General features: G+C 64.4%; 5 protein-coding genes and 1 long non-coding RNA gene across 8 annotated transcripts; 2 read left to right on the top strand and 4 right to left on the bottom strand.

The window, feature by feature from the left end:
- Positions 1–6,145: 6,145 nt before the first annotated feature.
- On the bottom strand, positions 6,146–13,779 carry LOC129783256 (collagen alpha-4(IV) chain-like). Of its 3 annotated transcripts, XM_055793245.1 has the most exons (6): positions 13,023–13,779; positions 12,219–12,607; positions 7,659–8,420; positions 6,769–7,450; positions 6,442–6,590; positions 6,146–6,382 (listed from the first exon to the last, which is right to left on the bottom strand). In XM_055793245.1, the coding sequence occupies exons 2-6, from the start codon at positions 12,604–12,606 to the stop codon at positions 6,336–6,338; spliced, it is 2,028 nt and encodes a 675-aa protein (XP_055649220.1). In that variant the 5' UTR covers position 12,607; positions 13,023–13,779; the 3' UTR covers positions 6,146–6,335. The 3 variants fall into 3 exon arrangements, with proteins under 3 accessions (XP_055649220.1, XP_055649219.1, XP_055649221.1); XM_055793244.1 differs by having other exon boundaries at positions 6,146–6,590; XM_055793246.1 differs by lacking the exons at positions 6,146–6,382; positions 6,442–6,590; positions 6,769–7,450 and having other exon boundaries at positions 7,538–7,687; positions 7,867–8,420; positions 13,023–13,766.
- A 445-nt stretch (positions 13,780–14,224) lies between these two features.
- Positions 14,225–17,896, top strand: LOC129783255 (coiled-coil alpha-helical rod protein 1-like). Its single transcript, XM_055793243.1, has 7 exons — positions 14,225–14,347; positions 15,164–15,206; positions 15,337–15,397; positions 15,933–16,434; positions 16,738–16,815; positions 17,581–17,762; positions 17,884–17,896. The coding sequence occupies exons 2-7, from the start codon at positions 15,173–15,175 to the stop codon at positions 17,894–17,896; spliced, it is 870 nt and encodes a 289-aa protein (XP_055649218.1). The 5' UTR covers positions 14,225–14,347; positions 15,164–15,172.
- Positions 17,897–20,463: 2,567 nt separating this feature from the next.
- On the top strand, positions 20,464–27,239 carry LOC129783257 (uncharacterized). The gene is made up of 9 exons (XM_055793247.1): positions 20,464–20,505; positions 21,050–21,137; positions 21,516–21,628; positions 21,829–21,892; positions 22,170–22,318; positions 22,420–22,475; positions 22,664–22,706; positions 22,818–22,948; positions 26,981–27,239. Exons 3-9 carry the CDS (start codon positions 21,571–21,573, stop codon positions 27,212–27,214), a joined length of 735 nt encoding a protein of 244 aa, XP_055649222.1. The 5' UTR covers positions 20,464–20,505; positions 21,050–21,137; positions 21,516–21,570; the 3' UTR covers positions 27,215–27,239.
- A 630-nt stretch (positions 27,240–27,869) lies between these two features.
- LOC129783258 (uncharacterized) lies at positions 27,870–28,917 on the bottom strand. Its single transcript, XR_008745192.1, has 2 exons — positions 28,345–28,917; positions 27,870–28,234 (listed from the first exon to the last, which is right to left on the bottom strand). It is a non-coding gene; the product is annotated as an uncharacterized LOC129783258 (long non-coding RNA).
- Positions 28,918–28,963: 46 nt separating this feature from the next.
- On the bottom strand, positions 28,964–31,704 carry LOC101920284 (zinc finger and BTB domain-containing protein 9). The gene is given in 3 exon segments (XM_055793249.1): positions 28,964–30,013; positions 30,015–30,740; positions 31,662–31,704. Coding segments are annotated over 2 exon segments (1,761 nt in total). The 5' UTR covers positions 30,726–30,740; positions 31,662–31,704.
- A 4,001-nt stretch (positions 31,705–35,705) lies between these two features.
- Positions 35,706–58,858, bottom strand: SYNGAP1 (synaptic Ras GTPase activating protein 1). The gene is given in 24 exon segments (XM_055793248.1): positions 35,706–35,961; positions 41,307–41,394; positions 44,308–44,519; positions 46,616–46,822; positions 47,191–47,232; positions 48,666–48,701; positions 48,703–48,874; positions 48,876–48,949; positions 48,951–49,029; positions 49,031–49,332; positions 49,335–49,479; positions 50,890–50,931; positions 51,183–51,207; positions 51,210–51,318; positions 51,320–51,358; positions 52,467–52,668; positions 53,593–53,768; positions 53,770–53,830; positions 53,917–53,993; positions 53,995–54,062; positions 54,749–54,893; positions 56,572–57,126; positions 58,522–58,620; positions 58,707–58,858. Coding segments are annotated over 24 exon segments (3,237 nt in total). The 5' UTR covers positions 58,851–58,858; the 3' UTR covers positions 35,706–35,823.
- Positions 58,859–64,291: the final 5,433 nt, after the last annotated feature.

The raw sequence follows: 64,291 nt of genomic DNA on the forward strand, positions 1-64,291 counted from the left end.
CCCCGTGAGCCTCAGGGCCACCACATCCAGCAGCTAGAGCAGCCACGGTGGCCTCCATGTCCTTGAGGTGACAGCAGAGGTGACGGTAGAAGCGGGTGGCCCCGTCACAGGCGGCCACCAAGCGTCCCAGCGGCTCGCGGGCCACCGCCGCCCGCCGGCTTCGCTCGCTGGCCACCGCCGCCCCCCACCCGCGGCCACCGCTGTCGCCTCGGTGGCCTCGGTGGCCGCCTTCAGCCCCGCGCTGGCCTCGGCCACCCGCGTCCTGTGGCTTGTCACCCGCCTCGGCCACCGTGGCCAGCTCGGAGGCCACCGGCAGCGCCCGGGGCGGTTGCCAGAAGCTCCCGTCGCGCTTTGTCCTCCGTGGCCACCGCCGCCGCCAGGTGGCCCATGGTGACCCCGCCGGTGGCCCCCGTGGTGGCCGCGGTGTCACAGGCGTCCCTCAGGCCGGCGATGTCCCTCGCCAGCGCGGCCCAGGTGACCTCCACCGTGGCCACCCGCCTCCCGCCAGCAGCGGGCGATGGTTGCCACCGTAGCCCACGTGTCCCTCACGGTGGCCCTGGGGACAACGGAATCCCCCGGCGGGACCGCGGTGGGCTCGGGGGGTGGCCGCAGAGGTGGCCGTGGTGGCCTCGACGGTGGCCAAGGCGTGACGGAGGCGGGTGGCCTCGCTGGCGCGGTGGCCCATGGCCTGGCGGGCTTTGGCCACGAAGGCCACCAGCCCGGCCCGCAGCGAGCCCACCGGCCCGGCCAGGGGGACGTCCCCTGCGGTGGCCCCCAGCTCGCCCAGGATGGCCACCACGGTCACCAGTGGCTCCAGTGACACCTGGGGACAGGGACACAGCGGGTGGCAGGGTCCTCAGGGTCGCCTGGCCCCTTTGGGGGTCCCCCCGTGTCCCTTGGCCCCTCCTGGGTGTCCCCCATGTCCCTTGTCCCCTCTTGGGGGTCCCCCGTGTCCCTTGTCCCCTCCTTATTGTCCCTTGTCCCCTCTTGGGTGTCCCTTGTCCCCTCCTCATTGTCCCTTGTCCCCTCTTGGGTGTCCACCGTGTCCCTTGTCCCCTCCTGGGTGTCCCCCATGTCCCTTGTCCCCTCCTCAGTGTCCCTTGTCCCCCTCCTGCGGGTTCCCTGTGTCCCTTGTCCCCTCCTCAATGTCCTTTGTCCCCTCCTCAGTGTCCCCATGTCCCTTGTCCTCCCCCATGTCCCTTGTCCCCTCCTGCGGGTTCCCCGTGTCCCTTGTCCCCTCCTCAATGTCCTTTGTCCCCTCCTCAGTGTCCCCATGTCCCTTGTCCTCCCCCAAGTGTCCCCCATGTCCCTTGTCCCCTCCTCAGGGTCCCCCATGTCCCTTGTCCCCTCCTGGGTGTCCCTTGTCCCCTCCTCAGGGTCCCCCGTGTCCCTTGTCCCCTCCTCAGTGTCCCTTGTCCCCTCCTGCATGTCCCCCATGTCCCTTGTCCCCTCCTCAGTGTCCCCATGTCCCTTGTCCTCCCCCGAGTGTCCCCCCATGTCCCTTGTCCCCTCCGCAATGTCCCTTGTCCCCTCCTGGGGGTTCCCTGTGTCCCTTGTCCCCTCCTCAATGCCCTTTGTCCCCTTCTCAGTGTCCCCCATGTCCCTTGTCCCCTCCTCAGGGTCCCCCGTGTCCCCTGTCCCCTCCTGGGTGTCCCCTGTCCCCTCCTCATTGTCCCTTGTCCCCCTCCTGGGGGTCCTTTGTCCCCTCCTCAGTGTCCCCCATGTCCCTTGTCCCCTCCTCATTGTCCCTTGTCCCCTCCTCATTGTCCCTTGTCCCCTCCTGGGTGTCCCCCATGTCCCTTGTCCCCTCCTGGGTGTCCCTTGTCCCCTCCTGGGTGTCCCCCCATGTCCCTTGTCCCCTCTTGGGGGTCCCCCGTGTCCCTTGTCCCCTCCTTATTGTCCCTTGTCCCCTCCTTGGGGTCCTTTGTCCCCTCCTGGGTGTCCACCGTGTCCCTTGTCCCTCCTGGGTGTCCCCCATGTCCCTTGTCCCCTCCTGGGTGTCCCCCGTGTCCCTTGTCCCCTCCTCAGTGTCCCTTGTCCCCTCCTGCGGGTTCCCCGTGTCCCCTGTCCCCTCCTGGGTGTCCCTTGTCCTCTCCTCGGTGTCCCATGTCCCTTGTCCTCCCCCGAGTGTCCCCCATGTCCCTTGTCCCCTCTTCATTGTCCCTTGTCCCCTCCTGGGTGTCCCCCATGTCCCTTGTCCCCTGCTGGGTGTCCCCCATGTCCCTTGTCCCCTCTTGGGGGTCCCCCGTAACCCTTGTCCCCTCCTGGGTGTCCCTTGTCCCCTCCTCAGGGTCCCCCGTGTCCCTTGTCCCCTCCTCAGTGTCCCTTGTCCCCTCCTGGGGGTCCTTTGTCCTCTCCTGGGTGTCCCCCATGTCCCTTGTCCCCTCCTGCGGGTTCCCCGTGTCCCTTGTCCCCTCCTCAATGTCCTTTGTCCCCTCCTCAGTGTCCCCATGTCCCTTATCCCCTCCTCAGGGTCCCCCGTGTCCCCTGTCCCCCTCCTGGGGGCCCTTTGTCCCCTCCTCAGTGTCCCCATGTCCCTTGCCCTCCCCCAAGTGTCCCCCATGTCCCTTGTCCCCTCCTCAGGGTCCCCCGTGTCCCTTGTCCCCTCCTCAAGGTGTCCCTTGTCCCCTCCGGAGTTCTCGATGGCCTTTGTCCCCTCTGGGGTCCCCCCATGTCCCCTGTCCCCTCCATGGTCCCCACCGTCCCCCTGGGGTGTCCCCCCGTTCCCCACCCCCCTCCCCCCGCTGTTGCTGTCCCTTGTCACTCCTGTCCCGTCACCGCCATCCCCTGCCCCCCCCCCCCCGTCCCCCTTGTCACAAACTTGTCACCCCCTGTCCCCTGTAACCCCCCTGCCACCCCCGGCCCCCCTCCCCCTCTCCCCTAACCCCCCCCCCCCCCGCCCCCCCCTGTCCCCTCTGCCACCACTGGCACCCCCCTGCCACCCTGTCCCCTGTCCCCCTGCCACCCCTGTCCCCTGTCCCCTGTCCCCCTGTCCCCCTGCCACCCTGTCCCCCTGTCACCCCCCCGCCACCCCTGTCCCCTCTGACACCCCCTGCCCCCCCCGCCACCCTGTACCCTGTCTCCCTGCCACCCTGTCCCCTGTCCCCCTGTCCCCTGTCCCCCTGTCCCCTGTCCCCCCTGCCACCCTGTCCCCCCCGCCACCCCTGTCCCCCTTGCCACCCTGTCAACCCCCCCGTGCCACCCCTGTCCCCTCTGCCACCCCCTGCCACCCCCTGCCACCCCTGCCACCTTGTCCCCTGTCACCCCCCTGCCACCCTGTCCCATGTCCCCCTGCCCCCCCACCTCCCCTGTCCCCTCTGACACCCCCTGCCCCCCCCGCCACACTGTCCCCTGTCCCCTCTGTCCCCCCGCCACCCCCGTCCCCCCCTGCCACCCCGCCACCCTGTCCCCTCTGTCCCCCCGACACCCCCGTCCCCCCTGCCACCCCTTGCCACCTTGTCCCCTGTCCCCCCACCACCCCCCCCTGCCACCCCTGTCCCCTCTGTCCCCCCTGCCACCCTGTCCCCCGTCCCCCTGCCCCCCCCACCTCCCCCGTCCCCCTGCCACCCCTTGCCACCTTGTCCCCTGTCCCCCCACCACCCCCCCTGCCACCCCTGTCCCCTCTGTCCCCCCTGCCACCCTGTCCCCCGTCCCCCTGCCCCCCCCACCTCCCCCGTCCCCCTGCCCCCCCGCCACACTGTCCCCTGTCCCCCTGCCACCCCGCGCCACCCCCGTCCCCCCTGCCACCCCCCCGCCACCCTGTCCCGTGTCCCCTATCACCCCCCAGCCCCCCTGCCACCCTTGTCCCCTGTCCCCCCGTCCCCCGTGTCCCCTCTGTGTCCCCCCTGCCACCCCATCACCCCCCCCGCCTCCCCTGTCCCCCCTGCCACCCCCCCGCCACCCTGTCCCGTGTCCCCCAGCCCCCCCCGCTCCCCCGCCCCTGCCCCCCCCCGCCCCCCAGCCCCTCTCTCACTCCCCTGTCCCCTCTGTCCCCCCCTGCCACCTCCCCATCCCCCCCCAACCCCCTCCCCCCGCCGTTGTCCCACCTCGGGAGGGACACGGGCGCCGGCAGCCTCGGGGGTCTCCATGGGTGGGAGGGTGGTGGCAGCGTTGGGGACACGTTGGGGACACGTTGGGGACAGCGAGGGGACAGGCGGTGGCAGGACGAGGTGGCGGCAGTTGCCGGTTTGAAGCTCCGGGCCCTGGGCTGGGCTTGGGTGGGGGCTGGGCGAGGGGAGTCACCAACGGGGCCACCGCCAGCGGGGACGTCACCCATCCCGTCACCCGCCACCCACCGTGTCCCCAACGGGACCCCAAGGCCACCAACCGGACCCGCCGTGGCCTCCAGTGTCCCCAAAGGGAGCCTGGTGTCCCCCTGGGGGGGCTCCAAGGGGGTCTGGCACGGCCATCGGTGGTCCTTGGTGTCCCTCGGGGTCCCCAACGGGGTCCCACAGCCCCCCCGTGTCCCCCAGTGTCCCCTTAACGTCCCCTCGATGTCCCCAACAGGGTCCCACAACCCCTGGTGTCCCCTATAATGTCCCCCATCATCCCTGATGTCCCCCCACAATGTCCCCACAGGGCTCCAGCACGGCCACCCATGGACCTCGGTGACCCCCGATGTCCCCTGATGTCCCCAACAGGGTCCCAGAGCCCCCCGTGTCCCCCGGTGTCCCCTCGATGTCCCCAACAGGGTCCCACAACCCCTGGTGTCCCCTAATGTCCCCCATCATCCCTGATGTCCCCCCACAATGTCCCCACAGGGCTCCAGCACGGCCACCCATGGTCCTCGGTGACCCCCGATGTCCCCTGATGTCCCCAACAGGGTCCCAGAGCCCCCCGTGTCCCCCAGTGTCCCCTCAACGTCCCCTCGATGTCCCCAACAGGGTCCCACAACCCCTGGTGTCCCCTAATGTCCCCCATCATCCCTGATGTCCCCCCACAATGTCCCCACAGGGCTCCAGCACGGCCACCCATGGTCCTCGGTGACCCCCGATGTCCCCTGATGTCCCCAACAGGGTCCCAGAGCCCCCCGTGTCCCCCGGTGTCCCCTCGATGTCCCCAACAGGGTCCCACAACCCCTGGTGTCCCCTAATGTCCCCCATCATCCCTGATGTCCCCCACAATGTCCCCACAGGGCTCCAGCACGGCCACCCATGGACCTCAGTGACCCCCGATGTCCCCTGATGTCCCCAACAGGGTCCCAGAGCCCCCCGTGTCCCCCAGTGTCCCCTCAACGTCCCCTCGATGTCCCCAACAGGGTCCCACAACCCCTGGTGTCCCCTAATGTCCCCCATCATCCCTGATGTCCCCCCACAATGTCCCCACAGGGCTCCAGCACGGCCACCCATGGACCTCAGTGTCCCCCGATGTCCCCAACAGGGTCCCAGAGCCCCCCGTGTCCCCCGGTGTCCCCTCGATGTCCCCAACAGGGTCCCACAACCCCCTGGTGTCCCCTAATGTCCCCCATCATCCCTGATGTCCCCCCACAATGTCCCCACAGGGCTCCAGCACGGCCACCCATGGTCCTCGGTGACCCCCGATGTCCCCAACAGGGTCCCAGAGCCCCCCGTGTCCCCCGGTGTCCCCTCGATGTCCCCAACAGGGTCCCACAACCCCTGGTGTCCCCTAATGTCCCCCATCATCCCTGATGTCCCCCACAATGTCCCCACAGAGCTCCAGCACGGCCACCCATGGACCTCAGTGTCCCCCGATGTCCCCAACAGGGTCCCAGTGTCCCCCAATGTCCCCACAGCCCCGATGTCCCCCGGTGTCCCCAGTGTCTCCGGAGGAGCCCCCGCAGGGCCACCTGCAACCTTCAACATCCCTCCCATGTCCCCAAGATGTCCCCAAGATGTCCCCAACGCTGGCCCTGCTGATGTCCCCGGAGTGTCCCCAATTCTGGCCTCAGAGATGTCCCCAGTGTGACAATGGCTTGTCCCCAGCGTGTCCCCAACATGGTCCCCACGATGTGTCCCCAGTGCTGTCCCCAACATGGCCCTCATGTGTCCTCACCATGTCCCCCATGGCTTGGGGACATCCAGCTGGGCACCCTTGGGGACATCCCCTCCCTCCCCCCCCATGTCCTCTGGACAGGGGTGTCCCCATGTCCCCACGTTGTCCCCAACCCCAATGACAGGTCAGGGGCTCGGCATGTTCCTCAGGTTTATTGTGGGGACAGGGGACAGTGTCACCAACCTGCCCCTGGTGTCCTGGGACCACGAAGGGGACATCCTCAATGTCCCCAGGTGAAGGGATGAGAAGGGACATCCTGGTGTCCCCAAGGTGAAGGGGACACTCTGGGTGTCCCCAGGTGGGAGAGGGACATCTGGGTGTCCTCAGATGGGACAGGGGACGTCCTGGTGGCCCCAGAACAAGGAGGAACCTCCTGGTGGCCCCAGATGGGACAGGGGACATCCCGGTGGCCCCAGAACAAGGAGGAACCTCCTGGTGGCCCCAGATGGGACAGGGGACATCCCGGTGTCCCCAGATGGGACAGGGGACATCCCGGTGGCCCCAGAACAAGGAGGAACCTCCTGGTGTCCCCAGATGGGACAGGGGACATCCCGGTGTCCCCAGATGGGACAGGGGATCTCCTGGTGTCCCCAGATGGGACAGGGGACATCCCAGTGGCCCCAGATGGGACAGGGGACATCCTGGTGGCCCCAGATGGGACAGGGGACACCAGAGAGTCCCTAGGATGAAGAAGACCTTTCTGGTGGCCCCAGATGGGACAGGGGACATCCTGGTGGCCCCAGAACAAGGAGGAACCTCCTGGTGTCCCCAGATGGGACAGGGGACATCCTGGTGGCCCCAGAACAAGGAGGAACCTCCTGGTGGCCCCAGATGGGACAGGGGACATCCTGGTGGCCCCAGAACAAGGAGGAACCTCCTGGTGGCCCCAGATGGGACAGGGGACATCCGGGTGTCCCCAGATGGGACAGGGGATCTCCTGGTGTCCCCAGATGGGACAGGGGACGTCCTGGTGGCCCCAGATGGGACAGGGGACATCCTGGTGGCCCCAGATGGGACAGGGGACACCAGAGAGTCCCTAGGATGAAGAAGACCTTTCTGGTGGCCCCAGATGGGACAGGGGATCTTCTGGTGTCCCCAGATGGGACAGGGGACATCCCGGTGGCCCCAGAACAAGGAGGAACCTCCTGGTGTCCCCAGATGGGACAGGGGACATCCGGGTGTCCCCAGAACAAGGAGGAACCTCCTGGTGGCCCCAGATGGGACAGGGGACACCAGAGAGTCCCTAGGATGAAGAAGACCTTTCTGGTGTCCCCAGATGGGACAGGGGACATCCTGGTGGCCCCAGAACAAGGAGGAACCTCCTGGTGGCCCCAGATGGGACAGGGGACATCCTGGTGTCCCCAGAACAAGGAGGAACCTCCTGGTGGCCCCAGATGGGACAGGGGACATCCCGGTGTCCCCAGATGGGACAGGGGATCTCCTGGTGTCCCCAGATGGGACAGGGGACGTCCTGGTGGCCCCAGATGGGACAGGGGACATCCTGGTGGCCCCAGATGGGACAGGGGACACCAGAGAGTCCCTAGGATGAAGAAGACCTTTCTGGTGGCCCCAGATGGGACAGGGGACATCCTGGTGGCCCCAGAACAAGGAGGAACCTCCTGGTGTCCCCAGATGGGACAGGGGACATCCTGGTGGCCCCAGAACAAGGAGGAACCTCCTGGTGGCCCCAGATGGGACAGGGGACATCCGGGTGTCCCCAGATGGGACAGGGGATCTCCTGGTGTCCCCAGATGGGACAGGGGACGTCCTGGTGGCCCCAGATGGGACAGGGGACATCCCGGTGGCCCCAGAACAAGGAGGAACCTCCTGGTGTCCCCAGATGGGACAGGGGACATCCCGGTGGCCCCAGATGGGACAGGGGACGTCCCGGTGGCCCCAGGATGGAGAAGGAACATTGGGATGTCCCCAGCAGGACCCTCGCGGTGTCCCTGTCCCTACTCGTCCCCTGGCAGAGCCTCCAGCACCCGGGCCAACCTCTGCGTCCCCTCCTTGTCCTCCATCGCTGTCCCCAAGGCCACCACGATGTCCCCCAGGGCGCGGGCGCTGGTAGGGAAACCTCGGGCCATCTCCAGGTCTTCGGTGACGGAGTCCACCAGGCTCTTCAGGTGAGCGGCCACCTCCTCCGACGTCCCCAAGGTGACGCGGGCCGCGGCGATGGCCTGGGTGGCCTGGCCGGTGGCAGCGGTGGCGGCGGCGGTGTCCCAGGCCAGGCGGCGGGTAGCGGGTGGCCTGTTGGCGCTGGTGGCTGGCGGCGGTGGCCAGGTGACGCTGCGATGTCCCCGCGCCCCACAGGGCCACCTGGCAGACCAGGGTGACGGTGGCCAGGCAGGGGACCAGGTGACACTCCTGGGTCACCCCCAGCGCCTCCCGCACCACGTCCAGGGACACTGCGGGGACAGCGGGACGATGGGGACGGCACCCGGGGGGCTCCTCCCCTCCCAGTGGCACCAGTCCCCTCCCAGTGGCACCAGTCCCCTCCCAGTCTCACCAGTCCCCTCCCAGTGGCACCAGTCCCCTCCCAGTCTCACCAGCTCCCTCCCAGTCTCACCAGTCCCCTCCCAGTGGCACCAGTTCCCTCCCAGTGTCACCAGTCCCCTCCCAGTGTCCCCCAGTCCCTTCCCAGTGTCACCAGCTCCCTCCCAATGTCCTCAGCTCCCTCCCAGTGTCACCAATTCCCTCCCAGTGTCACCAGCTCCCTCCCAGTGTCCCCAGTCCCCTCCCAGTGTCCCCCAGTCCCTTCCCAGTGTCCCCAGTCCCCTCCCAGTGTCACCAGCTCCCTCCCAGTGTCACCAGTCCCCTCCCAGTGTCCCCAGTTCCTTCCCAGTGTCCCCCTGTCCCTTCCCAGTGTCCCCACCCCTTCCCAGTGTCCCCAGTCCCCTCCCAGTGTCCCCAGTCCCCTCCCAGTGTCACCAGTTCCTTCCCAGTGTCACCAGCTCCCTCCCAGTGTCCCCAGTCCCCTCCCAGTGTCCCCCAGTCCCTTCCCAGTGTCCCCAGTCCCCTCCCAGTGTCACCAGCTCCCTCCCAGTGTCACCAGTCCCCTCCCAGTGTCACCAGTTCCTTCCCAGTGTCCCCCTGTCCCTTCCCAGTGTCCCCTAGTCCCTTCCCAGTGTCCCCACCCCTTCCCAGTGTCCCCAGTCCCTTTCCAGTGTCCCCAGTCCCCTCCCAGTGTCAACAGCTCCCTCCCAGTGTCACCAGTCCCCTCCCAGTGTCACCAGTTCCTTCCCAGTGTCACCAGCTCCCTCCCAGTCTCACCAGTCCCCTCCCAGTGTCCCCATCCCTTTCTGGTGTCCCCAGTTCCTTCCCAGTATCTCCCAGCCCCTTCCCAGTGTCCCCACCCCTTCCCAGTGTTCCCCAGTCCCCTCCCAGTCTCACCAGTTCCCTCCCAGTGTCCCCATCCCCTCCCAGTCTCCCCATCACTTTCTGGTGTCCCCAGTCCCCTCCCAGTGTCCCCATCACTTTCTGGTGTCCCCAGTCCCCTCCCAGTGTCCCCAGTCCCCTCCCAGTGTCCCCATCACTTTCTGGTGTCCCCAGTCCCCTCCCAGTGTCCCCAGTTCCCTCCCAGTGTCCCCATTCCTTTCTGGTGTCCCCAGTTCCCTCCCAGTGTCCCCAGTTCCCTCCCAGTGTCCCCATTCCTTTCTGGTGTCCCCAGTCCCCTCCCAGTGTCCCCAGTTCCCTCCCAGTGTCCCCATTCCTTTCTGGTGTCCCCAGTTCCCTCCTAGTATCCCCAGTCCCTTCCCAGTGTCCCCAGTTCCCTCCCGGTGTCCCCCAGTCCCTTTCCAGTGTCCCCATCCCCTTCCAGTGTCCCCCAGTCCCTTCCCAGTGTCCCCCTGGCCCTTTCTGGTGCCCCCAGTCCCTTCCCAGTGTCCTCCAGTCCCCTCCCAGTGTCCCCCAGTCCCTTCCCAGTGTCCTCCTGGCCCCTTCCAGTGTCACCAGTCCCCTCCCAGTGTCCCCCTGGCCCTTTCTGGTGCCCCCAGTCCCCTTCCCAGTGTCCCCATCCCTTCCCAGTGTCCCCCAGTTCCTTCCCAGTGTTCCCAGTCCCCTCCCAGTGTCCACCTGCCCCTTTCTGGTGTCCCCAGTCCACTCCCAGTGTCCCCAGTCCCTTCCCAGTGTCCCCATCCCTTCCCAGTGTCCCCAGTCCCTTCCCAGTGTCCACTAGTCCCTTCCCAGCATCCCCAGTCCCCTCCCAGTGTCCCCCAGTCCCTTCCCAGTGTCCCCCCGTCCCCTCCCAGTGTCCCCCTGGCCCTTTCTGGTGTCCCCAGTCCCCTCCCAGTGTCCCCCAGTCCCTTCCCAGTGTCCCCAGTCCCTTCCCAGTGTCCCCCTGGCCCTTTCTGGTGTCCCCAGTCCCCTCCCAGTGTCCCCATCCCTTCCCAGTGTCCCCAGTCCTGTCCCAGTGTTCCCCTGCCCATACTGGTTGGGGCAGGTGAAGCTCTATACTGGTCTACACTGACCTGTATGGCATTCTACTGGTCTTTACTGGTCCCTACTGGTCTACAAGTGTTCCTACTGGTATATACTGGTGTGAACTGGTCTGTAGAGCTCCTTGCTGGCTGATAAGAGTTCCATACTGGTCCATCGTGGTTAGAGCAGGGGAAAGTTTCTACTGGTCTGTAGAGTTTCTTACTGGTTCCTATTGGTCTGTAAGGTTCTCTACTGGTATTACTGATCCAAAGATATCTGTAGGGCTTCCTACTGGTCCTTACTGGTCTGTACTGGTTCCTACTGGGCTGCAGAGGTTTCTACTGGCATTACTGATCCAAATGGATCTGTAGGGCTCCCTACTGGTCTGAACTGGTCTGTTCTGGCCTATACTGGTCAAGGCAAGAGAAAGTCTCTACTGGACCATAGAGCTTCCTACTGGTCCATACTGGTCTCTACTGCTCTACAGTGGTTCCTTGTGATCCCTGCTGGCCTAAACTGGTCCATACTGGTCAGGGCAGAGCAAAGTCTGTACCGGCCTGTAGAGCTTCCTGCTGGTCCATACTGGTCTGTAGCGTCCTCTACCAGCATTACTGGTCCAAGCAGATTTGTGCGGCTCCCTACTGGTCTGAACTGGTCTGTTTAGCTTATACTGGTGTAGGGCAAGAGAAAGTCTCTACTGGTCTGTAGAGCTCCCTACTGGTCTGTAGGGCTCCCTACTGGTCTGAACTGGTCTGTTATAGCCTATACTGGTGTAGGGCAAGAGAAAGTCTCTACTGGTCTGTAGAGCTCCCTACTGGTCTGTAGGGCTCCCTACTGGTCTGAACTGGTCTGTTTAGCTTATACTGGTGTAGGGCAAGAGAAAGTCTCTACTGGTCTGTAGAGCTCCCTACTGGTCTGTAGGGCTCCCTACTGGTCTGAACTGGTCTGTTATAGCCTATACTGGTGTAGGGCAAGAGAGAGTCTCTACTGGTCTGTAGAGCTCCCTACTGGTCTGTAGGGCTCCCTACTGGTCTGAACTGGTCTGTTATAGCTTATACTGGTCAGGGCAAGAGAAAGTCTTTACTGGTCTATAGAGCTCCCTACTGGTCTGTAGGGCTCCCTACTGGTCTGAACTGGTTTGTTATAGCCTATACTGGTGTAGGGCAAGAGAAAGTCTCTACTGGTCTGTAGAGCTCCCTACTGGTCTGTAGGGCTCCCTACTGGTCTGAACTGGTCTGTTATAGCCTATACTGGTGTAGGGCAAGAGAAAGTCTCTACTGGTCTGTAGAGCTCCCTACTGGTCTGTAGGGCTCCCTACTGGTCTGAACTGGTCTGTTATAGCTTATACTGGTCAGGGCAAGAGAAAGTCTTTACTGGTCTATAGAGCTCCCTACTGGTCTGTAGGGCTCCCTACTGGTCTGAACTGGTTTGTTATAGCCTATACTGGTGTAGGGCAAGAGAAAGTCTCTACTGGTCTGTAGAGCTCCCTACTGGTCTGTAGGGCTCCCTACTGGTCTGAACTGGTCTGTTATAGCCTATACTGGTGTAGGGCAAGAGAAAGTCTCTACTGGTCTGTAGAGCTCCCTACTGGTCTGTAGGGCTCCCTACTGGTCTGAACTGGTCTGTTATAGCTTATACTGGTCAGGGCAAGAGAAAGTCTTTACTGGTCTATAGAGCTCCCTACTGGTCTGTAGGGCTCCCTACCAGCGTTACTGGTCCAAGTGGATTTGTAGGGCTCCCTACTGGTCTGAACTGGTCCGTTCTGGGTTATACTGGTCCGTACTCACGCAACGGGGCACAGACAAGCATCAGGACGAAGGCAACGCTCCGGGTCACCCACAGACCTCTGCGGCGCCGGCGGTTCTGGCTCAGCTCCCGTTCCAGTTCGGAAGCGTTGGCATCGGCGGCCGCCCCCAGTGCCCGGTAAAGCCCTTCAACATTCAGCCCTGGTGGCATCTCTGTCACCGCCGCCACCTCCAGCGCCGCCACCAGCGCCGCGTTCAGCCTCGCCAGCGCCGTTTCCACCTCCGCCAGCACCATCTTCACCTCCTCCAGCACCGCCGGCACCGTCTCCGGTGTCCCCAACGCCTCCGCCAGCCTCGTCAGCGCCTGTAGCGCTCGCCCCGAGGCCTCGGTGGCTGAGGCCACCGCCACGGACAGCGGTGGAGAGGACATCCTGCGGGTGACCGAGGTGGCCGGGTGGGGACACGGGCACCCAGGGGTGGGACACCCTCCCCAAACCCATAGGAAGGATGCAGGCACCCGGGGGGGGGGGGGGGGGAGGGGCCCTCTGCGGGGACCCAGGTGTCCTTAGGGGGGACGCCCCCCCAAAAAAGGGGGACACAGGCATCCGGACAGGGCCACTGTCACCACTAGGAGGGACACAGGCATCCGGGTGTGGCCGCCATTGTGTCCCCAAGGGGCCCAAAGTCCCCACGCAGGAAACCCTCCACTTCCCCTTCCACAGCCACGCAGGCTCCCCCACCCCCACCCCACCCCCATACCCCCCCTGGGGTTCCCCCCCACAAGGAGGACCCAGGTACCGGGGTGCAGGACACCCCCACCCCCCCACCCCCCTTTACAGCACCTACCTCCCTGTGCCCTTTGGGGACGTTGGCACCGACGTCACCGCCACTCCCACACCCACAAGGGACCCAGACGGCCCAGGGCGATGGGAGGGACCTGGGCACCTGCTCCGGCCACCCCCCGGACCCCTGCCGACCTCCCAGAGCCCAGATTTACCCCCTCGGGGCCCAGATTTACCCCCTCAGGGGCCAGATTTACCCCCTTGGAGCCCAGATTTACCCCCTCAGGGGCCAGATTTACTCCCTTGGAGCCCAGATTTACCCCCTTGGAGCCCAGATTTACCCCCTCAGGGGCCAGATTTACTCCCTTGGAGCCCAGATTTACCCCCTCAGGGGCCAGATTTACCCCCTCGGGGGCCAGATTTACCCCTCAGGGCCCAGATTTACCCCCTCGGGGGCCAGATTTACCCCATTTATCCCCTCAAGGCCCAGATTTACACCTTTTATTCACTCAGGGCCCAGATTTACCCCCTTGGAGCCCAGATTTAACCCCCAAGGCTTCTTTTACCCCTTGCAGGGCGCAGATTTGCCCCCTCAGGGACCAGATTTACATTTTTGGAGCCTGGATTTACCCCTCAGGGCTCCTTTCTCCCGCTGCAGGGCCCAGATTTGCCCCCTCAGGGCCCAGATTTACTTTCCAGGGCCCAGATTTACCCCCTTGCAGACTAGATTTACCCCTCAAGGCCCATGTTTACCCCTCAGGGCTCCTTTTATGCCCTCAGGGCCCAGGTTTGCCCCCTCAGGGCTCCCATTTAGCCCCTCACGACCCCACTTACCGCCCCAGGGCCCAGATTTACCCTCCAGGGCGCAGATTTACCTCCTCAGGCCCCGATCCACCCCTCCACGACCCTTATTTACCCCCCCCCCAGGCCCAGATTTGCCCCCTCAGGGCGCCCATTTGCCCCCCAGGGCACAGCTTCACCCCAGGCCCCACCCCTCGCGTTCTGATTGGCGGAGCCTGCACGAAGGGGTGGGACAACCCTCCGCGCTCTCGGCCCCGCCCCCCACGCCCAGGCGCAGCTTTCCATTGGCCAGCGGAGAGGGAGGATCTTCTCGGTGCTGCCTCTGATTGGCTGCTGCTTTCCCTCCGGTGGGTGAGGGGGGCGGGTTTTTCGCCGGGCTGCGTGCGTTGATTGGCTGCGCAAGCAGAGCGGGAGAGCGGCCGTGGCGGCGCGTTCCCGGCATGCACCGCGCGGCTGTGAGGGGAGACGGGGCCTGTGGGGGTACTGGGAGCAGCTGGGAGTTACTGGGAGCTCTTGAGACCATGGGGAGGGGGAAATGGGGAGCCACTGGCAGCAGGAGCTGGGAGTCACTGGGAATATGAGGGAAAGGTTAATGGGAGTCACAGGGCATACTGGGATCGTGAGGGGGGACTGAGGAGCCACTGGGACCTACTGGGAATTACTGGGAGTGTGGTTTGGGGAAGTGGGAGCCACTGGGAATATGTTGGGGCGGTTACTGGGAGTCACTAGGTGTACTGGGATTATGAGGTGGTAGAATGGGGAGCCACTGGGGGATACTGGGAGTTACTGGGAGCCACTGGGAATGTGTGTGTGGGAACTGGGAGTCACTGGGAACACGAGGGAGCAGTTACTGGGAGTTGCTGGGCTACTGGGAGCTCCTGGGACCACGATGGGGAAAATGGGGACCCAGTGGGGGATACTGGGAGGCACTGGGAGTGTGTCTGGCGGTACTGGGAGTCACTGGGAATATGAGGGAGCAGTTACTGGGAGTCGCTGGGCTGCTGGAAGCCACTGGGATCATGGTGGGGGAAATGGCAGATACTGGGGCCCAGTGGGAGGGGGGGGGTACTGGGAGTCACTGGGGCTGGGGGGGCGTAAACTGGGAGCCACTGAAGGTTAGTAGGAGTGTTGCAGGGGATGCAACTGGGAGTCACTGGTTCCACAGCAGGTTGAACTGGGAGTTACTGGGGGGTTACTGGAACCAAGTTGGAGCTGGGAGTCATTGAGGCTATGGGCCGGGGTGGTGGTGTACTGGGAATGTGAGTAGCGGTGAGCAGGCCCTTACTGGGAGTTACTGGGAGGTCCTGGAACTGGGGATAGGGGCATACTGGGAGTTACTGGGGCTGTAGGGGGGGGGGTTACTGGGAAGTACTGGAGCTGACTGGGAGTTGTCCCCCTCTCAAGGTGCCACCAATGGCCGAGAGTCACCGGGAGCCGCCGGGCACTGGTGAGCCCCCCCCAGTCCCCCCTCAACCCCGCCCCCACAGCCCGCCCCGCCCCCTTCCCCCAGCCCCGCCCCCTGCCCCCCCAGCCCCGCCCCCACCCCCCTGACACCTGGGTCCCCCCTGTCCCCCCAGGTCTGCGGGGCCTCGTCCCCCCGTCGCACTTCGTGCTTCGTCCCCCCGGCCCCAGCATCAGGTAAGGGTCCCCAGTGCTCCCAGTAACCTCCCAGTTACCCCTCCCAATGCTCCTTGTAATATTCCCAGTAACCCCCCAGTACTCCCAGTTACCTCCCCCAGTGCTGCTTGTAACCCTGCCAGTAACCCCTCTCCACATACTCACTAATTGCTCTTAATTGTGCTTTCACGTTCCCAGTAGCTGCCCAGTAACCCCCTCAGTGTTCCTGGTAACCCTCCCAGTAACACCCAGTGCTCCCTGTAATCTCTCAGTTTCCCCCTCCAGTATTCGCAGTAACCCCCCCAGTGCTCCCAGTAATGTCCCAGTACCCCTCAGTGCTGCCAGTAGTCACCCTAGTAACCTCGCAGTGTTGCCAGTAATCCCCCAGTAACCCTCCCAGTGCTCCCAGTAACCCCCCAGTGTTCCCAATAATCCCCCACTAGCGCTCCCAGAAACCCCCCAGTGTTCCCAGTAATCCACCACTAGCACTCCCAGTCTCCCTTCCCAGTGCTCCCAGTAACCCCCAGAGCCTGGACACCTAGGTCCCCTTTGGCAGGTCCCTGGAGGTGGAGCTTGCGGCCGAGAGGGGGCGTGGCCAAGCCCTGGAGGCAGAGCTTGATGCTGAAAGGAGGCGGAGCCAAACCCTGGAGGCGGAGCTTGAGGCTGAAAGGAGGTGGAGCCAAACCCTGGAGGCGGAGCTTGAGGCTGAAAGGAGGCGGAGCCAAACCCTGGAGGCAGAGCTTGAGGCTGAAAGGAGGCGGAGCCAAACCCTGGAGGCAGAGCTTGAGGCTGATAGAGGGCATGGCCAAACCCTGGAGGCAGAGCTTGAGGTTGAGCGGGGGCGTGGCCAAGCCCTAGAGGCGGAGCTTGAGGTTGAGAGGAGGCATGGTCATGACCTGGAGGCGGAGCTTGATGCTGAAAGAGGGCATGGCCAAACCCTGGAGGTGGAGCTTGAGGCTGAAAGGAGGCGTGTCCAGGCTCTGGAGGCAGAGCTTGCTGCTGAGAGGGGGCGTGGCCAGCCCCGGGGGGCGGAGCCTGATGGGCAGTCCCTGGAGGAGGTGAGCTCAGATGCTTGGGTCCCCTGGGGACCATGACCTGTCCCCTTGGGGACATGGTGGTGGCGTCCCCAGGGTGGGAGAGGTGTGGGGACCCTGCGCCCTGTCCCCGCGGGGTGTCCCGGGTGTCTCCTGTCCTCGCGGGGTGTCCCCAGGATGTTCCCACATCTCTGGTGTCCCTATGGTGTCCCCCTCTCCCCAAATTGTCACCCTGTCCTCCTGCTGTCCCCACGATGTCCCCACAGCCCCTGTCCCCACTGTCCCCATGGTGTCCCCATGCTGTCCCCGTTCCCCGACCCGTGCCAGGCCCAGGTGCTGCTCCAGGCCCGGCTCAGCGCCCTTGGCCACATCCTGACCCTGCAGGAGCATGAGCTGGGCCGCGAGGTGAGGCTGGGGGGGCCGCAGGGTGCCCCTCGGGGGGAGGGGGGGGGGCTTTTGGGGGGCAGGGGAGGTATAGGGTGCTCCTGGGGGGAACTTTAGGGTGCTAGGGGGGCATGGGGTACCTCTGGGGGGCCCTTTTGGGGTGCTGGGGGAGCCCTAGGGTGCTGTGACATGCCCCTGGGGGGGTTCTGGGGGACAGCGGGGCTACCCAGGGATGTGGCCGGGGGGGGGCGGTGGGCCTGGTGTGCTCTGGTGGTGGGTGCTGCGGAGGTCTGGGTGCTCAGGGAGGGGGGGTCTACAGGGCCCTGGGGTGCTATAGGGTGCCCCTAGAAGGGATTTTGGGGGGCCGGGGTGCTCTGAGGGGGGTCTAGAGGGCCCTAGGGTGCCCCTGGAAGGGATTTTGGGGGCATGGGGTGCTCTGAGGGGGGTCTAGAGGGCGGGCCCTAGGGTGCCCCTGGAAGGGATTTTGGGGGCATGGGGTGCTCTGAGAGGGGTTTAGAGGGCTCTAGGGTGCTATAGAGTGTCCCTGGAAGGGATTTTGGGGGGCTGGTGTGCTCTGAGGGGCTTTGGCCCCCCCTGGGGTGCCATAGGGTACCAAAGGGAGGGGGCTTTGGGGAGCCCTGAGGTGCAACAGTGGGGCGGGGGGGAGGGGCTTGGGTGGCTTTGGGATGTCTCTGGGTGCTTGGTGTTGGGTGGGGGGGTGTCAGGATGTCTTGGGGCAGGTCTGGGTGCCCCGGAGCACCCACGCCTCCCCCTCTCACCCCACAGCTGCCCCCCCCCGGGGTGCCCCTGGCAGTGGCCCCCTCTCGGCTGCAGGGACTTCTGGGGCGCTGGCGGGAGAAAGTCTTCAGCCTCCTGGTGCAGCTGCGGGTGCAGGAAGAGGTGCAGAGGGTGCTGAGGGCGCAGGTGGGTGCCCAGGTGGCTGCGACCCTCCTGGGGGGGCTGCTTAGGTCCCGTGTTAGGGGGGTTGGGGGTGTCCAGTGTCTGGGTTCCCCCTGGAAGGGGGCCTGGGTACCATACTGGGGGATCAGGGGGGCACCCAGGTGCCTGGGTCTTTCCCGAGGGGTGCAGGGGTCCCATGTGAGGGGGTTGGGGGGCACCCACGTGCCTGGGTCCCTCCTGAGGGGTGCAGGGGTCCCTCCTGAGGGGTGCCTGGGTCCCCTGGGGGGTCTGAGGGGGCACCGAGGTGCCTGGGTCCCTCCCAAGGGGTGCAGGGGTCCCTCCTGGTGGGTGTCTGGGTCCCTTGGGGGGTCTGGGAGCACCCAGGTGCCTGGGTCCCTCCTGAGGGGTGCAGGGGTCCCTCCCGAGGAGTGCCTGGGTCCCATGGGGGGGTCTGGGGGGGCACCCAGGTGCCTGGGTCCCTCCTGAGGCGTGCAGGGGTCCCTCCTGGTGGGTGTCTGGGTCCCTTGGGGGGTCTGGGAGCACCCAGGTGCCAGGGTCCCTCCTGAGGGGTGCAGGGGTCCCTCCTGGTGGGGGTCTGGGGGGCACCCAGGTGCCAGGGTCCCTCCTGAGGCGTGCAGGGGTCCCTCCTGGTGGGTGTCTGGGTCCCTTGGGGGGTCTGGGAGCACCCAGGTGCCAGGGTCCCTCCTGAGGGGTGCAGGGGTCCCTCCTGGTGGGTGCCTGGGTCCCATGGGGGGTCTGGGGGGCACCCAGGTGCCTGGGTCCCTCCCGAGGCGTGCAGGGGTCCCTCCTGGTGGGTGTCTGGGTCCCCTGGGGGGGGTCTGGGGGGCACCCAGGTGCCAGGGTCCCTCCTGAGGGGTGCAGGGGTCCCTCCTGAGGGGTGCCTGGGTCCCCTGGGGGGTCTGGGGGGGCACCCAGGTGCCTGGGTCCCTCCCAAGGGGTGCAGGGGTCCCTCCTGGTGGGTGTCTGGGTCCCTTGGGGGGTCTGGGAGCACCCAGGTGCCAGGGTCCCTCCTGAGGGGTGCAGGGGTCCCTCCCGAGGGGTGTCTGGGTCCCCTGGGGGGGTCTGGGGGGCACCCAGGTGCCTGGGTCCCTCCTGAGGGGTGCAGGGGTCCCTCCCGAGGGGTGTCTGGGTCCCATGGGGGGTCTGGGGGGGCACCCAGGTGCCTGGGTCCCTCCCGAGGCGTGCAGGGGTCCCTCCTGGTGGGTGTCTGGGTCCCTTGGGGGGGTCTGGGAGCACCCAGGTGCCAGGGTCCCTCCTGAGGGGTGCAGGGGTCCCTCCTGGTGGGTGCCTGGGTCCCCTGGGGGGTCTGGGGGGCACCCAGGTGCCTGGGTCCCTCCTGAGGCGTGCAGGGGTCCCCTCCTGGTGGGTGCCTGGGTCCCCTGGGGGGTCTGGGGGGCACCCAGGTGCCTGGGTCCCTCCCAAGGGGTGCAGGGGTCCCTCCTGGTGGGTGTCTGGGTCCCCTGGGGGGTCTGGGAGCACCCAGGTGCCAGGGTCCCTCCTGAGGGGTGCAGGGGTCCCTCCCGAGGGGTGTCTGGGTCCCTTGGGGGGTCTGGGGGGGGCACCCAGGTGCCTGGGTCCCTCCCAAGGGGTGCAGGGGTCCCTCCTGAGGGGTGCCTGGGTCCCCTGGGGGGTCTGGGGGGCACCCAGGTGCCTGGGTCCCTCCCGAGGCGTGCAGGGGTCCCTCCTGGTGGGTGTCTGGGTCCCTTGGGGGGTCTGGGGGGCACCCCGGTGCCTGGGTCCCTCCCAAGGGGTGCAGGGGTCCCTCCTGGTGGGTGTCTGGGTCCCTTGGGGAGTCTGGGAGCACCCAGGTGCCTGGGTCCCTCCTGAGGGGTGCAGGGGTCCCTCCCGAGGGGTGTCTGGGTCCCATGGGGGGGTCTGGGGGGGCACCCAGGTGCCTGGGTCCCTCCCAAGGGGTGCAAGGGGTCCCTCCTGAGGGGTGCCTGGGTCCCCTGGGGGGTCTGGGGGGCACCCAGGTGCCTGGGTCCCTCCCGAGGCGTGCAGGGGTCCCTCCTGGTGGGTGTCTGGGTCCCATGTGAGGGGGTTAGGGAGCACCCAGATGCCAGGGTCCCCTCCTGGTGGGTGCCTGGGTCCCTGGGGGGTCTGGGGGGCACCCAGGTGCCTGGGTCCCTCCCAAGGGGTGCAGGGGGTCCCTCCTGGTGGGTGCCTGGGTCCCCTGGGGGGTCTGGGGGGCACCCAAGTGCCTGGGTCCCCTCCCAAGGGGTGCAGGGGTCCCTCCTGGTGGGTGTCTGGGTCCCCTGGGGGGTCTGGGGGGCACCCAGGTGCCTGGGTCCCTCCCAAGGGGGTGCAGGGGGTCCCTCCCGAGGGGTGTCTGGGTCCCCTGGGGGGGTCTGGGGGGCACCCAGGTGCCTGGGTCCCTCCCGAGGCGTGCAGGGGTCCCTCCTGAGGGGTGTCTGGGTCCCATGTTAGGGGGTTCGGGGGCACCCAGATGCCAGGGTCCCCTCCTGGTGGGGTGCCTGGGTCCCCTTGGGGGGTCCTGGGAGCACCCAGGTGCCTGGGTCCCTCCCAAGGGGTGCAGGTGTCCCATCTAGGAGGTTGGGGGGCACCTCGGTGTCTCCAGGGGGTCACCTGTTTCCCTTTGGGGGGGGGGGGGGGGGGGGTGTCTTCTGAATGCCCTGGGTCCCTGCTGGGACAATCCTGGACGCCTGCATGCCTCAGGTGGGGGACACTGGGGACGGCGGTGGGCAGCGGGGGACCGCGGCGGGTGACACGGCTGGAGCTGAGCTTACGTGAGAGGGGCGGCCACCGCCGAGCTGCAGCGTCGGGACGTCGGAGGTCAGCAGGGACACAAGGGACATGGGGGGGACCTTCTGGGGACATGGGGGGTGTATGGGGAGCTGCTGGAGATGTGAGGGGGCATGCTGGGGACACACCTGGGGAAATGGGGACCGGCTGGGGACATGAAGGGACCTGCTGGGGACACATGTGTGGTAAAGGGGGGACCTGGTGGGGACGTGGGGACCTGCTGAGGGGACAAATTGGGGCAAGGGGGGGGGGCGGGGGCACATCATATAGAGGCGTGCTGGGGACACAGAAGGCTGTTGGGGACATATATTGGATGTGGGGGGACACATTGAGGACCTGTGTGGGACGTGCTGGGGACATGGGGACCTACTGGGGACATGCCTGGGAAGTGGGAGGACATGCTGGAGGCACCAAGGGCCACACAGGGGCCACACTGGGGCCACACTGGGGCCACGGGTGACCGCTGGGCGGTATCTCCCAGTACCTGGCCAGGGAGGTGACCCAGAGTGGGGACATGGTGGGGACACGGGAGGGCTTGGGGGCAGGTTAGGGACGCAGTGGCACTTGTCCCAGCGCCTGGCACAGGAGGTGGTGCGACAGCGGGGACGGGCAGAGGCGGCTGAGGAGGCACTGAGGGGACTGGCCCAGGCAGCTGCCAGGTACTGGGAGGAACTGGAGGGGACTGGGGGCCAACTGGGTGGGCCTGGAGGGGGCACCAAGAGGGACTGGGGTGGGGAATTGGGCACTGAGAGGGACGGGGGGAACAGGGAAGAAACTGGGAAGGCACTGGGAGGGGTTGGGATAGGGGCTGAAGAAGTACTGGGAGGCACTGGGAAGGAACTGGGGGGCATCTGAGGGATACTGGGAAGGAACTGGGGTCATCTAGGGGATACTGGAAAGGCACTGAGGGGCATCTGGGGGGGTTACTGGGAGGAACAGAGGGGCATCAGGGGGATAGTGGGATGGGGACACTGGGAGGTCACCAGTGCCCCGTATGTCACGGCTGGTCCTGTCCCCATGTCCCCCCTGTCCCCCAGGCTGGCCAGAGTGGTGACAGCACATGAGGCTGAGGTGACAGCTGCCACCGGGACCATGGTCACCCTCAGCGCCCGCCTGCACCGGGTGGGACAGCAGCTCCGCGTCCTCCAGGGTATGGGGACCCAGGGTGGGGGACATGGGGACCCAGGGTGGGGGACATGGGGACACAGGGTGGGGGACATGGGGACACAGGAGGGATGTGGACACAGGGATGGGGATGGTGACAGGACGGGCGTGAGGACAGAGTGGCCCTGGACCCCCCCCTGTCCCCAGGGCTGGTGAACCCAGTGTCACCCTGTCCCCTGTCCCCAGGACTGATGTCCCCAGCGGTGGCCTTGGACCAGGCACGGTGGCGGCAGGACCCAGCTGGGGACTGGTGAGTGGTGGGGGAGGGGTCCGCATGCCCGAGTCCACGTTGGGGGGTGCTGGGGGCCACCAGGAGACCCTGCGGGTGGGGAGGGGACCCCATGGGTGACATCAGGACCCCCACGGTGGCTTGGGGACATTGGGCCCCTGGGAGTAACTTTGGGACCCCAGGGGTGGCAGGGGACCCGCTCTTGGGAGACCCCGGGGTGACATGGTGGCACTGTCCCCACCCCGCTGGCCCTGACCCACGCGTGGGGCTGGGGGTGACACAGTGACACTGTCCCCAGCCTGGTGGCCAAGGTGACAGGCAGCACCCATCTTCTTGCGGGGACGGTGGCCAAGGTCCGGCGCAGTGGCGAGCGGGGACACGCTGGGGACACGCTGGGGACACCTTTGGTAGGGAGGACGTCGCTGGTGGGACACAAGGGGACACCAGGTAGGTGGCAGGGGACACGCTGGGGACCCAAGTGCCACACTGTGCCTGTGGGTGACCAGTGGCCACCATGTCCCCATTGTGGCTTGTCCCTGTCCCTGCAGCGGTGGCCTTGGGGGTGGCTGAGAAGGTGACACACAGCGGGGTGACAAAGGACAAGGTGAGGTGGGTTGGGGACCAGGGTGGGCACGTGGGGGGACACAGGGGACACGGGGCGTCTGGAGACGGGTGGCAAGGGGGCTGGGGGCGGGGGGGGGGGGGGGGTGACAAGGGGAAACACCAGTCTGGGAGGGGACTCAGGGTCAGGGGTGGCTGGTGTCCCTGTGTCACCCTTCGTGTCACCCCCAGGCCACCCCCTGCAAGGACAGGATGGGGCACCCCCCTGGCAGAGGTAGGTCTGGCCCATGTGACACCTGCAGGTGTTTCTGTGTCCCCCCACCCCGTGTCCCCGTGTCCCCCCCAGTGACCTCTGTGCCCCCACCATGTCCCTCCATGTCCCCAGTGTCCCCCCATGTCTCCCCAGCGGCACTGGGCTCCCTGGTGACGCAGCTGCAGGCCCTGGGCGCCGCCATCCTCGGGGACGATGGGGACAACGATGACATCGCCGACCCCCCTCCAAACCCGGGCACGCCGGTGAGTCACCCCCACCACCCCAGCCAGGGGGGAGGAGACCAGTTTGGCCCAGTTTGGCATTGGGGGGACCCAAATGTCCCTTCCCAGGTGTCACTCAGCTCCTGCTCAGGTTGTGGCTAAGGTGACAGGGGGGAGGGGACATGGCAGGGGACACGAGTTGGAAGAGCGAAAGGAGGAAGAGGAGAAGAAGGGAGCGATGTGTAAAGCAATTAGATATGCAAACTAGATTGCTCAAGTGAAAACTTCAGCCCCCGGGTAATTAATTAAGCGAAAGTGATGAGGGCAGGAGGGGGAGGGGTTGGACGCGACTTTAGACCGGGTTCAAGGTCGTTGTGCCGTGGGTGACGATGCTTTGGCGATAACGATGCTTTGGCGATAACGAGGATGGTTCCCTGCCCCCTTATCAGCGCTAATTAAGGCTGAACAACCCGGGGCACAAAACTCGTTTGCGATTAATTAGGGGAAAGATGCCAAGGTCGCCTGGGGGGGGGGGGGGGGGACACGGACGACACGGCACCCACCGGTGTGGGGGGAGGGTAGCGTGGATCTGGACAGCCTTCGCCTGGCTCTGGCATCGGCTCCGGGAATTCCGGATCCCGCCACGGATATTCCCGGATCCTGGGGGCGCGCCCTGCATCCCACCCGCCGCGGCGGGGAAGAGCCGCTGGGAAATTGTTAGGTTTAGCCAATCAAACAGGCCCAAAGGGTGTTTTCCAAGGATATTTCCCAAGAATATTAATTTTCCCCCGAGGATATTTCCCAAGACTATCTATTTCTCCCGAGGGTATTTCCCAGGAATATTTATGTTCCCAAGGATATTTCCCAAGAATATTTACGTTCCTGAGGATATTTCCCAAGAATATTCTATGTTCCCGAGGATATTTCCCAAGAATATTTACGTTCCCGAGGATATTTCCCAAGAATATTCACGTTCCCGAGGATATTTCCCAAGAATATTTACGTTCCCGAGGATATTTCCCAAGAATATTCTATGTTCCCGAGGATATTTCCCAGGAATATTTATGTTCCCGAGGATATTTCCCAAGAATATTTTATGTTCCCGAGGATATTTCCCAAGAATATTTACGTTCCTGAGGATATTTCCCAAGAATATTTACGTTCCTGAGGATATTTCCCAAGAATATTTTATGTTCCTGAGGATATTTCCCAAGAATATTCTATGTTCCCGAGGATATTTCCCAAGAATATTTACGTTCCCGAGGATATTTCCCAAGAATATTTACGTTCCCGAGGATATTTCCCAAGAATATTTTATGTTCCCGAGGATATTTCCCAAGAATATTTACGTTCCTGAGGATATTTCCCAAGAATATTTTATGTTCCTGAGGATATTTCCCAAGAATATTTACGTTCCCGAGGATATTTCCCAAGAATATTTTATGTTCCCAAGGATATTTCCCAAGAATATTTACGTTCCCGAGGATATTTCCCAAGAATATTTTACGTTCCCGAGGATATTTCCCAAGAATATTTTACGTTCCCGAGGATATTTCCCAAGAATATTTTACGTTCCCGAGGATATTTCCCGAGGATATTTCCCAAGAATATTTTATGTTCCCGAGGATATTTCCCAAGAATATTTACGTTCCCGAGGATATTTCCCAAGGATATTTCCCAAGAATACCCGTTTCCTGAGGATATCAGTATTTTCCGATCCTTCAACATACGGTTGTGGATTTTCTACTCAGCATCTCATGGAGTAAAAGAATGGGTAGGAACCTCAGCTGAAACACATTGAGTAAAAGAAATACATGTTTCCCAAGAATATTTGTTTCCCAAGAATATTTGTTTCCCAAGAATATTTGTTTCCCAAGAATATTTGTTTCCCAAGAATATTTGTTTCCCAGGATATCAGTGTTCTCAGATCCTTCAACATACGGTTGTGGATTTACTACTTGGCATCTTGCGGACTAAATAAATGGTTGGGAACCTCAGCTAAAACACGTGGAGTAGAATATTTTATTTCCCAAGAATATTTTATTTCCCAAGAATATTTTATTTCCCAAGAATATTTTATTTCCCAAGATATCGGTGTTTTCTGATCCTTCAACGTACGGTTGTGGATTTACTACTCGGCATCTCATGGAGTAAAAAACCAAGTGGGAACCTCAGCTGAAATACGTGGAGTAAAATACTTGTTTTCCAATATTTTAATTTCCAAGAATTTTTATTTCCCAAGAATATTTATTTCCCAGGATATCGGTGTTTTCCGATCCTCCAACGTACGGTTGTGGATTTACAACTCTGCACTCAGGGAGTAAAAAAAACAAGTGGGAAACTTAGCTGAAATACGTGGAGTAAAATAAATACGTGTTTTCCAATAATATTTTATTCCCCAATATTTTATTTTCCAAGAATTTTTATTTCCCAGGAATATTTATTTCCCAGGATATCGATGTTTTCTGATCCTCCAATGTACGGTTGTGGATTTACCACTTGGCACCTCACGGAGTGAAAAAACAGGTGGGAACCTCAGCTGAAATACATGGAGTAAAATACTTGTTTTCCAAGAATATTTTAATTTCCAAGAATATTTTAATTTCCAAGAATATTTTAATTTCCAAGGATATTTTAATTTCCAAGAATATTTTAATTTCCAGGATATTGGTGTTTTCTGATCCTTCAACATACACTTGTGGATTTACTACTCGGCATCTCACGGAGTAAAAAACCAGTTGGGAACCTCCACTGAAATACGTGGAATAAAGAAATTTTTTTTTTTTTTGCATTTCCATGCAAAATAATACGTGGAAAATCGGGAAAAGCTCCCGGAGGTGGTGGGAAATGGGTTTGGATCAGGTCCTCTCCTGGTTGGGTTGGTGACCATCCTCCGGGACTTGCGTTGGGAGAAGAGGGTGACGCCGTTGGATTTCCAAGGATAACGCCGGGAACCAGCGACCGTCAGCTCGGGGCTGAACCGGGAGAACCGAGGTGGGGACGTGGCGCGGAGGACCCGAGTCCCGGGGCGATGGTGGTGGTTAATGATTGCCAGCATCCGACGTTCCCCGTTGATCCCGGAGGTCAAATATCCCGGGGAGATAAGAGCCACCTGCCCGGTTCCCCGTCGGTTGCCAACTGCTCCGAGCTCGTTAATATTTCACCAATTAACCTGCTGATGTTAATTACCCTGGAGCAATAAAAGAGCTGGAAGAGGTTGGAAAAGGAGCTGGAAAAAAACGTGGTCAAGTCTCCAGCTCTCCAGTATAACCAGTAAAGAAAGGAAATGGGGAGTAAGATCTGGGTGGTGTTTGAGGTGGTGGACACCCAGCGTGAGCTGCGGCCGTAATTAAAACCCACCGATGGTTAATTAATCGGTTAATCAATTAATCAGGAGCTAACTGGGAAGTAGCAGTAGGAACGGGGTTGGTTTTTCTTCTACCTTGAGTAGATGGTTGAGTGGCTCCTTGGGGCTTCTCCAAAGTCAACCAGTCATGGAAAGTCCCAAGCTCCAAGGCCAGTCCCACCAGTGACCTCCTGGTGGGTTTGGTGGAGGCTTCTCCAAAGTCAACCAGTCATGGAAAGTCCCAAGCTCCAAGGCCAGTCCCACCAGTGACCTCCTGGTGGGTTTGGTGGAGGCTTCTCCAAAGTCAACCAGTCATGGAAAGTCCCAAGCTCCAAGGCCAGTCCCACCAGTGACCTCCTGGTGGGTTTGGTGGAGGCTTCTCCAAAGTCAACCAGTCATGGAAAGTCCCAAGCTCCAAGGCCAGTCCCACCAGTGACCTCCTGGTGGCTTTGGTGGAGGCTTCTCCAAAGTCAACCAGTCATGGAAAGTCCCAAGCTCCAAGGCCAGTCCCACCAGTGACCTCCTGGTGGCTTTGGTGGAGGCTTCTCCAAAGTCAACCAGTTACGGAAGGGAAAGTCCCAAGCTCTTCAGGCCAGTCCCACCAGTGACCTACTGGTGGGTTTGGGTGGGAAAGCATCTTTGAGGGAGAGGAATGTGGGAAATGGTGGGATAACGTTCCTGAGGCACGTGTGTGACTCAAGACCTTGGTCTTCCTTCTGCTTCCGTAGGAACCGCTGAGCACCGGGATGAGCGGCTGGAAAGCTGTCGTTGAACCTTCATCCAACGGAGAAGACCCACCTGGAAAGCGCGGCCAGCATTCCCCGGAGCTTTGTTGGCAGCCTGTGAGTTGTCACCACCGGAGAAGCTGTGGAGAACATCTCCAGATGTTCAGGAACATCCCCGTGATGGACAATCCAGGCCTTTCCGTGGGGAAATCTGGCATTTCCTCCCCCAAATCTTGATGGATCATCAAGGAAATTCCGATGAGTCTGTCGTGTCCGGGTGATCTTCTTCTCCATGGAACCCAGCCAAGGTGCCCACCCACCTTACACGTAGGTGTTAGTAGGGTGTATCCAGGAATGGGGACCAGTTTGGCACTGGTGGGAGCTCGCACCCCCGTGTGTCACCCGTAGATGACAGTGCCATCCCAGTTTGGCTGGTGGGACCCTCACGTCATCCCAGAGGTGACAGTCGCATTCCAGTTTGGCACTGGTGGGACCCCCGTGTTGCCCCATAACCAAAAGTGCCATCCCAGTTTGGACCAGTCCAGGACTGGTAGAACCCCGTATCACCCTGTGACACCTCTTAGGTAGCAATTCCATCCCAGTTTGGACCAGTCTGGCACTGGTGGGACCCCCATATCACCCCATAGGTGTGCTATCCCAGTCTGTCACAGGTGGGACCCCCATGTCACCCCGTGTCACCTCCCAGGTGGCAGCACCATCCCAGTTTGGCCCAGTCACTTACTGGTTCTCCCCATCCGGGTGACCCAACACTTTTTTATTTCATTTTACAGTTTTGCCCCTTTTTTGCACCATTTCAGCCCATTAAAGCTCATAGGGTGACATCGCTGGTGGCACCGTGTCCTGTTCGGGGAAGGGGGGTGGCACTTGGGTACGTGTCCCCTACAGTACTGGGCAGGGGGGCACATCTCTGGGAGGGACAGGAGAGTCCTGGGGGGGACGCAGCGGTCTCCCATGGGGACAGAGGTGTCCCCAGGAGGGGACATTGGGCCCCCCCATGGGGACAGGGGTGTCCCAGGGAGGGGACACGGTGTGATCCCGAGGGTGGCTGCCGGCGGGCAGAAGGACCCGGGGGCGCCCGCCACAGCGCGGTCCCCACGGCAACGTCCGTCCCGCCCCCCGCGCCGCCATTGGCTGCTGAATTCCCGCTCTGCGTGCGCTGATTGGCCGATACGGAAGCGGAGTGAACGAGGGGTACGCGTAACTGGGAGGCGGCCCCAAACCAGTACGGCGCCCGAGCTGGGAGAGAGCGCTGAACTGGGCCCAGGGCCCTGAACTGGGCCAGGAGCTGAACTGGGCCCAGAGCACTGAACTGGACCCAGGACCCTGAACTAGGCCAGGAGCTAAACTGGGCCCAGAGCCCTGAACTGGGCTCAGGGCCCTGAACTGGGCCCAGGGCCCTGAACTGGGCCAGGAGCTGAACTGGGCCCAGAGCACTGAACTGGACCCAGGACCCTGAACTAGGCCAGGAGCTGAACTGGGCCCAGAGCCCTGAACTGGGCCCAGGGCCCTGAACTGGGCCAGGAGCTGAACTGGGTCCAGAGCCCTGAACTGGGCTCAGGGCCCTGAACTGGACCAGGAGCTGAACTAGGCCCAGAGCCCTGAACTGGGCTCAGGGCCCTGAACTGGACCAGGAGCTGAACTAGGCCCAGAGCCCTGAACTAGGCCCAGAGCCCTGAACTGGACCCAGGACGCTGAACTGGGCCCAGAACCCTGAACTGGGCTCAGGGCCCTGAACTGGGCCAGGAGCTTAACTGGGCCCAGAGCCCTGAACTGGGCCAGGAGCTGAACTAGGCCCAGAGCGCTGAACTAGGCCCAGAGCCCTGAACTGGGCCCAGGACCCTGAACTGGGCCAGGAGCTGAACTGGGCTCAGGGCCCTGAACTGGGCCAGGAGCTGAACTGGACTCAGGGCCCTGAACTGGGCCAGCCATTAAACCCCCCCGCCCTCCCACTTCCCCCCAGCCCCCTCACTCACAAGCCCAGCACCCCCCTCCCCACCGAGCCCCCTGGCAGAGCGGCCGATGCTTGGCCAAGCCGCTGCGCAGGCGGAAGTGGCGGCCGCAGCGCTCGCAGGCCCGCCCGGCCCCGTCGTGGGTCTTCATGTGCTCCGTCAGGTGATGCTTCAGCTTGAAGCGCTTGTGGCAGGCGGCGCAGGCGAAGGGGCGCAGGCTGAAGGTCAACATGATGTGTCGATCCCGCTTGGGTTTGACCGCAAAGCGCTTCCCGCACAAGCAACCGAAACGTTTACCGTCGGGAGCCGCTCCCAACTTCACCGGAGCGTGGAGAGCTTGACCCCGCCCCAAGATCTCGTTCCCGTGAAGGTCCACCGGTTTCCAAGATGGTTGAGGGAACACGGATGCGCTGCCGGTTGTCATCATGGCGCTGCCGGTTGTCACCGTCGTGCCGCTGCCGCCCGCCGGGATGACGTAGCTCACCTCTGCCGGCGCGAAGCCGCCCGCCAGCTCCGACGCTGGTAGGAGACCCTCAACCGTGGTGGCGTCACCCACCTCCTGCTTGATGTAGAAGATCTTGGGGGGCTCATGGGGGGCTCCGGGCACCCCGTCTTCCTCCTCCTCCTCCTCCAGCACGATCTGGAGAGCATCGGTGGGGCGGTGGCGGCGGCGGTGGCCGCCTTCTTCCTCCTCTTCTTCTTCCTCCTCGTCCTCCTCCACACAGATCTTGAGGACCTCCTCGCCGGCGTCCTTCAGGAGGGAGCTAAGGGATGACGTTGCCGCCGGCGCCACGTCTGCAGCCACACGGATTTTGAGGACCTCCTCGCCCCCCTCCTTGGTGAAAGACGGTGTGGCCACCTCACCACCACGGGTGGCCCACGAAGAGCCATCACCACCACGCATGGGCCATGAAGATGATGCTGAAGAGCCATCGCCACCACGGGAGGCCCACAAGGACGTTCCGTCACCACCGCGGGTGGGACACGAAGAGCTGTCGCCACCACGTACGGGCCATGAAGATGATGCTGAAGAGCCATCACCACCACGGGTGGCCCACGAGGATGTTCCATCACCACCGCGGGTTGGACACGATGGCCCATCTCCACCACGAGTGGTCCAGGATGATCCTCCATCTCCACCGTGGGTGGTACATGAGGACCCATCGCCACGGGTGGTCCACGACGATGCTCCGTCTCCGCCGTGGGTGGCACATGAAGACCCATCTCCCCCACGGGTGGTCCACGATGAGGATGAAGACCCATCCCCACCATGGGTGACGCATGAAGACCCATCTCCACCACGGGTGGTCCACGATGACGAAGCCTCCCCGCCGCGGCTGCTTGACGATGACGACGTCCCCCTCGCTGCCCCGGCCAGCCCACCGGCACGTCCCACCCTCCAACTCCCTCAGGATCTCGGAGCACTGATCCACCACGTGCCACATCTGGAGACCACTGGCCACCAAGAGATGCCCGGGCAGGGCCTCCAACAACAACGTCAAGCGCCCCGAGTAGATGAGGTGCAGGAGCCCCTCGAAGGCGTCGGGATCGATGGCGGGGGGCAGCAAGAGGCGCCCCCCATCTTGGAGAAGCAACTTGTCGTGGAAGAAAGGGGACGCGGCGGCCAAGACGCTCTTGTGGGCTGGGAAGATGCGCCCACCCACGTGGACGGCCACGTCGCAGAACTTCCCCTCCAGCCGCAGGCGGTTGAGGGAATCCAGCAGCGCCGCCGCGTGCTGGGGGAAGGAGATCTGCACCCGGCCCCCCTCCGCCGCCATCCTCCCGCCGCCGGCCTGCGGGGACACCTCTGTCACCCAGGGGGGCCACCTCGGGTGCCTGGTTGCCCCCTTGGATGCCTAGTTGCCACCTTAGGTGCCCGGTAGGCCCCCTTGGGTGCCCAGTTGCCCCCCCTTGGATGCCTAGTTGCCACCTTAGGTGCCCGGTAGGCCCCCTTGGGTGCCCAGTTGGCCTCCTAGATGCCCAGTTGCCCCCCCTTGGGTGCCCAGTTGCCCCCTTGGGTGCCCAGTTGGCCTCCTAGATGCCCAGTTGCCCCCCCTTGGGTGCCCAGTTGCCCCCTTGGGTGCCCAATTGCCCCCCCTTGGATGCCCAGTTGCCCCCTTGGGTGCCCAATTGCCCCCCCTTGGGTGCCCAGTTGCCCCCTTGGGTGCCCAGTTGCCCCCCTGGATACCCAATTGCCCCCCTGGATGCCCAATTGCCCCCCTGGATGCCCAGTTGCCCCCTTGGGTGCCCGGTTGCCCCCCTGGATGCCCAGTTGCCCCCTTGGGTGCCCAGTTACCCCCTTGGATGCCCAGTTGCCCCTTTGGGTGCCCGGTTGCCCCCCTGGATGCCCAGTTGCCCCCCTGGATGCCCAGTTGCCCCTTTGGGTGCCTGGTTGGCCCCCCTGGATGCCCAGTTGCCCCCCTGGATGCCCAGTTGCCCCCCTGGTTGCCCAGTTGCCCCAGGGCATACCCTGCTGCCCCCCCTGGTTGCCCAGTTGTCCCCCTGGCCGCCCCCGTTGCCCCCCGGCCAGCCCCCCGCAGCCCCGGGGCTGCCCCACCCCCACCCGGTTGGCCCCTTCACCGCCCCCGGCCGCAGCACCGCCCCTGCCCCCCCCCGCCTTGCGCCCCCCCCCGCCCCCCCCACTCTCCCCCATCCCCCCCCCCTCCCCCCAGGAGCTCCCCGGCCCGTCACGTGACCGCACGCCCCGCGCTCACCCCCGGCCGCTGTCGGCTCCGAGCGGTGACGTCACCGGGAAGCCCCGCCCCCAATCCGCGGGCAGGGCGATGACGTACCCCGGGAAGCTCCGCCCCCTTTCCCCCCCCCCCCCGCAAATCGCCTCTCTCGGCCCTCCGGCCCCGAGCCACGCCCACTGAGGCCATGCCCCCTCCGGGCCCTGGCAAACTCCGCCTCTCCCGCCACAAGCTCCACCCCTTCCCTCCCCTTTCTTTGTTAGTAGCCGCTCTACCCCGGGAGGCCACGCCCCCTTCACAAGCCACGCCCCCCCGTCCTTGCCCCACCCCGGGAAGCCTCGCCCCCTCCCAATCCACACCCCTCTCAACCCTATGAGGGCCCTGCCCACTCCTGAGAGCCACCCCCACTCCAAGCCACACCCACCCCAAGCCACGCCCCCCAAGCCCCTCTCTCTACCCTGCCCCTGGATACCCCGCCCCTCCTAAACCCCTCCTACCCCTAAACCCCTCTATCTCCTTAAGCCCCGCCTACCTCAAGCCACGCCCCCTCCCCAGCCTTTGCTTCCCCTGCCCTACCCCTGCAAGCTCCGCCCACCCTGTCTCTTAAACCCTGCCCACTTCCCAAACCAGACCCCTCCCTAGCCCCACCTTTGCTCTCCCTGCCCTACCTCCTAACCCCCGCCCATCGTAAGCCACGCCCACCCACAAGCCACACCCAGCCACACGCCACGCCCACCCAAGGCATGCCTTTCCTCTGCCCGGTCTCTGCAAGCGCTGTCCACTCCAAGCCACGCCCACCCTCTCTCAAGCCCCGCCCAAGCCCCAAGCCCCTCCCCTCCCCAGCCTTTGCATTCCCCTGCTCTACCCCTGCAAACCACGCCCACCATCTAAGCCCCTCCCACGGTCTCCCAAGCCACGCCTGCTCCCCAAGCCACACCCCCAATCCCTGTCTTTGCTCCCTCCTGCCCCACTTCCTAAACCCAGTCCACCCTAAGACACGCCCCGTCTCCCAAGCCACGCCCATGCTCTCTCAAGCCACACCCACCCACAAGCCCCGCCCCCATCCCTCATCTTCCCACCTAAGCCCTGTCCACCCCAAGCCCCACCCAGTCTCCCAAGCCACGCCCATGCTCTCTCAAGCCACACCCACTCCCCAAGCCCCGCCCCCCAGCCCCCGCCTTCCCTCCTAAGCCCTGTCCACCCCAAGCCCCGCCCAGTTTCCCAAGCCACACCCGCTCTCCAAGCCCCGCCCCCCCAGCACCCAGCCTTCTCTCCCTCCTGCCTTACCGCCTGCGCCCAGTCCACCCCAAGCCCCGCCCAGTCTCCCAAGCCCCGCCCCCATCCCCCGCCTTCGCTCCCTCCTTCGCTCCCCGCCTAAGCCCCTCCCGCCCCCGCCCCGCCCCCCATTGGCCGCGTCACCGGAGGGGGCGGGGCTACAAGACCGATCCGAGTTTATTAAAGGCTCCGCGGGCAGCGGCGGCCCCGGCGGGGGCTGGAGCCAGCCCAGACCCGCCTGGGGCCCGCCCGCGGGCGGGGATTGTCGGGGCTGCGGCGGGCCCGGGCCGGGGGGGCTCCGGGGGGGCACCGGGGGCCGCTGAACGGGGGGGGCCGCTGAAGCGGGGGGGCCTGGTGCAGGGGGGGCCCGGTGCATTGAGGTGGGGGGGGGCGGTGAATGGGGGGGGAGGGGGGTCCTGGTGCATTGGGGGGGGGGAATGGGGGGGTCCTGGTGCATTGGGGGGGTGAATGGGGGGGTCCTGGTGCACTGGGGCGGTGAATGGGGGGGGTCTTGGTGCGCTGGGGGGGGTGAATGGGGGGGTCCTGGTGCATTGAGGGGGTGAATGGGGGGGGTCCTGGTGCACTGGGGCGGTGAATGGGGGGGGTCCTGGTGCATGGGGGCGTGAATGGGGGGGGACTCGTGATTGGGGGCGTCCTGGTGCATTGGGGGGGTGGTGAATGGTGGGGGGGGGTCCTGGTGCATTGAGGGGGTGAAGGGGGGGGGGTCCTGGTGCCTGGTGCATTGGAGGGGGGTGATTGGGGGGCTCGTGATTGGGGGGGGGGGTCGTGGTGCATTGGGGGGGGGGCTGGTGCATTGGGAGGGGGGTGAATGAGGGGGGGTCCTGGTGCATTGGGTTGGGGGGCAATGAATTGGAGGGGGGCTCGTGAATGGGGGGGTGCCCTGGTGCTCGGTGCGGGGGGGGAGGGTGCCCTGGTGTATTGGGGGGGTAATGGGGGGGGCTGGTGAATGGGGGGGGGGCACCCAGTACATTGGGGGTCCCAGTGATTGGGGGGGGGGGGGGGGGGGCTCTCCCCTGTGCGGGGGGGTTGAGGCCGGGGGCCGGGGGGGGGACACGGTGCACGGGGGGGGGCCCCCCCAGTCCTGGTGCACGAGGCTGGTGGTGCACGGGGACACCCACCACCCCCCACCCCCAATGCACGGGGACCCCCCGGTCCTGGTGTATGGGGTGGGGGTGGGGTGGTCTGGTCCTGGTGCACATGGAGGGGGGGGGGGGGGGGTAAGGATTGGGGGAGGGGTCGAGGTGATGCACGAGGGGAAGGTCCGGGCCTGGTGCACGAGGGGTGGTGATGCACGAGGGTGGGGTCTGGTCCTGGTGCAAGGAGGGTGATGCACAAGGATAAAAGGGCTGGGGGGGTGGGGGGGTGGGGGGGGGAGGGTCGGCAAAGGAGGGGGGGGGGCGGGGGCCTGGCCTGGTCCTGGAGCACAAGGAGCCGTTGCACGAGGCCGCCCCAATCCCCTTGCACGAAGGACCCCCCCCCCTCCACCCAACACCAGCCCACCCACCCCCCCCCGAGTCTCGCTGCACGAGGAGCCGATGCACGAGGCCAGCCCAGTCCCGGTGCACGAGGCCGTCCCGCTCCCAGTGCACAAGGTCGCCCCAGTCCCGGTGCACGAGGAGCTGTTGCACGAGAAGCCACCGGTGCACAAGGCCTCCCCGCCCCCATTGCACGAGGAGCCACTGCACAAGGCCAACCCCTGTCCCGGTGCACGAGGAGCCGTTGCACAAGGCCGCCTTGTTCCCATTGCACGAGGAGCTGTTGCACGAGGCCTCCCCCAATCCTGGTGCACGAGGAGCTGTTGCACGAGGTCTCCCTGCTCCCCTGGCCTGAGGTGCTGTTGCACGAGGAGCCCTTGCACAAGGAGCCGTCGCACAAGGCCTCCCTCCTCCCGTCGCACGAGGTGCTGGTGCGTGAGGATGCCCTTCCACAAAGCCTCTCCGCTCCTGTTGCACGAGGAGCCCTTGCACAAGAAGCGGCTGCACGACGCCTCCCCGCTCCTGCTGCAAGAGGAGCCCTTGTGTGAGGAGCTGTTGCACGAGGAACCCTTGCACGAGGTCGCCCCGCTCCTGCGCGAGGAGCCGTTGTGTGAAGAGCCCTTGCACGAGGACACCTGGCTCCTGTTGCACGAGGAGGTGTTGCAGGAGGCCCCCCTGCTGCTGTTGCACGAGGAGCCCTTGCACGAGGCCCCCCTGCTGCCGTTGCACGAGGCGCCCTTGCACGAGGCCGTTGCACGAGGCGCCCTTGCACGAGGCCGTTGCATGAGGAGCCCTTGCACGAGGCCGTTACACGAGGAGCCCCTGCACGAGGCTGCCCGGCTCCTGTTGCACGAGGAGCCCTTGCACAAGGCCCCCCCCAGCTGCCCTTGCACGAGGCCGTTGCACGAGGAGCCCCTGCATGAGGCTGCCCGGCTCCTGTTGCACGAGGAGCCCTTGCACGAGGTGCCGTTGCACGAGGAGCCCCTGCACGAGGCTGCCCGGCTCCCGTTGCACGAGGAGCCCTTGCACGAGGCCGTTGCACGAGGAGCCCCTGCACGAGGCTGCCCGGCTCCTGTTGCACGAGGAGCCCTTGCACAAGGCCCCCCCCCAGCTGCCCTTGCACGAGGCCGTTGCACGAGGAGCCCTTGCACGAGGCCTCACACCCCTCGCACGAGGAGCCCTTGCACGAGGCCAGGGCAGGAGGGGAAGGGGGGTGGGGGGGGGGGGGGTGGGGGGGTGGCTTGGTGGGGGGGGTGGGGGTGGCTCCCATCCCCCCCCCCCCCTCCCCCCTCCCCTTCCCCCTCCCCCTCCCCCCAGCCTCCTCTTCCCCGGGGGTCGCCGGGTGCCACCGCCAGCCCCGGGGGCGGGGGGGTTGGGGGGGGGGTCCCGGTGGCCCCCGGGGCGGGGGCTAGTGCTCAGCAGCGGGGCCGCGCAGCTCGCCGTTGGCCGTGATCGGGGGTGGCGGGGGGCGGAGGCGGGGGTCGCACGGGGACCCCCCCGGCCCAGCTCACAGCCCCGGGTCCTGCTGCACCCACGGCGGAAAGCTGCCTCTCCTGCAAGGCACCGAGGGGGCTCATTCACCCCCCCTGTCCCCCCCCCCACCCCCCCCCAAAAAAAGGGGTCCCCAAGTCCCCCACCCCTCCCCCACCCCCCAATACACCCCCACCCCCCACCCCGCGCCGCAGCACTCACCTGTATCAGCTCGGTGGGGACCCTCCTGCGCCGCCAGGACAGCCCCCCCCCCATCCCCATCCCCCCATCCCCATCCCCCCCCAAACCCCCATCCCCCTCCCCCCCCCCCCCCAGACAGGACATGACACAGGGACGCGCATGTCACCCCCCACCCCCACCCCCACCCCCCGGGTGAGGTGAGATGGGGACAGACACGAGACACGAGGATGGAGACGAGGCGGGGTGACGGCGGGCGCCAGCGCTGGGGGACGGTGGGTGGCCCTCCCCCTCCCCCACCCCCCTCCCTCCCAAGCCACCCCCAGAGGGGACGGTGACACTGTTGTCCCCACTGTTGTCACCCCTGGGGGGGGGGGGGGACGGGACGACGTAAGTGGGACAGGGACAGCCCAGAAGCTCCTTGGTGGCCCTGGGGGGACACCTCAGGTCCATGTCCCCAAGGGGGACATGGGGACACAGGAGGGACATGGGGACACCTGGATCCATGTCCCCAAGGCGTCCCTGGGGGACGTGGGGACACTCCGGATCCGTGTCCCCAAGGGTCCCCAGTGTCCCTGGGGGACGTGGGGACACAGGGACACTCCAGATCCATGTCCCCAAGGGGTTCCCGGTGTCCCTGGGGGACATGGGGACACAGGAGGGACATGGGGACACCTGGATCCATGTCCCCAAGGCGTCCCTGGGGGACGTGGGGACACTCCGGATCCATGTCCCCAAGGGTTCCCAGTGTCCCTGGGGGACGTGGGGACACAGAAGGGTCATGGGGACATCCTGGCTCCATGTCCCCAAGGGTTCCCAGTGTCCCTGGGGGACATGGGGACATAGGAAGGACATGGGGACACAGGAAGGACATGGGGACACTGCAGATCCATGTCCCCCAGGACTCCCTGGTGTCCCAAGGGTCATGGGGACACCTTGGATCCATGTCCCCAAGAGGATATGGGGACACAGGAGGGGACACGGGGACACAAGAGGGACGTGGGGACACCCTGGGTCCATGTCCCCAAAGGTTCCCAGTGTCCCTGGGGGACATGGGGACACAAGAGGGACATGGGGACACCCTGGGTCCATGTCTCCTGGGACAGGACAGGGGACAAGGGACACCAGAAGGGGACAAGGACGTCCCCGTGGCACATCCTGGCCAGGACACAGGAGGGTCAGGGACACCCCGGATCTGTGTCACGGGGGTGCCGGGGGGGGGGCACATGGGACAAGGAGAGGGACATGGGGACATCCCAGATCCACGTCCCCTGGGATGGCTCGGGATGGAAGGTGCCAGGGAGGGGACAAGGTCCTACCCGGACACAGGAGGGACATGGGGACACCTGGGACACATGTCCCCAAGGGTCCCCAATGTCCTTGGAGGGGGACACGAGGACACGGGAACACCCGGGATCCATGTCCCCAGGGGGTCCCCAATGTCCCTGAGGGACACAAGAGGGACGTGCCAATGTCCATGTCCCCAGGGGTTCCCCAGTGTCATGGGGACATGGGGACATGTCATAATCCATGTCCCCCTGAGGGCTCCCGGTGTCCCCAGGGAAGCACGGAGACACAAGAGGGACCATGGGGACACCTGGATCCGTGTCCCCAGGGGTTCCCCAGTGTCCAGGGGACATGGGGACACAGGGAGGACCTGGGGACACCCTGGAACCATGGCCCCAAAGGTTCTCCGTGTCCCGAGGGGGACACAAGGAGGACATGGGTGACCCTAGATCCATGTCCCCAAGGGTTCCCAGTGTCCCCAGGGGGACACAGAGACACAAGAAGGACATGGGGACACACAGATCCATGTCCCCAAGGGTTCCCACTGTCCTGGGGACATGAGGACACCCCAGGTCTGTGTCCCCAAGGGTTCCCATTGTCCAGAGGACATGGGGACAGTCCAGCATTGCGTGTCCCCTAAGGGTCCTCAGTGTCCCTCAGGGACAGGGGGACACCTGGATCCATGTCCCCAGGGGTTCCCAATGTCCCTGAAGGACATGGGGACATCCTGGCTCCATGTCCCCAAGCATTCCCAATGTCCCTCAGGGACATGGGGACACAAGAGCATCTTGGGGACATCCTGGCTCCATGTCCCCAAGGGGTTCCCAATGTCCCTGAGGGACATGGGGACACAAGAAGGTCTTGGGGACATCCTGGCTCCATGTCCCCAAGGGTTCCCAATGTCCCTGAGGGACATGGGGACACAAGAGCATCTTGGGGACATCCTGGCTCCATGTCCCCAAGGGTTCCCAATGTCCCTGAGGGACATGGGGACACAAGAGCATCTTGGGGACATCCTGGCTCCATGTCCCCAAGCGTTCCCCAATGTCCCTGAGGGACATGGGGACACAAGAGCATCTTGGGGACATCCTGGCTCCATGTCACCAAGGGTTCCCAATGTCCCTGAGGGACATGGGGGACACAAGAAGGTCTTGGGGACATCCTGGCTCCATGTCCCCAAGGGTTCCCAATGTCCCTCAGGGGACATGGGGACACAAGAGCGTCTTGGGGACATCCTGGCTCCATGTCCCCAAGCGTTCCCAATGTCCCTCAGGGACATGGGGACACAAGAAGGTCTTGGGGACATCCTGGCTCCATGTCCCCAAGGGTTCCCAATGTCCCTGAGGGACATGGGGACACAAGAAGGTCTTGGGGACATCCTGGCTCCATGTCCCCAAGGGTTCCCAATGTCCCTGAGGGACATGGGGACACAAGAAGGTCTTGGGGACATCCTGGCTCCATGTCCCCAAGGGTTCCCAATGTCCCTGAGGGACATGGGGGACACAAGAGCATCTTGGGGACATCCTGGCTCCATGTCCCCAAGGGGTTCCCCATGTCCCTGAGGGACATGGGGACACAAGAAGGTCTTGGGGACATCCCTGGCTCCATGTCCCCAAGGGTTCCCAATGTCCCTCAGGGACATGGGGACACAAGAAGGTCTTGGGGACATCCTGGCTCCATGTCCCCAAGGGTTCCCCATGTCCCTGAGGGACACGGGGCCACAGGAGGAACATGGGGGACACTCCAGCACTGTGTCCCCAAGGGGTTCCCCGATGTCCCCCTGGGTGCTACCTAGGGGAAGGGGGGGGATGGGGACAGGGACGGGGACGGGAGGACCCCACCTGGCGTGTCACCGGAGGCCGAGGGTCCCGTGACAATGGCAGGGCTGGCCCGCGCTACCTGACGGACAGCTAGGACGAAGAGAGACACGGGGGGGTCAGGGCCACCGCGGGGGACACGCTTGTCCCCGCGGGGGGACTCGGGGGATGGGGGGGGGGGGGGGGAGGGGAGGACTTGGGGGACACACCGTGTCCCCGGTGGTGGCCTTGAGGGGGTGGCCCTGCGGTGGCGGGGGGGAACCCCAACCCAAGGAGGGGGTCTGTCACCAGCCCCGTCGCTTGGGGGGGGGGGAGGTGGCCTTGGGGACATGTTGGTGGCCCTGTCCCTAGGCGGGGGGGGGGGGGGGGGATGTGGCTCTGTCACCCCCGCCCCCCCCCCCCCATGTCCCTCTGATGTCCTCCCTGGAGGTGGCCTGTGTCCCCCCCCTTGGGGGGACCGTGTCCCCCCCAGGGGTGGCCCTGTCTCCACTAGGGATGACCTTGTCCCCCCTGGGGGGGGTCACTTTGTCCCCCCAGGGGTGGCCCTGTCCCCCCTGGGGGGGTCACTTTGTCCCCCCAGGGGTGGCCCTGTGCCCACCGGGGATGGCCCTGTCCCCCTCTGGGGGGGTCACTTTGTCCCCCCTGGGGTGGCCCCTGTCCCCCCCCCACGGGGTGACCATGTCCCCCCTGGGGTGGCTTTGTCCCCCCCCCGGAGGTGACCGTGCACCCCCAGGGGTGGCCCTGGTCCCCCAGAGGGGACCCCGTGTCCCCCCCTAGAGGTGGCCTTGTCCCCACCGGGGGTGGCCCTGTCCCCCCCCCAGGGGTGACCATGTCCCCCCAGGGGTGACCCTGTTCTCCCTGGGGGTGGCCCCGACCCCCCCCCGTCTCCCTGTGGGTCACCAGGTCCCCACTGGGGGTGGCCCTGTCCCCCCCAGGGGGTGGCTGTGCCCCCCCTGGGGTCCCTGTGGTCCCCCCCCCAGGGGTGACCCTGTCGTGCCCCCCCCCCCCCATGGGTCCCCATGTTCCCCTCCCCTCAGGGCCCCCACAGGGGTGGCTCTGTCCCCCCCCCCGCCCCCACCAGGGGCCATAATCTCCCTCCCCCCCAGATGCCACCAAGTCCCCGCCCCCCCTCCCCCCCCCCCCCGCCATCCCCATGTCCCCCTCTAGGGACAACCCTGGCCCCCTACAGCCCCCACAGGTGACCATCCCCCCCCATAGGTCACCAACCCCCCCCCCCCCGCCCGGGGGTGACAATACCCCCCCCAGTGGTGCCCACAGCCCCCCCAGTAACCTCCCAGGGGGGCCCAGTACCCCCCAGTAACCCTGCTGGGATGCCAATACGCCCCCCCCCCCCCCCCCAGGGTGCCCGTCACCCCCTGGGGTCCCCGCACCCATGGGTGCCCATACCCCCCCCCCAAAAGGTGTCCCCCCCAGCCACAGACACCCCCCCCCCCCAACGATGTCCATACGCCCCTCTAGGGTACCCCCACCCCCACCCATGGGTGCCCATCACACCCCCTCGGGGTCCCCCCCACCCATGGGTGCCCATACAACCCCACCCAAAGGTGAACCCCCCCACCCAAAGGTGACCCCCCCCCTGCCCACAGAACCCCCCCAGCGATGTCCATTCACCCTTCTAGGGGTCCTCCCCACCCCCACCCATGGGTGCCCGTCACCCCCTCGGGGGTCCCCCCACCCATGGGTGCCCATACCCCCCACCCAAAGGTGCCCCCCCACCCCTAGGGTGGCCACAGACACCACCACCCCCCCCCCCAACGATGTCCATACACCCTTCCAGACATGCCCATACCCCCACCCATGGGTGCCCATCACCCCCTCGAGGTACCCCCCACCCATGGGTGCCCATACCCCCCCACCCAAAGGTGAACCCCCACAACCCAAAGGTGACCCCCCTCCCCCCAAAGGTGACCCCCCCCGCCCACAGAACCCCCCAACGATGTCCATACGCCCCTCTAGGGGTGCCCATCGGCCCACCCATGGGTGCCCATCACCCCCTCGGGGTCCCCCCGCCCATGGGTGCCCCCCCGCCCCCGGGCCCCGTCCCCAGCGCGGCGTGGGATGGCCGATGTCACCACGGAGCAGAGCAATGACATTGTAATTTCCACCTGAGCGTCGAGCAGCCGCCGCCGGCCCTCGGGGGGGTCGTGGGCGCCCAAGTGATCCCTGCGCAGCTCCTGCTCCACCAGCATCAGCCTGCGGGGCCAGGCTTCACCGGGGTCACGCTGCCACCCCCCGGGGGGGCACCCCGGGGACACGGGGACACCCCCCGGGGTCCCGCTGCCACCCCCGGGGACGCCTCTTGGGGACAACCTTCCCGGGGGCCAGGCTTCGCCAGGGGGATGGGGACACCCCTGGGTCATGGGGACACCCCCAAGGGACATCCCTGGTCATGGGGACACCCTGGGGACACCCCTAGGGACACCCTGGGTCATGGGGACACCCCCAGGGACACCCCCGGGTCATGGGGACACCCCGAAGGACACCCTGGGTCATGGGGACACCCCCAGGGACACCCCCGGGTCATGGGGACACCCCGAAGGACACCCTGGGTCATGGGGACACCCCCAGGGACATCCCTGGTCATGGGGACACCCTGGGTCATGGGGACACCCCCCGGGTCATGGGGACACCCCTGGGGACACCCTGGGTCATGGGGACACCCCCGGGGACACCCCTGTTCATGGGGACACCCCCAGGGACACACTAGGTCATGGGGACACTCCTGGGGACACCCATAGGTGCACACCCTGTCATGGGGACAGCCCTGGGGACACCCCTGGGGACATCCTGGGTCATGTGACACCCTGGGTCATGGGGACACCCCCAGGGACACCCCTAGGGACACCCTGGGCATGGGGACACCCCTGAGGACACCCCCAGGGACACACCCCAGGGACACCCTGGGGCATGGGGACACCCCCTGAGGACACCTCCAGGGACACCCCTGGGTCATGGGGGACACCCCCAGGGACATCCTCACCTCATGGGGACACCCCCAGGGGCACCCTTAGGGACATGGGGACACCTTCAGGGGCACCCCAGGCAATGGGGACCCCCCTGGGGACACCCAGGGACATGGTGACAGCCCCCAGGGACACCCAAGGACAGGGGACACCCCCAGGGGACACCCCACCACCCCCAAGGGACACCCCAGGGGCACCCCCAGGTCACAGGGACAACCCCCCCCCCCCCCCCAGGGACACCACCGGGGTGGGGACACCCCCCCAAGGGACATGCTGCCACCCATGGGGACACCCCCCCTGGGGACCCACCACCACTCACCCCAAGGACATGTGGGGACACCCCCAGTGACATTGCAGGGACACCTCAGGGTCACGCTGCCACCACCCCACCAGGGACACCCAAGGGACATGGTGGGGACACCCAGGGACATGGTGGGGACACCCAGGGACATGGTGGGGACAGGCCACACTGGGATCACATTGCCACCAGCCTGGGGACATGAGGGGACACCCCCCCATGTCCTGCTGTGTCCAGGTGTCCCCCATGTCGCTCTGTGTCCTCATGGCCCTGAGTGTCCCTGTGGTCCCTCCATGTCCTGCATGTCCCCATATCCTCCATGTCCCTCCATCTCCCTCATGTTCCCCATGTCCCTGTGTCCCCCATGTCCATGTCCCTCTGTGTCCCATGTCCCTCTGTCCTTCGTGTTTTTCTGTGTCCCCACATCCCTGGGTCCCCATGTCCCTCTCCGTGTCCTCCATGTTCTCCTGCATCCCCATGTCACTCTGTGTCCCCATGTCACCCATATCCCACTATGTCCCTCATCTTCTGTGTCCCCATGTTCCTCTGACCTTCATGTTCTTCTGTGTCCCCATGTCACTCTTGTGTCCCCATGTCCTCCATGTTCCTCCAAGTCCCCATGTCCTCCTCCATCCCCACACCCTCCATGTCCATCTATTGCCTCCAAGTCCTCCTGTGTCCCCATGTCCCTCTGTGTCCCCATGTCATCCCCGTTCCACCACGTCCATCATCTCCTTCTGTGTCCCCATGTCCCTCTGTGTCCCCATGTCATCCCCGTTCCACCACGTCCATCATCTCCTTCTGTGTCCCCATGTCCCTCTGTGTCCCCATGTCATCCCCGTTCCACCACGTCCATCATCTCCTTCTGTGTCCCCATGTCCCTCTGTGTCCCCATGTCATCCCTGTTCCACCATGTCCATCATCTCCTCCTGTGTCCCCATGTCATCCCCGTTCCACCATGTCCCTCGTCTCCACCTGTGTCCCCATGTCCCTCTGTGTCCCCATGTCATCCCCGTTCCACCATGTCCATCATCTCCTCCTGTGTCCCCATGTCCCTCTGTGTCCCCATGTCATCCCCGTTCCACCACGTCCATCATCTCCTTCTGTGTCCCCATGTCCCTCTGTGTCCCCATGTCATCCCTGTTCCACCATGTCCATCATCTCCTCCTGTGTCCCCATGTCCCTCTGTGTCCCCATGTCATCCCCGTTCCACCACGTCCATCATCTCCTTCTGTGTCCCCATGTCCCTCTGTGTCCCCATGTCATCCCCGTTCCACCATGTCCATCATCTCCTCCTGTGTCCCCATGTCCGTGTCCCCATGTCATCCCCGTTCCACCATGTCCATCATCTCCTCCTGTGTCCCCATGTCCCTCTGTGTCCCCATGTCATCCCCGTTCCACCACGTCCATCATCTCCTCCTGTGTCCCCATGTCCCTCTGTGTCCCCATGTCATCCCCGTTCCACCACGTCCATCATCTCCTCCTGTGTCCCCATGTCCCTCTGTGTCCCCATGTCATCCCCGTTCCACCACGTCCATCATCTCCTCCTGTGTCCCCATGTCCCTCTGTGTCCCCATGTCATCCCTGTTCCACCATGTCCATCATCTCCTCCTGTGTCCCCATGTCATCCCCGTTCCACCATGTCCATCATCTCCTCCTGTGTCCCCATGTCCCTCTGTGTCCCCATGTCATCCCCGTTCCACCACGTCCATCATCTCCTCCTGTGTCCCCATGTCCCTCTGTGTCCCCATGTCATCCCCGTTCCACCATGTCCATCATCTCCTTCTGTGTCCCCGCGTCCCCAGTGTCCCCCTCGCTGTCCCCGGGGCCGGGTCCCTCCCTCACCTGCCGATGATGCTCTTGATCTGGGAGTCCTTCTCCGCCTGCTGCTGCCGCAGGCGCTTCTCGCTCTGCTCCAGGCGGTGCTGGTACTGCAGCAGGATGCGGCTCGTCTGCTCCTCCTGCGACACCAGGCGCCGCTCGTACTCCTCCAGCTTGCGGTTGGACATGTGCAGCCGCTCCTTCAGCGAGTGGATCTCCTCCTCGTACTCCTTCACCTGCCACAGCCCACACTGCAGAGTGCTGGTGGTGGCACCTCCCCACCCCCACCACCACCAGACACCGTGGGTCCCCCAGTGGTGACACCCAAACACCTGGGTCTCCACCGTGGTGGTGCCCAGACACCTAGATCTCCACAATGGTGATGCCCAAACATCAAGGTCCCCCACCATGGTCATGACCGAACATCAAGGTCTCCACCAAGATGACACCCAGAGTTGGGACCAACTCTGGTGACACTCGGACACCTGAGTCCCCACCATGATGACACCTAAACATTTGGGACCACTCGTGGTGATGCCTGGACACCTTGGTTTCCACCACAGGGGATGCCTGGACGCCTGGGTCCATCAGGGTCATCTACTGGGACCCGAGTCCATCAGGATCATCTAGGACTTGGGTCCCCAGGACCTAGCTCCATCAGGATCGTCTCCTGGGACCTGGACACTTGGTACCCCAAGACCTGGGTCTATCAGGGTCATCTCTTGGGACCTGGGTCCCCAGGACCTGGGTCCATCAGGATGATCTCTTGGGACCTGGACACTTGGGTCCCAAGGACCTGGGTCTATCAGGATCATCTCTTGGGACCTGGACACTTGGGTTCCCAAGACCTGGGTCCATCAGGGACATCTGTTGGGACTTGGGTCCCCAGGACCTGGGTCCATCAGGGTCATCTCTTGGGACCTGGACACCTGGGTCCCAAGGACCTGGGTCCATCAGGGTCATCTCTTGGGACTTGGGTCCCCAGGACCTGGGTCCATCAGGATCATCTCTTGGGACTTGGGTCCCAAGGACCTGGGTCCATCAGGATCATCTCCTGGGACCTGGACACTTGGGTCCCCAGGACCTGGGTCCATCAGGGTCATCTCTTGGGACCTAGGTCCCAAGGACCTGGGTCCATCAGGATGATCTCTTGGGACCTGGACACTTGGGTGCCCAGGACCTGGGTCCATCAGGATCATCTCTTGGGACCTGGACACTTGGGTCCCCAGGACCTGGGTCCATCAGGGTCATCTCTTGGGACTTGGGTCCCAAGGACCTGGGTCTATCAGGATCATCTCCTGGGGCCTGGACACTTGGGTCCCCAGGACCTGGGTCCATCAGGATCATCTCCTGGGACCTGGACACTTGGGTCCCCAGGACCTGGGTCCATCAGGGTCATCTCTTGGGACCTGGGTCCCCAGGACCTGGGTCCATCAGGATGATCTCTTGGGACCTGGACACTTGGGTCCCAAGGACCTGGGTCTATCAGGATCATCTCTTGGGACCTGGACACTTGGGTTCCCAAGACCTGGGTCCATCAGGGTCATCTCTTGGGGACCTGGACACCTGGGTCCCAAGGACCTGGGTCCATCAGGGTCATCTCTTGGGACTTGGGTCCCAAGGACCTGGGTCTATCAGGATCATCTCCTGGGGCCTGGACACTTGGGTCCCCAGGACCTGGGTCCATCAGGATCATCTCCTGGGACCTGGACACTTGGGTCCCCAGGACCTGGGTCCATCAGGGTCATCTCTTGGGACCTGGGTCCCCAGGACCTGGGTCCATCAGGATGATCTCTTGGGGACCTGGACACTTGGGTCCCAAGGACCTGGGTCTATCAGGATCATCTCTTGGGACCTGGACACTTGGGTTCCCAAGACCTGGGTCCATCAGGGACATCTGTTGGGACTTGGGTCCCCAGGACCTGGGTCCATCAGGGTCATCTCTTGGGACCTGGACACCTGGGTCCCAAGGACCTGGGTCCATCAGGGTCATCTCTTGGGACTTGGGTCCCCAGGACCTGGGTCCATCAGGGTCATCTCTTGGGACCTGGGTCCCAAGGACCTGGGTCCATCAGGATGATCTCTTGGGACCTGGACACTTGGGTTCCCAAGACCTGGGGTCCATCAGGGACATCTGTTGGGACTTGGGTCCCCAGGACCTGGGTCCATCAGGGTCATCTCCTGGGACCTGGACACTTGGGTCCCCAGGACCTGGGTCCATCAGGGTCATCTCTTGGGACTTGGGTCCATCAGGATCATCTCCTGGGACCTGGACACCCGGATTCCCAGGACCCCCAGCCCCATACGCGGGGGGTCCGTCGGTGGTCCCTACCCGGTCCAGCCGGCTCTCGTCCATGGACTTGGAGTACTCCTTGAGCTTGTACTCCTCGCGCTCGATGTGGGAGCTCTCGATGTCGGCCGAGAGGTGCGGCATGTTGGACACCCAGGCCACCGTGCGCTCCGCCGCCGGCATCACCGGGTTCAGCGTCGACGGCGTCTGCGAGGCCTGGGGGGAGGGGCACAAGGACAAGCTCGGTCCCTCTTGTCCCCACCGCTTGTCCCCACAGCAGCTCTCCCCCATCTCCAGCGTGTCCCCACAAAGCCCCTCATGTCCATCCAGCCCCACCACGGCCCGTGTCACCCATGGCCCCCTCCCCACCATGCCACCCCATAATGTCCCCGATGTCCTCCGTCCCTGCCACATCCCCCCGTCTCCACCATGTCCCCTTAGGTCCCCAGTGTCCCCGTGTCCCTCACAGCCCTCATGTTCTCACCATGTCCGTGTGCCCACCACGTCCCCCACAGCCCCCGTGTCCCCCATCCCCTCCACGTCCCCATGTCCCCCAACCCTACCTTGTCCCCCGTCCCTTCCATGTCCCCCACAGCCCCCACATCCCCCATCCCCACCATGCCCCCATGTCCCCCATCCCCCATCCCCCCATCCCCTCCCTGTCCCCATGTCCCCCATCGCCCCCATCCCTCCCCTGTCCCCATGTCCCCCATCCCCCCCCCTGTCCCCATGTCCCCCATCCCCCCCATCCCTCCCCTGTCCCCATGTCCCCCATCCCCCCCCATCCCCTCCCTGTCCCCATGTCCCCCATCGCCCCCATCCCTCCCCTGTCCCCATGTCCCCCATCCCCCCCATCCCCTCCCTGTCCCCATGTCCCCCATCGCCCCCATCCCCTCCCTGTCCCCATGTCCCCCATCCCCCCATCCCCTCCCTGTCCCCATGTCCCCCATCGCCCCCATCCCCTCCCTGTCCCCATGTCCCCCATCGCCCCCATCCCCTCCCTGTCCCCATGTCCCCCCATCCCCCCATCCCCTCCCTGTCCCCATGTCCCCCATCGCCCCCCATCCCTCCCCTGTCCCCATGTCCCCCATCCCCCCCATCCCCTCCCTGTCCCCCGTGTCCCCCATCGCCCCCATCCCTCCCCTGTCCCCATGTCCCCCATCCCCCCCCGTCCCCATGTCCCCCATCCCCCCCATCCCTCCCCTGTCCCCATGTCCCCCATCCCCCCATCCCCCTCCCTGTCCCCATGTCCCCCATCCCCCCCATCCCTCCCCTGTCCCCATGTCCCCCATCCCCCCCATCCCCCTCCCTGTCCCCATGTCCCCCATCCCCCCATCCCCTCCCTGTCCCCATGTCCCCCCATCCCCCCCATCCCCTCCCTGTCCCCATGTCCCCCATCCCCCCCATCCCCTCCCCTGTCCCCATGTCCCCCATCCCCCCCATCCCCTCCCTGTCCCCATGTCCCCCATCCCCCCCATCCCCTCCCTGTCCCCATGTCCCCCATCCCCCCCATCCCCTCCCCTGTCCCCATGTCCCCCCATCGCCCCCATCCCCTCCCTGTCCCCATGTCCCCCATCCCCCCCCATCCCCTCCCTGTCCCCATGTCCCCCATCCCCCCCATCCCTCCCCTGTCCCCATGTCCCCCATCCCCCCCATCCCCTCCCTGTCCCCATGTCCCCCATCGCCCCCATCCCCTCCCTGTCCCCATGTCCCCCATCGCCCCCATCCCCTCCCTGTCCCCCATGTCCCCCATCGCCCCCATCCCCTCCCTGTCCCCACGTCCCCCATCCCCCCCCATCCCTCCCCTGTCCCCCATGTCCCCCATCCCCCCCCATCCCCTCCCTGTCCCCCATATCCCCCATCCCCCCCATCCCCTCCCTGTCCCCATGTCCCCCATCCCCCCCATCCCCCTCCTGTCCCCATGTCCCCCATCGCCCCCATCCCTCCCCTGTCCCCATGTCCCCCACAGCCCCCACGTCCCCCATCCCCTCCCCCGTCCCCATGCCCCCCCCCCGCCCCCCCGCCCCCCCCCACCTCCCCACGCCCCCGTGTCCCCCCCCACCTGCTTGGTGACCGGTGGCTTCATCCCAGCCACCGACGCCTCCTTGGCCAGGGAGGGCTGCCGGGGAGCGGGGGGGTCCGTAAGCCGGTTCGGGGGACGCCAGCAGGTTCCCGCTGGCCGGCCGGGGTTTGGGGGGCACCCCTAGGGCCCCCTGCCCTGCCCCCCCACCTTTCCCCGCCCGAGCCCCCCGAGGGGTGGGGGGTGGGGGGGCCCCGATGGTGATCTGGGGGGGGGCCAGGCTGTCCCTGCAGGGAGAGCTGCCGCCGGCCGAAGTCCCCCCCCGGCCGGAGGCGGAACTCGTCGCTGTAGCTGTGGGCTGTGGGTGATGTGCTTGGGGGGGGGCGCCGCCAGCTCCTCGCTCTTGCTGTACCCGTGCAGGGGGGGGGGCGAAGGGTCCCTCACCCCCCGGCTCGGGTCCTCGCAAGGGTCCGTCGGCCGCCAAATGAAAAAGAGGGTTCTGGAAGGAAAGGGGGACCCGCAACTGCGGCCCCCCCGGTTCGGGTACCCCCAACCGAGGGGGGGCCAGGCTGGAGGCGCTGCCCTGCGAGAGGCGGCCGGGACGCAGCCCCCCTCCGGCCCCCCCCGGGGCTGGACCACCGGCGGCGAGCAGCTCGGCGGGCAAACTCGGGACGCTGTCAACGCGGCCGTCTTGAAGGTCCAGCATGGAGACGCTCTTGCCCACCCCCCAGAGCCCCCCCGGCCCCCCTCGGGCTCCGTCAGGTCGGAGCTGCTGGTGCAGTAGGCGGGGGAGGAGCGGGCCAGGGGGGGGGCGGGCTCAGGACCAGCACCTCCTGCGGCCACCTTCTCCTGCGGCGGGGAGGGCAGGCGGGGCACCTCCATGGAGCTGGGGGGGCGGGGGGGGTGGTGCTGAGAGCGGTGTTCATGGTGGCCTCAGCCATGTTCCTGTCCCAGCCCTGTCTCCATCCCCACCTCCATCTCCGGCCCCCAAGCCCACCTCCATCACCAGCCCACCTCCATCTCCAAGCCCATCTCCATCACCAGCCCACCTCCATCTCCAAGCCCATCTCCATCACCAGCCCACCTCCATCTCCGGCCCCAAGCCCATCTCCATCACCAGCCCCACCTCCATCTCCGCCCCAAGCCCACCTCCATCACCAGCCCACCTCCATCTCCGGCCCCAAAGCCCATCTCCATCACCAGCCCGCCTCCATCTCCGGCCCCAAGCCCACCTCCATCACCAGCCCACCTCCATCTCCGGCCCCAAGCCCATCTCCATCACCAGCCCGCCTCCATCTCCGGCCCCAAGCCCATCTCCATCACCAGCCCGCCTCCATCTCCGGCCCCAAGCCCATCTCCATCACCAGCCCACCTCCATCTCCGGCCCCAAGCCCACCTCCATCACCAGCCCACCTCCATCTCCAGCCCCAAGCCCACCTCCATCACCAGCCCACCTCCATCTCCAAGCCCATCTCCATCACCAGCCCACCTCCATCTCCAAGCCCATCTCCATCACCAGCCCACCTCCATCTCCGGCCCCAAGCCCATCTCCATCACCAGGCCCACCTCCATCTCCGGCCCAAGCCCATCTCCATCACCAGCCCGCCTCCATCTCCGGCCCCAAGCCCACCTCCATCACCAGCCCGCCTCCATCTCCGGCCCCAAGCCCACCTCCATCACCAGCCCCGCCTCCATCTCCGGCCCCAAGCCCATCTCCATCACCAGCCCACCTCCATCTCCAGCCCCAAGCCCACCTCCATCACCAGCCCACCTCCATCTCCAAGCCCATCTCCATCACCAGCCCGCCTCCAGCTCCAGCTCCAAGCCCATCTCCATCACCAGCCCACCTCCATCTCCAGCCCCAAGCCCATCTCCATCACCAGCCCACCTCCATCTCCAGCCCCAAGCCCATCTCCATAACCACCTCATCTCCATCTCAAGTCCCAAGCCCATCATCATGCCATCGTGATCCCATCTCCATCTCCAGCCCCAACCCCATCTCCATCATCATCCCATCGTGATCCCACCTCCATCTCCATCCCATTCCATCCCAGTCCCATCTCCATTGCTATCCCCATCCCCAACCCCATCCCATCTCCATCCCATCCCATCCTCAACCCCAACCCCATCCCATCCTCATCTCCATCTCCATCATCTCCATCCCCACTTCCATCCCCATCCCAATCCCATCTCTGTCCCCATCCCATCACCATCTTCACCTCATTGTTGTCCCCATCCCTATCCCACCACCCATCCCCACCCCTCATTGTCCCCCACCCCATCCCCCATCACCCACCTGTTGAGGCCCCGCACCATGTAGGACTGGAGGTCAACAGAGCTGCAGGGGCAGAGAGGGGTGACCACCGGGGGACCCCGTGGTGGTGGTAAGCCACCCCAGGTGAGACTGAGGGCCATCAGGGTGACACATGGGGACACCACGGGGACAGGGGGGGACACAGCGGGGGGGGACACGGGGCGGGATGAGGAGCTATCACAAGGATGTGGAGATGCTATGAGGATGTGGAGGTACCGTGGGGACGGGGGGGCGTCACGGGGGGGGACAGCGGGGTGGTTCCTGGGGGTCCTCACCTGTTGAGGTCACGGACGAGGTAGGCTGGAGGTCAGCCGAGGGTCCCCGCAGCACCAGCCCCTTGGGGGGCAGCCGCTCCCCCTGGCTCGGCTGCCGCTGCAGGTGGGGGTTGCGCAGGGCCACGCTGATGTCCCGTCAGCAGCCGGGGCAGTGGGCCCAGCTTCAGCAGGGCCTCCTGGGGGGTGGGGGAGGGGGCAGGTCAAACCACGTGTCCCCACCCCACGCCCTGGCACCCCAGTAACCTCCCGTGGTGGGGACACAGTGGGGCTGGGACCCCCATGACCTCCCCTGTGAGGGGCACAGGTAGGTGGGACCCCAATGAGCTCCTGTGGTGGGACATGGGTGGATGGGACTCCAGTGACCACCCTTGGGGTGACCCAATGATGGCTTCCCAATGACCTCCCGTGGTGGGACACAGTGGGGCTGGGACCCCAGTGACCTCCCATGGTGGGACATGGGTGGATGGGACCTCAGTGAGCTCCTGTGGTGGGACATGGGTGGATGGGACTCCCAGTGACCACCCTTGGGGTGACCCAATGGTGGCTTCCCAATGACCTCCCGTGGTGGGACACAGTGGGGCTGGGACCCCAGTGACCTCCCATGGTGGGACATGGGTGGATGGGACCCCAATGAGCTCCTGTGGTGGGACATGGGTGGATGGGACTCCAGTGACCACCCTTGGGGTGACCCAATGATGGCTTCCCAATGACCTCCCGTGGTGGGACACAGTGGGGCTGGGACCCCAGTGACCTCCCATGGTGGGACATGGGGTGGATGGGACCTCAGTGAGCTCCTGTGGTGGGACATGGGTGGATGGGACTCCAGTGACCACCCTTGGGGTGACCCAATGGTGGCTTCCCAATGACCTCCCCGTGGTGGGACACAGTGGGGCTGGGACCCCAGTGACCTCCCATGGTGCGACATGGGTGGATGGGACCCCCAATGAGCTCCTGTGGTGGGACATGGGTGGATGGGACCCCAATGGCCACACCTGGGGGGCACCCAGTGACCCAGTGGTGGCTTCCCAATGACCTCCCGTGGTGGGGACACAGTGGGGCTGGGACCCCCAGTGACCTCCCATGGGTGGGACATGGGTGGATGGGACCCCTGGTGACCTCCTTTTGGGGAACAGGGGTGCATAGGACCCCAAAATGCCCCTCCAGGGCCACCCAGATGTCCAGGATCCCAAAACTAGGGAAACCTAGGTGTCCAGGCCCTGCCCATCACCCAGGAGAGGACCCAGGTGACCCTCCACCATGGGGGGTCCCAGGTGACGGGGGTACCTTGCTGAGCTGGGACATGACCTCCCAGAGGAGGGCGTGCAGGGTGGAGAGCTCGCGGCCCAGGTCGATGTAGCCCTCGAAGCTGGTGCTGTTGGTGAGGGTGTCCAGGTTGGAGATCTCGTAGAGGAACTGCTGCATGCTGGTCCACTCCAGCTCCAGGAACTCGTTCATGAAGGCCATGTACTCCTCCTTGCTGCCAAACCTGTGGGCAGGAGCTCAGCAGGGTCTGCTCTGGCCCCTGGATGGTTGTTGTCCCCCCCACCAGCCTTGCCCACCACCCTCCATCCCTTCTGTCCCTCCAGCTTCCAGGCATCCCTTCATAAAGCCACGTCTGGCCTTCATCCAGCCCTGCTCTCCATCCAGCTATCTACCAACCAACTCATCCACCCATCTTCCTTCCTTCTATCCATCCATCTTCCATCCACCCATGAATCCATCCATCATCCACCTAGCCATCTGCTGCTCCCTCCATCCACCACCTTACCCACTCAACTCGCTCATTTTCCACCCATCATCCATCAACACATCCACCTTCTGATCATCTGTCTTCTCTGCTCACCCACCCGTAAACTCATGCTCACCCACCCGTAAACTCATCCGTTCATCTACCAACTCATCCATCCATTTCCTATTCTTCCTCCTCTGTCCACCCATCAGTTCATCCCCTCCATCTTCTGCCCATCCGTCCACTCATCCAACCATCTTCTGCCCATCATCCATCAACTCATCTGTCCATGATCTATCAACTCCCCCAGCCATCTCATCTCCACCTGTCCATTTTCCAACTCATCCATCTCTCAAGTCATCCATCCACCTTCCACCCACCATCCATCATCTCATCCATCCACCTTCCATCCATCATCTCATCCATCTACCTTCAGTCCATCTGTCCATCAAACCATCCATCCATCTTCTGTCCATCTGTCCATCTTCGGTCCATCCATCCATTCACTCTCCATCCACCCATGAACGCACCCATAGACCTACGGATCCACCTCCCTCCACCATCCCTCCATCTCTCCTCCCTGCCCACCTGCGTCCCCCACCACCCTCCTCCCATCCCTCCCTCCACCTGAGCACCGTCACCCCCTCCCCCAACCTTCTCCCCTCCACGCTGGGCGCTCACTTGGTGAAGTTGGCCAGGTTCTGGATGACCTTGGCGATGAGGGTGAGGGTGCGGGCGGTCTGCTCGTCGGGGTACTCCTGCATGAGGCCGAAGAGGCTGGGGGACATCACGGCAGGGCAGAGGAACCGCAGGAAGAGCGAGGCGCTGATCAACCGGTCGGCGATGTCCTCGCGACCCCCGCTCGGCGCATCGCAGCCGCCACGAGGCGAAGACCTCCTTCAGCTCCCGTGGGAACACGCTGGGGGGTGGTGGGGACACCACACAAGATGGTCAGGGACCTGTGGTGGGGACACTGGGGGGATGTCCCCAGCCCCAAGGACTCACCAGTGCGAGTTGACCACCTTGCAGAGGGCGAGCTCGCAGCACATGCGGAGGTTGGCCTGGTGGTCGGCCAAGGTGGAGGGCCGAGCACTTCATGGGGTCGACCTCGCAGTTCTCCTCCGACTCGTACAGCGCCCGGATGAACTCGCCTGGGTGAGGACGGGGACGTCAGAGGGGACCGGGGACCCCCCCCCACTGTCCCACAGCCAAGTCAACCCAATGGGGACATGGAAGGGACCACCCAACCATCTCATCCTCATGCCAATGAAGACCTGGAAGTGGACGGGGGTTGGGGACCACCCAACTGTCCCACAGCCAGACCACCTCAATGGAGACATGGCCATGAGAAGGGACCACCCAACCATCCCCTGGTCATGCCAACAGGGACATGATCATAAGAAAGGACCACCCAACCATGACCATAACCATGGGCCCACAGCCATGAGAAGAGACCACCTAACTGTCCTAAGGCCATGGGAAGGGACCACCCAACATCACATGGCCATGCCAGTGGGGATACGGCCACACGAGTGGGCCACTCAGCCACCCCACAGCCATGCCAAAGGGGACGTGGCAACGAGAATGGACCACCCAACCACCCCATGGCCATGCCCATGAGGATCGGGCTATGGGCAGGGACTGGGGACCACCCAACTGCACCCTAATGGGGACATGACCATGAGAAGGGACCACCCAACCATCCCATGGCCATGCCAAAGGGGACATGACCACATGTGGGGACCACCCACCATCCCACAACCATACTGATGGGGTTCCTGGCCATGACAGGGACCCCTGGCCATGACGGGGACCCCCGAGTTCTGGTGGAGCTTACCAATGGCATCCTTGAGGTATTTCTGGCCGATGAGTTTCAGGTACTCCTCTATGGCTTTCGTGGCGAGGGTGTTTTCCCGGAAGATCAGGTGCTCCCGGTCCATGAAGCGATCCACCTCCGTCATGGCCATGTCCGACAGGAAGTCCTGTCCACGGCCGTCAGGGCAGCCCAGCGCCTGCCTGCAGCCCAGCCAGGCTGGCCCAGCCCACCCTCCATGCCTCCGAGTGTCCTGCTTCCATCTTCTGTCCATCCGTCCCATCCGTCCATCCATCCATCCATCCATCCATCCATCCATCCATCCATCCATCCATCCTCTCTGTTCTCCATCCATCCATCTTGCTTCCACACATCCATCCTTCATCCATTATCCATCCATCCATCCATTCTCTCTCCCTCCCTCCACCACCCATCCTTCATCCCTCCATCCTCCATCCATCCATCCATCCATCCATCCATCTTCCATCCATCTTTATCCATCCATCCTCTATCCATCTTCCATCCATCCATCTTCCAACTAACCATCCTTCATCCATTATCCATTGATCCATCCATTCTCCCTCCCTCCACCACCCATCCTTCATCCCTCCATCCTCCATCCTGCATCCATCCATCCATCCATCCATCTTCCATCATCCATCCATCCTCTACCCAACCATCCTCTCTCCATTCTCCATCCATCCATCCATCCATCCATCCATCCATCCATCCATTATCCATCCATCCTTCATCCATTATCCATCCATCCATCCATTCTCCCTCTCTTCACCACCCATCCTTCATCCCTCCATCCTCCATCCATCCATCCATCCATCCATCCATCCATCCATCCATCCCATCCATCCTCTCTTCGTTCTCCATCCATCCATCTTGCATCCATCCATCCATCCATCTTCCATCCATCCATCCTTCATCCATCCTCCATCCATCCATCCATTCTCCCTCCCTTACCACCCATCCTTCATCCCTTCATCCTCCATCCTCCATCCATCCATCCATCCCATCCATCCATCCCATCCATCCTCTCTCCGTTCTCCATCCACCCATCTTGCATCCATCCATCCATCCATCTTCCATCCATCCATCCTTCATCCATCCATTCTCCCTCCCTTCACCACCCATCCTTCATCCCTTCATCCTCCATCCTCCATCCATCCATCCATCCTCTACCCATCCATCCTCTCTCCGTTCTCCATCCATCCATCTTTCATCCATCCATCTTTCATCCATCCATCCATCCATCCATCCATCCACCCATCCATCCATCCATCCACCCATCCATCCATCCATCCATCCACCCATCCATCCATCCATCCATCCATCCATCCATCCATCCACCCATCCATCCATCCATCCATCCATCCATCCATCCATCCATCCATCCACCCATCCATCCATCCATCCACCCATCCATCCATCCATCCATCCATCCATCCACCCATCCATCCACCCATCCATCCATCCATCCATCCATCCATCCACCCATCCATCCACCCATCCATCCATCCATCCATCCATCCATCCATCCATCCATCCATCCATCCATCCATCTTCCATCCATCCATCCATCCATCCATCCATCCATCCATCCATCCATCCATCTTCCATCCATCCATCCATCCATCTTCCATCCATCCATCCATCCATCCATCCACCCATCCATCCATCCATCCATCCATCCATCCATCCATCCATCCATCCATCCATCCATCCATCCATCCATCTTCCATCCATTATCCTCCTTCCATTCCTCCCTCAATCCACCCTCCACCCCTCCATCCCTCCATCCTCAATCCTCCACCCCTCCCCAACCCCCAGCCCCCCACCTTAGCCTTGCCGGTGCTCTGCAAGATGTGCACCAACGCGCAGGCCACCTCCTCCTTGCTCTTGACGCTGAGCACGGGCTCCAGGACGGCGCAAAGCATCCGGTAATTATTGGTGACGTACTCGGCAAACTCCTTGTAGAGCTCCATGGGGAGGATGCTCATGGTCTGGAAGCGACTCTTGACGCGGAGCGCCGGACAACCCGCCTTGCTCTTGCTGCCGCTGGGTTGACTGAGCGGGTACCACTGCTCGGCGAAGTGCCGCCCGGTGACGCTGGCGATGGGGATGCTCACCATCCCCACGTAGTTACTCTTGTCCTTCTTGCGTTTCTTGTCGGTGTCCTTGTAGAGGTGCAGGCGGATGGTGCGGACGGCCGGCAGGTTGTTGAACTCAAAATGTTCTCCCCAGAAGACGTTGTCGGTGCGCGCCTTGCTGGTGGTGCGGGCGTAGAGCATGTCGTCCAGGCAGAGCTCGCAGTAGTAGCGTTTCTTGGGGGGAAGGTCTCGCGCCTCGATCACCCACAGCTTCAGGACATTGTCCACCCGCCGGCTGTTGTCCTGAGGAGGGGTGGGAGGGAGGGAGGTCAGCAGGGGACGTGGGGACAGCGTGGGGTGAGGATATCTGGGAGGGGGAGAGGCCAGGGTGGTGGGACAGATCAGGGGGAGCCAGGGGTGGGGGTAGATGGGGACAGTGACTCTGGGGGCAGGGGGGACACCAGGGGGAAACCCCAGCTGAGAGTGGCCACCGGGACCAGTGACCCCAAGGGCCAGGGTGAGCCCTGGGGGACATCACCACCAGCAACCACCTCCACTGCCACCAGTGGGCCATCTCCACCCCCAACAGACGACCACTTCGTCCCCACCGGTTGACCATCCCCACCTGTTGACCATCCCATTTCCACCCGCCAAGCATCCCATCACTACATCACTACCAGTTGACCATCTCCGTCCCTACCACCGACCATCCCCACCAGCTGACCATCTCCATAGCCACCAGCTGACCATCCCCACCCATACCAGTTGACCATCAGCATCCCCACCAGTTGACCATTCCCACCAGCTGACCATCCCCATCCCCACCAGTTGACCATCCCCATCCTCACCAGTAGACTGTCCCCACCCATACCAGTTGGCCATCAACATCCCCACCAGTTGACCATCTCCACCCCCACCAATTGACCATCCCCATCCATTCCAGTTGACCATCAGCATCCCCACCAGCTGACCATCCTCATCCCCACCAGTTGACCATCCCCACCAATTGACCATTCCCATCCATTCAAGTTGACCACCAACACCCCCTACCACTTGACCATCCCCACCAGTTGATCATCCCATCCCCACCACTAGACCATCAACACCCCCACCAGCTGATCATCCCATCCCTACCACTAGACCATCCCCACCCATACCCATTGACCATCCCCACCAACTGACCATCCCCATCCATTCCAGTTAACCATCAACACCCCCTACCAGTTGACCATCCTCACCAGTAGACCATCCCCACCCCCACCAGCTGATCATCCCATCCCCACCAGCAGACCATCCCCACCCATACCCGTTGACCATCCCCACCAACTGACCATCCCCCATCCATTCCAGTTGACCACCAACACCCCCTACCACTTGACCATCCCCACCAGCTGATCATCCCATCCCTACCACTAGACCATCCCCACCCATACCTATTGACCATCCCCACCAACTGACCATCCCCATCCATTCCAGTTAACCATCAACACCCCCCTACCAGTTGACCATCCTCACCAGTAGACCATCCCCACCCCCACCAGCTGATCATCCCATCCCCACCAGCAGACCATCCCCACCCATACCTGTTGACCATCCCCACCAACTGACCATCCCCATCCATTCCAGTTGACCACCAACACCCCCTACCACTTGACCATCCCTACCAGTTGACCACCCCCACCGCGATCCCCCCCTCACCTTGTTGGGCTTCACCGCCCTCTGCAGATTCTCGATCCACTTGTCCCTCTCAGCAGCCGAGCGGCAGGCAAAGCACTTGGTCCCCGAGGCCGTGGTCACCTAGGGATGACGCGCCACCATCACAAACCGCCCCCCCAACCACGCCGATGGCCAACGGGGAGGCAATGAGGAGGTCGGGCTCCTACCTCGAAGCAGAATTCCTGGCCCAGGATGCTGCTGTGGACGGCCTTGATGATGGAGTCCTCATCCAGGTTGAGCTCCAGCGCCTCGGCCGCGCTGCTGGGGCTCAGCAGCGACTCGTGGGAATGCGACTCCTTGAAGCTCTGCATCAGCCGGGGCCCTGCAGGGACGGTGCGGGGGGATGCTCGGGGGGGGGGGGTTGGTGGCAAGGGGGAGGGGGCGTGGGGGGGAGCTGGGGAGGTGCCCAGGGGGGTGGTGGGGGTGGTGGTGGTGGTGGTGGTGGTGGCACGCGAGCGGGGGGGTGACCGTGGCGGTGCGGGGGTGGGGGGTACCTGGGGCATCCGCGCGGGACCTGGGGACGCGTCCGCGGCACCGGGACGGACAGAGAGAGACAGAGTCAGGGCACAGGGGGGGGGGACGACGGGGGGGACACACACGGAGGGGGGGGGACACCCGGGAGCGACCCCCACCCCCCAAACCCCCAGCGTCACCCTCCCCATGGGGACCCCCACCCCCCACCGAAAAGGACCCCCGGGGGAGACCCCGCTCAGCACCTCCAGCCCCATGGGGAGACCAACGGGGGGGCGGGAGGCATCCAGGCACCCCCACCCCCCAAAAAAGGGGGACCCCGGTGCCCAGACACCCCTTGAACAGAGGGGACCCCAGGCATCTGGGGACCCCCCACCCCAAAAAAGGGGGACCTGTGCGTCCAGCCCCCTCAAAAAAGGGACCCAGCCACCTGGCCCCCCCCCAAAATGGGGACCCAGGCACCCAGCCCCCCCACAAGAGGGGGATCCAGCCATCCCCCCCCCCAGAACAGAGACCCAGTCACTTAGCCCCCCCAAAATGGGGATTCAGCCATCCAGCCCCCCCAAACAGGAACCCCAGCCATCTGGACCCCCCCAGAACAGAGACACAGTCATTTGGCCCCCCCAAAACGGGGACCCAGCCATCTGCCCCCCCCACAAGAGGGGGACCCACATCTGGCCCCCCCAAACAGGTAAATGGGCATCCAGCCCCCCAAAACGGGGGCCCAGCCATCCAGCCCCCCCCGAAATAGGGGGGCACAGCCATCCAGCCCCCCCACAAGAGGGGGACCCAGCCATCCAGCCCCCCAAAACAGGTAAATGGGCATCCAGCCCCCCAAAACGGGGGCCCAGCCATCCAGCCCCCCCAAATTGGGGGCTCAGCCATCCAGCCCCCCCACAAGAGGGGGACCCAGCCATCCAGCCCCCCAAAACAGGTAAATGGGCATCCAGCCCCCTAAAACGGGGGCCCAGCCATCCAGCCCCCCCAAACTGGGGGCTCAGCCATCCAGCCCCCCCACAAGAGGGGGACCCAGCCATCCAGGCCCCCCAAAACAGGTACCTGGGCATCCAGCCCCCCAAAACGGGGGCCCCAGCCATCCAGCCCCCCCCGAAAAAAGGGGGACCCAGCCGTCCAGCCCCCCCAAATTGGGGGCCCAGCCATCCAGCCCCCCAAAACAGGTACTTGGGCATCCAGCCCCCCCAAAACAGGTAAATGGGCATCCAGCCCCCCCCAAAACGGGGACCCAGCCATCCAGCCCCCCCGAAAAAAGGGGGACCCAGCCATCCAGCCCCCCAAAATTGGGGGCTCAGCCATCCAGCCCCCCAAAAGAGGGGGACCCAGCCATCCAGCCCCCCCCAAAACAGGTACCTGGGCATCTAACTCCCTAAATTGGGGGCCCAGCCATCCAGCCCCCCAAAATGGGGGACCCAGCCATCCAGCCCCCCCAGACTGGGGGCCCACCCATCCAGCCCCCCCACAAGAGGGGGACCCAGCCATCCAGGCCCCCCAAAACAGGTACCTGGGCATCCAGCCCCCTAAAACGGGGACCCAGCCATCCAGCCCCCCCAAAATTGGGGGCTCAGCCATCCAGCCCCCCACAAGAGGGGGACGCAGCCCTCCACCCCCCCACCCCCCCGGCAGCTGGTGCAGGTGAGCCGCCCCCGGGTGCTATATTTAGCTCCGGGGCTACGTCAGCAGCGTCCCCATCCTCGTCCTCATCCCTGTCCCCGCGGCCACCGCTCCCGGCTGCCGTCACTGTCACTGTGTCACCGGCACCAGCGTGGCGGGGGGCAGCGGGGCTAAAAATACCCTGGCGAGCAGGCACCCCCCCTCCCTGGGGGGACAAGGGACACCCCCCACCATCACCAGGGGACATCCCAAGGGACCCCCTCCCTCCTCAGGGCATCCCCCTGAGGCTGGGGGACAAGGGACGTCCCTCCAGGGGACATCCCAAAGGACCCCCTCCCTCCCCAAAGCATCCACCCGTGGCTGGTGACAAGGGACATCCCTGGGGATGGGGACCCCCTGGAGACCAGCTCCTGGTGACAAGGGACATCCCTGGGAACGAGGGACCCCCTGGAGACCAGCTCCTGGTGACAAGGGACATCCTTGGGGACAGGAGCCCTCATCCCCCTGGGGACCAGCTCCTGGTGACAAGGGACATCCCTGGGGATGGGGGACCCCCTGGGGACCAGCTCCTGGTGACAAGGGACGTCCCTTGGCTCAAGGGAGACCCTGAGGGCAAGAGACCCTCTTGGGTGACCATCTCCCCAGGGACAAGGGACATCCAAAGGGGACACTAAGGACATGGGACACATCCCCCCCACCCCGGGACAGGGGACCGTACCCCATCGCAGCTCCGGTGACGGTGACAGTGACACTGGGCTGGGTGCCAGGCCGGATCCTGCACCCGGCTCCCACCCACTGGCTCCGGCTATAAACGGTGCTGGTGCCACCTGCCACCTGCCCGGCCACCCGGTCCCCAACGTGTCCCCAAAGCGAGGGGGGACAACATGACAGGGAGCTGCCCTGCAGGGCGGGGGGGACCTGTCCCACATGGGGACACTGGGGACCTGCCACACATGGGGACACTGGGGACCTGCCCCACATAGGGACAACGGGGACACTGGGGACCTGCCCCACATGGGGACAGTGGGGGACACTGGGGACCTGTCACACATGGGGACACTGGGGACCTGCCACACATGGGGGCAACGGGGACGCTGGGGACCTGCCACACATGGGGACAGTGGGGGACCTATCCCTGATCCACATGGGGACAGTGGGGACACTGGGGACCTGCCCCACATGGGGACACTGGGGACCTGATCCCCTGATCCATATGGGGACAGTGGGGACCTGCCCCACATGGGGACAACGGGGACGTGCCCCACATGGGGACAGTGGGGACACTGGGGACCTGCCACACATGGGGACACTGGGGACCTGTCACATATGGGGACAGTGGGGGACGGTGGGGACCTGCCACACATGGGGAAACCCCCCCTGGGGGACCACTGGGGACCTGCCACACATGGGGACAATGGGGACCTGATCCCCTGATCCACATGGGGACACTGGGGACCTGCCCCACATGGGGACAACGGGGACGTGCCCCACATGGGGACAGTGGGGACACTGGGGACCTGCCACACATGGGGACAGTGGGGACCTGTCACACATGGGGACACTGGGGACCTGATCCACATGGGGACACCGAAGACTTGTCCCACTGGGGATGGGACAACGGGGACCTGACCCACAGGGAGACACTGGGGACCTGCCACACATGGGGATGGTGGGGGACACTGGGGACCTGCCACACATGGGGACAACGGGGGACACTGGGGACCTGCCCCACATGGGGACGGTGGGGGACACTGGGGACCTGCCACACATGGGGGACACTGGGGACACTGGGGACCTGTCACACATGGGGACACCAGGGACTTGTCCCACTGGGAATGGGGACAATGGGGTCTGACCCACATGGGGACACTGGGGACCTGCCCCACATGAGGACAGTGGGGATGTGTCCCCACATGGGGACAATGGGGACACTGGGGACCTGCCCCACATGAGGACAGTGGGGACGTGTCCCACATGGGGACACGGGGGACAGGGGGGACATTGGGGTCCTGCCCCACATGGGGGATTGTCCCTGTGTCCGGCTGGGGGACACTTGGACCGGCCACCCCCACACTCAGCCTGGGGACATTCAGGGAACGGGGACGGTCCCTGTGCCCAGCTTGGGGACAGGAGGGAGCAGGACTGTCCCCACACCCTGACCCAGTGTCACTGAGGCAGCAGGACGGTCCCCCACGTCCACCCTGGTGTCACCGGGGCAGGATTGTCCCCATCTCCACCCCGGTGCCACCTGGGTAGGATTGTCCCCACACCTGACCCAGTGTCACTGAGGCAGCAGGACTGTCCCCACGTCCATCCTGGTGTCACCTGGGCAGGATTGTCCCAATCTCCACCCTGGTGCCACCTGGGCAGGATTGTCCCCATGTCCATCCTGGTGCCACCTGGACAGGACTGTCCCCATCTCCACCCTGGTGTCACCTGGGCAGGATTGTCCCCATCTCCACCCCGGTGCCACCTGGGCAGGATTGTCCCCATCTCCACCCTGGTGCCACCTGGGCAGGACTGTCCCCATGTCCACCCTGGTGCCACCTGGGCAGGATTGTCCCCATCTCCACCCTGGTGCCACCTGGGCAGGATTGTCCCCATGTCCACCCTGGTGCCACCTGGGCAGGACTGTCCCCATCTCCACCCTGGTGCCACCTGGGCAGGATTGTCCCCATCTCCACCCCGGTGCCACCTGGGCAGGATTGTCCCCATGTCCACCCTGGTGCCACCTGGGCAGGACTGTCCCCATCTCCACCCTGGTGCCACCTGGGCAGGATTGTCCCCATCTCCACCCCGGTGCCACCTGGGCAGGATTGTCCCAATCTCCACCCTGGTGCCACCTGGGCAGGATTGTCCCCATCTCCACCCCGGTGCCACCTGGGCAGGATTGTCCCCATCTCCACCCTGGTGCCACCTGGGCAGGACTGTCCCCATCTCCACCCTGGTGCCACCTGGGCAGGATTGTCCCAATCTCCACCCTGGTGCCACCTGGGCAGGGATTGTCCCCATCTCCACCCTGGTGCCACCTGGGCAGGATTGTCCCCATCTCCACCCTGGTGCCACCTGGGCAGGATTGTCCCCATCTCCACCCCGGTGCCACCTAGCTCCCCCGCCTCCCGCACCCCCCCGCGCCCAGCCATCTGCCCCCACGACCACCCCCAGGGCTGTCCCTGAGGTGTCCCCCGGGTGTCCCCGAGGTGTCCCCGCGTGTCCCCACCTGTCGTGGTCGGCGCTGCGGAAGCGGGGCAGGATCTGGCGGAAGCTGCTGGTGCGGTCGAGCTTGGGCTGGCTCTTGGTGCGCTTGATGGAGCTCTTCAGGCGGCGGCTCAGGAAGCCTTGCTGGGGTACAGGCGGCTGAGGGGGGGCGGGGGGGCGCGGGGGGGCCGGGGGGAACCGGGGGGGGAGGGGGGGGTGTGGTAGGATGTGACCACGGCGACGGGTAGTGTAGGACCTGGGTTACCGTGGTGATGGGGGACCGTAAGGCCAGGGTCATCATCATGGTGGGTACCATAAGGCCAGGGTTACCATGGCGACGGGTAAGCTAGGACCGGGGTTACCATGGTGATGGGGGACGTATGGCCAGGGTCACTATGGTGATGGGTACCATAAGACCAGGGTTACCATGGTGATGGGTACCATAAAACCAGGT

Source organism: Falco peregrinus, assembly GCF_023634155.1.
Source record: "Falco peregrinus isolate bFalPer1 chromosome 21 unlocalized genomic scaffold, bFalPer1.pri SUPER_21_unloc_1, whole genome shotgun sequence".
NCBI lineage: Eukaryota > Metazoa > Chordata > Aves > Falconiformes > Falconidae > Falco > Falco peregrinus.

Excerpts from the sequence above, each read along its gene's own strand:
- LOC129783256 (XM_055793244.1), bottom strand. The coding sequence starts at position 12,606 with ATGTCCTCTCCACCGCTGTCCGTGGCGGTGGCCTCAGCCACCGAGGCC. Across the intron at positions 8,421-12,218 it reads GCTTGTCTGTGCCCCGTTGC|TGTCCCTGGACGTGGTGCGG; the intron begins GTGAGTACGGAC and ends CTGTCCCCGCAG. Across the intron at positions 7,451-7,658 it reads TGTTCTGGGGCCACCAGGAT|ATCCCCTGTCCCATCTGGGG; the intron begins GTCCCCTGTCCC and ends GGACACCAGGAG.
- LOC129783257 (XM_055793247.1), top strand. The coding sequence starts at position 21,571 with ATGGTCACCCTCAGCGCCCGCCTGCACCGGGTGGGACAGCAGCTCCGC. Across the intron at positions 21,629-21,828 it reads GCAGCTCCGCGTCCTCCAGG|GACTGATGTCCCCAGCGGTG; the intron begins GTATGGGGACCC and ends CCCTGTCCCCAG. Across the intron at positions 22,949-26,980 it reads CTCCAAACCCGGGCACGCCG|GAACCGCTGAGCACCGGGAT; the intron begins GTGAGTCACCCC and ends CTGCTTCCGTAG.
- LOC129783255 (XM_055793243.1), top strand. The coding sequence starts at position 15,173 with ATGGCCGAGAGTCACCGGGAGCCGCCGGGCACTG. Across the intron at positions 15,398-15,932 it reads CCCCCCGGCCCCAGCATCAG|GTCCCTGGAGGTGGAGCTTG; the intron begins GTAAGGGTCCCC and ends CCCCTTTGGCAG. Across the intron at positions 16,435-16,737 it reads ATGGGCAGTCCCTGGAGGAG|GCCCAGGTGCTGCTCCAGGC; the intron begins GTGAGCTCAGAT and ends GACCCGTGCCAG.